This window comes from Pyrgilauda ruficollis, unplaced genomic scaffold, assembly GCF_017590135.1.
Source record: "Pyrgilauda ruficollis isolate IOZ18807 unplaced genomic scaffold, ASM1759013v1 scaffold131, whole genome shotgun sequence".
NCBI classification, from domain to species: Eukaryota; Metazoa; Chordata; class Aves; order Passeriformes; family Passeridae; genus Pyrgilauda; species Pyrgilauda ruficollis.
Window position 1 is genome coordinate 941927 of NW_024511544.1, and position 71016 is coordinate 1012942.

Genomic DNA, 71016 nt, shown 5'->3' on the forward strand with positions numbered 1-71016 from the left:
GTTCTGCAGCATAAACATATCCAGCATCAGTCAAAAAAAGAGGCCCATCACTGTTGTTCTGCTCTAAAGTTACTATTCCCAGACCACCTTCTTTGTCAAGTCTATTGACCTGCCCTTTTCATCTCCTCCTCAGCATGGTGGAGGCAACTCCACATTCTCTTCCCAACCAGAGCTGCATCCCTACAGGAACAGGCATTTCATTAAATGTATTACTAGTGCTTGTCAATCATTCTTCAGCCTTTAAATCAAATATTATTTTATCTGAGAGGTTCAGGAGTGTGATAATGGAGAATGTTTTTCATCATTCTACTGGGTGAGCCCTGATTCTTTCAGCTTAATGAAACTGCTCTTACAAGTAAATTGTACCTAATGCATTCAGCTGCTGAAGCTTCCCAGAGCTGGCCCTGCACTGTTAACACACAAGTACAAACATACCTGCAGGGGTTAGGATTAGAGCTGGTTTGAGTCAGCCTCACCTAGTACACTTCAAAATAACCCTCCATACCTTGTTGCCTTAGCATTTTGCTGAAGTTTCACCTTCTAAGTTGCATTTATTCAGAGCTGGCTTTGTTGTTTGGGTTTCCTGGGGGGGGGCGAAGGTGTTATTTTGTTTTGAAGATGAGTATTTAAAATATTTTAAATTATTTAGACATTTTAAAATATGAAATGCCTGAAAATTAAGCCAGGTGTTTCTTGTCCAGATGGTCCTTTATCACTGTGCCATTCAAATACTTCTTTTTCTTTAACAATGATTTAAAAGTATTTCACTGCCAACAGATCACCCAATAATGTGTTGATATACATTTTTTTATACACATTTTAGCTTTGTGAAAAATATATTTCCCTCAGAAATAGATTTAAAAGATTTGATCAGAGTACATGTTTCTCTGCTTCATTGGCAGCATTTTCAGATCTTCAGACCAACCAAGTAAGTTTGTAAAATCTTCCAGCAATTCTCTCCCTTTTAGTTTCATATTCTAGTAGAAACATGGTGAGCGCCTGTTGTTTTGTTATTTGTTGCATGTATTTTGATTGCCTCTAAAATCCCTTGAAATTCTTCTGCAAAAGGCTCAGCTTCTTAGGGAACAACCATTTATTGTTTCCCTATCTCCCTCCTTAAGCAGCTCGTTAAAACGCTCCCTCTTACCGCTCTGTAATCGCATTCTTTGTGACCAAGACATTTCCATTTGTGTTCTTTATCAGACTTACTCGGGTGTACATTGAGCGCTCCCTCTTACCGCTCTGTAATCGAATCCTTTTGACCAAGACATTTCCATTTGTGTTCTTTATCAGACTTACTCGGGTGTACATTGAGATGTCTGTAAAATCACCTCACATTCCTGGCGTGTGTATCCGGTTCCCAGCGTGCAGCACACCAGGTAACCCTGAGAGGAGGCGTTTGTCCTGGGAGGAGGGATGTGCTGGGTCCTATGGATCTCACAGCAGCATGGAAAGGGAAAGCAGAGCAGTGCAGCAACGCTGCTAAGTCAGCCCCTGATGTTTTAGTGACTCCTACCCCCGAGTCAGGGACTCCGAGCACACACTGCACTGGCTGCCTCCCAGCTCACCCTCCTCTGGCCGAAAGAAGTGCTAACACAGTGCTGCAATGCGTGACTTCCGATTCAAGTGAGCACAAAATTCACTTGGTGATTTTACCATATAATGGAAACTGCAGATTTGCTCATCAGTGTCTCCTGCCTTACTCTGCTCTTAAAATTGCTCAGTATGCTCTGAAAGATGTGTTGGATGTTTACTTGCGGTACTTCATGTCATGTTTCATCAATAAGCTTTAAGCTCCTAACTGCGCCCTGCTGGTCCTCATGAAAATAACTCTAAGAAGTGTTTGTTACTGGAAAATTATTGTTCTCGCATTGGATACTCATCACCACCACTGCTGAGAGAAAGGAAGTAAGTTCTGAGATTGCACACCGTGCTTTTAAAGCTAGGAAGTACTGGGATGAAGACATTTCCTCACCTCATTCACAACACAGGATGCAAGGTACTCACTGTCTGCCTCTTATTTACTCAGTTGTAATTGTACCAACTGTAAACACATTGTACTCTATAATCATGGGCGATTTTATCACATTCCTCCCTAATATCCCAGTCTTTACTGAACTTATCTTCCTAACATGCCTACAAAGAAAGGTTTCAACTTCACTGAGAGAAAAAGTAAAGAAAATAAACAACCCTCAGTATTTTGGGGAGCAATTTAAAGTGCAGGGGCTTGATTTGCCAACACGTTTTACATTACACATCTTTCTAGGCCCAGCTCCTATTGACTTAAATTGCAGGTGTAAAGTTCAGCTCTTCTCTAAATCAGACCACACAATTTCATGGTGTGCAATCAGAAAATGAGTAATACACACACAGAAGCTGCAGGGAGAAGTGAACTGTCCAGGAGCCCACATTCCTCTGGGACAGAAAGTGGAACAGCATTGCTGAGGTACTGATAAATAAAACACGAGCTGAATAAATAGTGCAAAAAGTGCTCCTATGTAAAGAGAACTTCCTGTATAAGTTTACTTGCTTAGAATAAATGAGAACTGATTAACTTGCTAATACTACCTAAATTGGAGCTGGGTAAACTCTTAGCTGGTGTCCCTGGACAGGAGCTGGTCTTCTGGGTAGGATTTAATGATCTTTACTCCAAGAAGCTTGTGCCCTTCCTGAAGTCCATTTTCCTGATGCATACATGTGCCATTCCTCTGTCATAGGTAAGGACAGGCAGATCCTCCACACATGGAGCATCTTTCATACAAGGAAAAGCTGGGACAATTTGGTTTGTTCAGGCTGGGGAAGCTTTGGGGTAACTTAATTGTGGCCTTCCAGTACCTTAAGGGGCTGACAAAAAAGATGGGGAGAGGCAATTTGCAAGGGCCTGGGGTGACAGGAAAAGGGAGAATGGCTTCAAACTGAGAGAGAGGTGTTTGAGATTAGATGTTAAGAAGAAATTCCTCCCTGTGAGACTGGGCAGGCCGTGGCACAGGGTGCCCAGAGCAGCTGTGGCTGCCCCTGGATCCCTGCAAGTGTCCAAGGCCTGGCTGGATGGGGCTTGGAGCAGCCTGGGACAGTGGAAGGTGTCCCTGCCCATGCAGGGGTGGGAGTCGGTGATTTAAGTTCCCTTCCAACCCAAACCGTTCTGAGATGCTATGACAATGAATGAACCATAGCTTAGTGTGGGTGTTAGCACCTGTGTGCCCGGGAACATGAAGGGGGCCGGGAAGGCCGATGGCAGCTGGCTTGTTCCAGCACTGGTGTGGCAGCAGGACCAGGGCCGTGACTGTCCCCCTGTGCTGGGCTCAGGTGAAGCCACGCTTCGAATCCTGCGTTCAGCTTTGGTACCCCACGACATAACAGACATTGAGGTGCTGGAGTCTGTCGGGGGAAGGGTCTGGAGCACGACTCCTACGAGATGCTAGGGGTTAAGCCCGGAAAAAAAGAGGTTTTTCAAACGACCAGCGCCTTGCTGTTGGCGCCACTGGAGTTCCCCTGAGGGAGGGCGGCGCGGCCCCAGAGGGCGGAGGGCGGGGGGAGGCCCTGCCCCCGGGCCGCCCTGCCCGGCCCGGCCCAGCCCCGCCGCGCCGCTCCCGCCGCACTTTCGCGCCCCGCAGGGTCCCGCCGGCGCGCAGCATGGCTCTACCCGCGCCCGGGGCGCTGCCTCTCCTCCTCCTGCTGCACTTCGCCGCCTCCTCCAAGCTCAACACCCCCAAGGTGCTGCTCCCCTTCACCCGCGGCACCCGCGTCAACTTCACGCTAGAGGCCAGCGAGGGCTGCTACCGATGGTGAGTGCAGGTGCCGCCGCCCTTTGTCCGTTTCTCCCCCCGCCGGCACCTGCGGCGGCTCCTCGGCCCGCGGCGGGGCCTGACGGCTCCCGAGGCAGCCGGGCCCTCTCTCACCGCTTTTACCTCACTGCGGGTGGGTTTGGGCGGCCCAGCAGTACCGGAGCCAGACAAGGAGATAATCCCTAAGGGGAAAGGTTGTTTATTTTGTGCAGTGGGGATTAAACCCACTGGAGGAGGGCAGTGTCTGCAGGCCGGGCCCTGAGCAGAAGGTCCCTGTTTGTAAAGGAAGCTTCCCGCCATGGCTCCGTGCCCGACATGTGCTTCACAGCCCGTGTGCACCCACCCGTACACCCCTCACATGTCCACCTGCTTCTCCTCGTACCCCACACACACACTCCACCTGCTTCTCCATGTACCCTGCCCACTCTGCCTCCACACACCCCATGTGCTCGCCCTGCTGCCCCGCACTCCCGCAGTGCCACCCCACGCACACTCGGCCTCAGTGTCACCCCACACACACACATGGCCGCAGTCCCACGTGTGTGGGGACAGCACCCAGAACTCTGCTGCTGGTGTGGAAATGGCCCTTTCCTTCCAGTAGTTGGTAATGAAGGTCCTGACAGCTTTGAGCTCAGGGTGTGGACATGATTCGTAGCTAAGTCAGGAGCTTCTCAGTGCTGCTGTACGTGTAGATAACAGCACCCTTAAGACTTCACCTGGGGACAGTGAAGTTGAGTTTTAAAAGTGAAAGCTTTCCTGGTTTTCTCAGTGTTGAGCACGTGGGATGTACTCCAGGAACATCTGTCTGGGAGCCGCCTTCCTGCCTCGCACAGGGGGCAGGACTGGGTGATGTTGAGCACCGAGGCTGAAGGCAAATCCCACAGCATGTGCAAATTTAGAAAGCTCACAGTAGTTTTCATGTTAAACAAATGTTGCCAACTCCTTTCCATCGAGCTCCAGAATGGTGACTTAATCAGTAATGATAAGGAGGTACCCACCTGAAAAAGAAGCAGAGTCGAGGTATGTTTAGGATGATATTTCCGTGTGTGCCAGATGGATGTGTGTAGCAGTTCGCAGTTGTTCTGCATAACAATTCCTGAAATACATCTTAAGGGGCTAAATTTTCATTCTGTTTCTTTGCGCAGTTGTTGTACATTTTTCATCTCTGGGCTGGGTATAAACCTTTGGTCTGTTACAGTTTATATATTTGAGGGTGCTTATGCAGAAGAGCAGTAATTAATTTTATCCAGAAGTCAATTAAATGAAAGTTATTAGATGAGCTGCCTGCTTGTTTTTAATGGATTTTAATGGATCACTTCAGTGAAAGTCTCACAACTGTGGGTTTTTTCTCTTTCCTTACTCGAATTTTTGAAGGCTGCTGAGCCTTCAAAAAGGGTCTGGTTTGTGAGGTAAATTACATTGCACGAAGCTAAACCCCAAAACTCATCAAAGCACTAGTAAAATCTGGAAGTATAGACTCCCTTTCCTGTTTGCCAGTGAGCTGTGAGGTGATGCTGGGTTGGCTGCAGCCATTCCTGCACATGCCAGATGCTATCCTGCTATCAGAAGCATGGAGATCGTTGCTAATCTCACTGAAGTCTGCAAATGAAAAGATGTAAGATTATTCTCCAGAGAAATGCCAGATATGATGATCCACATTCATATCTCTAATGGAGGTGATTTTTGTGCACTTCAGAGCACGTTTTACTGGTGCTGTTTGCCAGTATGCAATGACTCATATCCCTCATGCAGACAGGCCTCAACATCCTTTTCCATCCTTTCTCTCTGCCCTTCAGAGATGAATTTTGGTTGAGAATTTAGGAAATTGCACCTATTCACCTTCTGTGTGCTCTTATTTTCTGTGGCTTGTAAATGGGCATTTATTCACTTCTGCTTTGCAAGGCCTGGCAGGATGTGGCTTGTGAAACTTGAGGTGTGCTCAGCAAACCCTCTGGAGGAAGCAGGAGCTGTGTGTGTGTGCAGAGGCAGCAGTTGCATCTGGGGCTCTCTCCCTCTGCATCCTTGTCCCACAGGCCTGGGACTGTGGGGGGTTAGAAAGAAATGTGTCTGGAGGAGCAGCAGCACAGCCACTTGCTGACAGGATTCCTGCCCTTCCTGTCTGAAGGAGTTACTGGACAGGGGCTGTTGAACTGAAGGAGTTAGGAAGTACCAAATGCAATGGCTTGGGAAGGAGTGACTCTTCCTCACATTTGGGAAATGATGGGTGTGTTTGTGTGCGTGAAAGCAGGGGTTTGAATGGAAATGGTCAGATTCAGGCCCTCTGTGTCTGAAGAGGGGACTGGGGTTTTGTAATATGGGAGATCGGGGGGTTAGAGGTGGCCTATGAAAGCTGTTCTGGTTGTACAGCAGCATCTGATAGCAAATGACACCTTTTGAAGGTCTGCATTACTCATCTCAAGCATTCAGAATTCAAAGACAAGTGTCCAATTTCCTGAAAGATCAGTCTATAGCATGCTGTGACCTTCTTTTTTTCCCAGTTTCCCTTTCAGCCTTCAAGTTTACCTCTGAAAGTAGGATATTTTCAAAGCGATTGTAGTGGTGTCTGAGAATTCCACTGATTGAGAGGGAAAAGGTCAAGTTCTATCATCATGAGCATGGCTTTAAAGTATTTTCTTATTTTCAAGATGCTCATGCCTTCTGGAGTTTGGGTTGCCTTTATATTAAAATTATTTTTTGGGAAAAGCTTTGTTTTCAAAGCACACTGTTTCTATCTGTAGATATTCTATGTGGTGCTATCTTCAGGCATAAAAGAGAGTCTGTGCAGGATTTATATTGCATCTGTATTTGTCTTTTAATTACCTTAATCCAGAAATTACACCTGAAAGAATGAAAACATTCAGAAGCAGAATTTTATCCTTGAAACCTGCCATACCATAGTAACATTTTTGCGGGGAGGATGGGGACACGCACACGAAAAACCCATTTCCCCCCAGGGTAACCTCCGTGGCTGGGTGTTTGTAGGAGAAATTATCTTCAGTGTACATATGTTTACATATGTCATTATTTCATGGAGTGTAGAATTGAGATACATGGTGAGGGCTGGTGGAAATGAAGAGGAGTTTATTGCCACCATAATGAAAGCTTTGTGTGTGCTACTGTAGCCCTCCCTGGGAGGGTTGTATTGAGGTAATTGCCATGGGAGAGGAGCTGGTGGTAGAATAGTAAAGGGAGAGATGCAGTGGCCGAGTGGTGTTGGAGCTGTGGGCACAGGTATCTCCAGAGAGCCCAAACCCACTGCACAGTGCTGCTGTCTCTGTAGTTGGCTGGCAAAGCTAATTTTCTAGCTCCTTACCTTGTCATGCTTTTGCTGTAAATTGATCTTATTTCTCCATGTGCTGGCTTGTGTGCTTTTAAAAATCTGTATCAGTAGTGTTTTCCTTGAGATCTGTTGCTTCACTCTAAGACCAATAGTCTCATTCCTGGTAATCTGGGAGTTGTGTTGCTTCCTGGATCACCTGTTTTACCACAGGTCTAAAAATAGCCGTCTGACTCTCAGTGAAAAATGTTTTGTGTGAGATACTGTTAACTTCCATATTGTGAAGTGACATCTTAAGTGTTTGTTATCCCCCTCTGTGCCTCTCACCTGCTCTGCATTTCCCTCTTGTAAGGCATTGCAGTGGGCAGCAGGATGTTCTCCTTCTCCCTGATATCTGGCTGTGCTTTCCCAGAAGGGCTTCAGGCTCTTGGAAGTGCCAGCAGAACCTCAGAATTGGTTTGAGGTGTGCTAGGTGGTAAAGTGAGAGGGGCTGTGCTGCTGTGGCTCAGGTATGTGTGTTACCTGAGAGTGTTGGCTCAGAGCAGGGGGTGTGAGTCTGTAGCAAAAGTGTTCTGACAGAGCCCAGGAGGCACAAGAAATAATGTTGTTTCCCTTAGCTGATGTGCAAATATCAGTGCAAATTTACTGTTGAAAAAAGCTTTTTCTCAGTCTGAGCATCACCTGCCTGCAGACTGGGACTTGTTGATTTTGAGCAACATTTCACTGCTGAACACTCATGAAATAAATGTTTTAGACTTCTGCTTATTTTTTAGTTCCAAGAGTGACTATATGTCACTCTTGGAACTAAAATGTCTAATGTCCCTAGTGTACTGGTCAGTCCAATCTTCCCAAAACTCTTGGAGACTTTTACTACCCAGTTTCCCTCTGACTGCATACCAGCCCAAATGCCTGATAAAATTCTAAAAGATCAGATCAACTGACAGTTGTGGTGCAGCTCCACAGAGGATTTTTGCTGACTCAGTCAGCTGAGTTTAGTCTGAAGAGCTGGCAGAACAGCATAAAACACTGGAGCAATGAGAATCAACAGAGGATTGCCAGGGAGAGAAACAGGAATAGGTGCCTGATCTTTGAACCAACTGATAAATAAATGAAGTGTAATCTGGTGAAGTATTGACATGTGGTGTTACAGACCAGTCAATGAAGAACACAGGCATAGGTTTGGGTAGATGTGTGGATACAATCTTGGCACATGGCTCTGTCTGGGGCCCTGGAGGGGAATGGAAATGGTGAATGAAGCAGAAATTTACCAGACGACTGGCAGCCTCTTCGCGGGTGCCATTCATTCCTCAGCAAGTAGGATTTTACTCTGAGGGAAATACAAATTGGGGACTTCTGTGAGCTTTTTTCCCCCTTCCCTCCTCACTCTTCTTTCAAGTGCTTCCTCCCTGCCTTACTGTTTCTTACAGGCGCTGGCATGGGATCCAGAGCAAGTGCCAGAAATGCTTCCCATTGCTGTCTTCTCAGGATCTAATTTTGCCTTCTGACAAGCCCAGCTCTCAATGTCACACACTGACACTCTGCTGAAGAGCTGCTGTAGTTGGCAGGGGATAGAAATTGCGTTTTTTGTCACTTAAAGCTGAAGTTTCTTTTTTTTTTTGCCCATCTAGGACCCAGTAGTGATCCCAGCGTAGTGCTGCTGTAATCCCCAGCCTGGCTGATTAATGCCTTTGCCTCTCTGTGCTTGGCCCTGCATCCAGGTAGCTGTAAACAGAATGTGCTTCTGATATTGCTGAATGGTAGAGGGGTCATCAGACCTGTGTTTTTCTGGAAAATACACTACTCCGCAGATTGTTTTTAAATATAAATCAATACAAAACCAAGCCTCAGAAAGGCCCACATGAGTAAAATTTGTATTAGAAAAAAAGACATTCAGCTGATATTCTATCTCTTAAACTACTGCAAGAAGCCAAATAGTGTCTAATCTCAGTTTTATACTGCAGTGTACTGGTTTTAGCTGTAAAAGCTTGAAAGTTCCTTTAAAATTGGGGAGTGTATGTATGTTTACAGTTAAAATTTAATTTTTGTTGATCTTTGTTCCTCCCTTTTTCTAGTCTGAAATGTGTCCTGTAATTAGATTCTGTTTTACAACACTGCTATTATGCAAACCACAGTGGTTTTGTATTACAATCCGTAGCCAGATATTAAAAGAGCAAATACAAACCACAGTGAAACCCCTGTTGTGTTGTAAACACAATCAATACCAGACTGCAAGAATGCAAAATCCTCAAATTAATAACAAAATATGTAATGGCAGAGTATTAAGCAGTGTAAAGAGCTAAATAAAAGTCAATTTCCTACATATAATACTTATTTAAAAATACCTGCATGCAGACTAAGTCAGATACACATGCTCAGCTTCAAAAGCCAACCAGGCAAGTACAGGAAAAGCCTTACTTGTTGTGAATGCTAATATTGTATAAAGAAACTTGCTCAGTGTTGGAAAATTGTTTCGTGGTTGCCTGAGAACAGCAGAACAGCAGGAAAATAACTAATTGCTCACTTTTAATCTCTAAAACATATTTTAATTTTTTAGAGTAAAGCTGTATGCTGCTAATACAGAAGACTATATTATTTTAGGAACAGTGTAACCCTACTGTAAAAAAATATGCACATTATTGTGTACATTGTTTAGGTATATAGACGAGATATAAACAAACAATTTTCAGGTTTAAGCTTTTAATTGGTGTTTAAATTGCCCATTGCATACTGCTGTGGGTTGTTTTTTCCTTGATCAGATAAAGTACTTTGAAATTCTGGGTCAGCAGTTGGTATTGTTGTGTAAAAATCCTCTAAAACTACTCCTTATGTAAGCAAAATACTGTTGGGAGCTTAAGGTTCCAGACAGGATTTGCAGTTTTATTGCAGTGGCTACAAGCAGAGGTCCGAGCTCACCTGGGCTGCAGCTGTTAACTCTCAGATAATTGAGTGCGGTGTGATGTGTTGTTTTTCAATAGATACGATTTTAGTTAAGGAGAAATGCAGTTTTTCGCTGGTGTGGATTTGTTGGTTGTGCCAGTAAGAGAAGGAGGTGAAACCTCTAACTGGGGACTCAGTCATACATGACATTGCTGTTTGTTTGGATCTCCCATCCTGCTCCTTGCTGGGTTACAGAATTTTCCTCACACATCCCAGATAGGCATTTTTGTACATCTTCCAGAAAAAAAGTCCAAACCCATCCACCTCCCCCGTCAGGGGGGATCCATTGCCCGGTTTAGGTTGCATTTACCAGATAGCGCAGCGTTTTCATCAGAGTTGCTGTCATCATCCGGAGAAGCAATTCCCGAGCAGCTTTGTCACCCATCAGTGCTTGCTTTCATTGTTTTAATCCTTCAAAGGGCCCTTGTGAGCGGATCCCGAGCACACAGCGGGGGCTGTTTCGGGCTGGGTTCCGGCGCTGTTCCCTCCCTCCCTGCCCGGCTCCGGGCCGTGAGCGCGGCCGGGGAGCAGCAGCAGGGCCCGGCTCGGGCACAGGGCTGAAGGTCCGGAGTGATTAGCAAGGGCTTTGGAACTTTTCACTGCAGTTACCCCTCAGATGTGTATTGCTGCTAGCTCAGATTTACTTTCAAGAGGCTTGGTTTTTAATAACTCTCCAACTTTTGTTGTTTTATCTTGACGGTTTTGGTGCAGTGGAAAGGAGAGCTGGGCTCCACTAAGTAATGCCCTGGCTTGCTCCGTGGGTTTAGGGGAAGGTTGTTTGATTCTGTAGTGGAGAAAATGCTGAGCTTGCCTGCCCTGCCTCTGGCCTAGGCTTTCCCTGTCCTCAGCCCACGCTTGCCCTGGCAGGGGTCCTCGAGGAGCTGCTGCCATCCAGCTCTTCCCAAAGCCAGCTGCTGACCACACAGCACGTCCCAGGTGAATTGGTGGGGCGGCTTTGAAGGCAGAGCTGTGATCCCCGTGCTGACAGCTGCCCACCCGCAGGTCGTCCACGCGGCCGGAGGTGGCGAGCATCGAGCCGCTGGGGCCGGACGGCTGCCGCTGCTCGCAGAGGGCGCTGGTCCAGGCGCGCTCCTCGCAGCCCACGCGCCTCACCGCCATCATCTCTGCCGAGGACACACGTGAGTCTGAGCAAACCGCTGCCTCTCTGGGCATCCTGCCGTCCTCCGGGAGCAAAGCTGAGACCTAGAGGTGCACAGGCACATTTCAGTTCCTATGCGCAGTCATTTTAGACTTTCTGTGGGCGTGGTTTTTAGCTTCTGTTTGCCTCAGAGAAGTGTTGATGATTTTAATGATACACCCAGGAAAAAGGTAATTCTTAAAACCCCCGACCCCCAAAATCTACAAATCAAGGGGGTGAGTGAAATATAAAAAAGTGTTTAATAAAAATGACTAGCCAAATTCAGATGCGTTACATTTGAAAAAGGTGGCAGTTGCTTTTGTGTCTGTCATACAATATACCTGGTTAGTTTTTATAGTGACAGAGAGGCAAAACCAGATGGCCAATTAAATGCCGTGCAGTCACTAACTGAAGGAGTTTATGGGTGTTTATTGTCTGTGGGTAAAAGCCATTAATTTCTGTGGGACATGAGAGCACTGTACCAACTCTGCATAAGCAGTCCCAGACAACACCTGTACCTGTCAATGTAGATGGAAATCAGAGTTTCTGCAGTCCAGTGAGGAAGGGAACTGTTTTTGTTGCTTTCTGAGCCACCGTTTGACCATGAGTTTCTTCATCAAGGTCATGACCAAGTTTCATTTCCTTCAGTGTCAGTGTCTTGTGTCACTGGCTGCATTTGAGGTGCATCTTGACTTCTCGTTGTTCTTGATGAGCACATGCAGTGTTGTACTTTCTTGTGCTCTTTCTGATGTCTCTTCAAGTGACTGGACAAGTGCTTCGCTGTGATGCCATAGTTGATTTAATTCATGGCATTCAAGTTGTGTCCACAACGAGAGAGCTCTACCTTGAGGATTCACCACTGGAGCTCAAAATTCATGCTTTGGATTCAGAAGGTAAGAGTTCTGCTTGTAGGAAATTAAATATATATTGAAAGTTCTAGCTGTCTGGTACATGCACTAGCTTTATTTGTCACACTGTTGATTGTTTGAAGCCAAGTGGAGAATTTTAAGGAGTTTCTCTGGATAATACATTGTGAAGTTGTCTGTTTTTTTTTTTTTTTTTTTTTTTTTTTTTTGTGCTGAGGTGGTCTAAAGAATTTCGCAAAAGGATGTTTTTGTGAACAGTCAGGTATCTGACAGGAGGTTCAGAGATGATGTTTGAGACCAACCACCTATTGTTCAATCTGTTTAATTACTACACAAACACTCACTTTTGGGACACACCATTTGGGCTCATAAGAGTCAGTGCATTTGGACTGAATGTACTGATATTTAATAGGAGCAGAAAACTTATGCGTTTTGTAGTCTGTAGCATCAGAAAAAGAGCCATGATCTGGTAAGAATTCTATGCTTTCAACAGTCAAGTTTTGTGCACGCATAGCACTCCAAACAAGGGATTTTTAGGACAACTACTGAAGGGAAATAATGTGTCAGGCTGCTATAAAAGGTGGAATTAATTGTTTTGGTTACTGTGCCCATCCCACCTGTGTTTGTAAACCATGAATGCCAGGTGAAGTATGGTGATATATTAGTAATGAAAAGTAAATTTGTTTTTATCCTGTGTGTAGTGCTGGATTCATATAGTAGCAGTGGTGCCCTGAATGGGGAATAATGAGCATTGACTCCATGATTGCAGAAGGCTGATCGATTGCTTTATTGTTACTATACTGTACTGTACTATACTATGCAAAAAAACCCATCACCCTTGCTATACAGGCCATGGATCCAATTGGTCAGTGAACCCAAAACACCATCACCAGAGTCCAATTAAGAAATCACTCTTTGGTGAACAATCTCCATGACACATTCCACATGTGCACAACAACAGGTGCAGCAAATGGTGATAAGAATTGTTTTCTCTGAGCTTTCTCACAGTTTCCCAGGAAAATCCTGGGTGAGAATTATGTCTCTCACTGTTCAGAGGATGTGTGATTACCACTGATTCGTGGCTTGGTGTTGTGCAAACTCGAGGGTGCTTTATGGTTCTTCTTGAAGGGAGAAAATAGAGAAATTTCCCAGGGAAATAACTAATGGTTTATGTTCCAGGAAGACTCTGTGCTTGGTCTCTATTTTTGTTTTAACCTGGTTGTTTGATTTGTAGGAAACACTTTCAGCACTCTGGCGGGGTTGGTGTTTGACTGGACAGTGGTGAAGGACCCAGAGGCCGATGGCTTCTCAGACTCCCACAATGCTCTGCGGTAAAGTAATTTCCTTTGCTCTCAAAGGTTTCTTCAGTCTGATGTGTAAAAAATACTTCCCCACATCTAGGCGGTTTATTGAACTGATGCCTAAAATTATAATGTTAAGAGTTAGTTGTTTCAGGTTGGGTTTTTTTAACCTACTCAACAGCCTGGGCACTTTGTTCTCTGTTTAGTTTAACTGATAGTGAGCAGCTCTGGGAGCTCTGATGCAATAATTGGAAATAAACAGATGTGATTGTTGATCTTGCTGAAACATCTCATGCAAAAGGAAGATTTATCAGTAAGATTGTTATCTCAGGATTTCAGCAGACTTTTATTTTTAGCTTTTTAAGGAAAAAAGTCCCCTTCCTTCTCCTTTCAGAAAGGAGCTCTCCGAACCTTAAGAGTTTCAGGTGTCAGTGGACACTTAGTTCTGGTGTTGAAATAGGGGGATTCCTTGTGGGGAAACCAGTTCTCCTACAGAGCAGAATGGTTATCAGCCAGTTGCCGTCCTCAAACTGACGCTCCAAAGACACTGCAGGTGGGGTGGGGGGAGCCAGCAAGACTTTGCTCCTGGGGGAACCAGCAAGACTTTGCTCCTGGGCAAACACAGACTGATTTTGCAGCCTTAGAGAAGCAGCAAGGGAAGGCTAGGGAAAGCCTCCTAAGCCCATAATACACCTGAAGCTGCAGGTACGAGTGAGAGCCAGAACGAATGGCTTAATGGGACTGGCTGTCCCAAGTCCTGGTACATACTGAGCTTTTTCTTTCAGTATAGGTACTGGCTGATGTGATTTTAACCAAACTAATACTGATATATGCTCTGCTGTTAGCATAACTATGATTATGCTGAAAAATGTTCTAAAGGTGGTGTAGCTTTGTGAAATAAATCATAAATTGTCATGAAAGTGTTAATATCCATAACTGTTCTCCATATGGCTCCACTGGTTTTTCTCTGAAAGTGCACATGAAGCCAAGCAGATCATGTGCATACAGAAGGTGACATGCTGAAAAACAAGCTCCACTTTCCAAAATTTCCTGTCATTTGCCCGTTCATGGCAAATTCCTTCCCTCTCTTCTGACACTTTTCACAGAAATTTCTAACAGTTACTACAAGTTCTCTGTTTGTAGATGATTTTCATAGTCATTTATTAAATACATCCTGGCTTCTTGAAGGAGGTCAGAGTTATGTTCTGGGTTTGTTGAGCTGGTGCTTTTTTAAACATAAGCTTTGGGTCTTGCACATCAGTTCTTCTACAACATAGAGAGTTTTTGCAGTCTCACCTACTGAACGAACTGGAGGGGTCATTGTAGACAACATGTGCAGTCCTCTGATAGCTCACAAGCAAGCTTCAAACTTATCTGTCACAGAAATTAGCTGCAGATACCTCAAAGAATGAGTAAAATTGGGATATCTGGTCCCAGGCAAACATCTTAAATTGGCTTAAAAATGGAAGTGGCTGGGAGTAGATGCTGGTGGTGTTTCGATATCTGGTCCCAGGCAAACATCTTAAATTGGCTTAAAAATGGAAGTGGCTGGGAGTAGATGCTGGTGGTGTTTCTCTGTGGGTTTAAAAAGATTGATTAACAGTTTTCTATTCACTTTGTGATTCACCTTTCAGTATACTCAAGTTCTTAGAATCCACTTACATCCCACCTTCCTATATATTGGAAATGGAAAAAGTTGCCAAGCAAGGAGATACCATTCTGGTGTCTGGAATGAAAACAGGGAGTTCTAAATTAAAGGCAAGACTTCAGGAAAGCATCTATAAGGTAAGATTTCTGCATGTCGGGGAGAAGATGGATTTCTAAATGTCTGAATGAGCATCTGTCTCAAGTTTTTCTGTATTCTCCAAACTGATCTTCATACTGACATGATTTTTTTCTTCATTCTTGCACTGTGGGCACAGAGCAGATCTCTGTACCATTCACTGTCCCTTGCATTGCCCTGTTGTGACAAAAGTTGAGATGAAACTAAAGAGCCAATTGCAGCAAATAATGGTTTTCACTTCCAGATTCTAAGTTCCTGCTGCATGGTCTGTTTCAAACAAATGAGCTGCTTCTAATGTGGTTACTTTCTTTGCCCCTCTGTCAACAGGATGTACACCCTGCAGAAGTTAGATTGCTTATTTTGGAAAACATCCTTTTAAATCCAGCATATGACATTTATCTTCTGGTAGGAACATCAATTCAGTACAGAGTTCAGAAACTGAGGCAAGGGAAGATCACAGGTTTGTTCTGTTCTCATTTATTTTTATTTTTTAATGCTTTGTGTGAATTTTTAACTGCTGAGAAATTTTAATTGTGTTTAAACTGCTTTGTTAATGTTTAATACTGTTTTCCTAAGGCACACAGTGATACAGCTGTTTAGTTCTTTCAGTAAAAAAAAATAGTGACTGTTAAGAATATACTCTTGCAGTTTTGTCAAGGATGTAGAGACAAGGGTAACTTAAAATAGGAGCTAACACTGTCATTTTAGATGGTGACAGTCACTAAGGAACTGACTTTCTTACTTAAATTTATATTAGTAACTTTTCTAACAGAAAATGTTTTATTGACAAATGGATTTGCTCCACAGATTAGAGCCTGTATAAATGTGGGTTAGCTGGCTTTATGCCCATTTCAAAATGCAGTGCCTTGAATTTTCTCTCCTCTCTCCTTTTTTCCTTTTTTTCCCTTTTGTCTTTTTTTTTTCTTTTGAAGCTGGAAATCAGTTGAATGTTGGGTCTAAATACCAAGATTATATTAGTTGGGAATTGCAGTTTCACAGACATCAAATTTGGCAAGAAGCTCGTTTTTGTGTGTGTGTGTGTGTTGATGTGATGACAGAAGCACTATTTTTACAAGACACTAAAAATATTGATTTAATATGTGCACTAGGCATCAATAAAAAATAATCAGCAATAATTAGCAGCAGCTAAACATTGCCACATCTGCTTTTATTGTTTCCTGTGTTTTGTTTCACCTCCAGAAATAGCAATGCCCTCAGACCAGTATGAGCTGCAGCTCCAGAACAACATCCTCCATCCCAAGGGAGATCCCTCCCGGTCAGTTGCCAAGCTGGACCAGGCAACATCCACTGTGACTGCACTGCAGCAGGGCCAAACCAACCTCATCCTGGTGCACAAGAGTATCCTTCCTCAGGAATGCTTCTCCAGCCACCACTCTGTGGTAGGAGATAAGCTTTCCACCCTTGGCAACACAGAAAGATCAAGTTATTCTCATTTGTACTGAGAGTCTGGAAATCAAGAGCCATGGAAAGCAGCACTGCTGTGAATTCAGTCTCAGCGGAGCTGTTTGATGCCTTGGAATGTTTTAACAAATTAGGTTGGCAAAAGATCACTTAAATCCTGTCTGTTCCCCTCAGTCACTGTAGAAATGTATGGGGCTTTATTTAATTTTTATATTTCAATCATTATATTCTCTAGTGAGATCTCTCCTAAGTGCTCACTGTCTTGCAGTGAAGTGGGGATAATGTTTATTTGCAGTGTACACTTAGCTTTAAAATAGCCAAAGAGGCATGAGGAGTCCCAGGAGAATGGTGATGTTGGTTGTGCAGAAGCTGTGTGTTCCTTGACTGAGCCCTCAGGTATCCGCATGCAGGGGGTGTCCAGGCTGCCCAACAGCACTGTCTATGTGGTACCTCCTGCATATTTGGGTTGGTATTGCTGCAATCTTCCTGATTGCTTAATGCAATTTCTGGCCTTGTTTCTGATTTTCGTGCTGTATCTCCACACTTCCCGTTCAGTGTTAGTTTTCACAGAAAAGTAATTTTATTCATAAAAGTAACTCAATGGGAAATAGGTTTTATGTACTTTCTTTTATCTCTGTAGTCAGCAGTTTAAAATAATGAATGTTCATCTGCAGAGTGTGGGCAGCAGAAGCAAAATGCTTTTCTCCATTAGATAAAGAGGCTGTTGGTTTGTGCTGTTCAATATTTCCTGTTTTGCAGGATTTACAGTTCATCCAGGTGACAGATGGGTCCTGGAAACGGGCAGGCTTTATGAAATTACAGTTGACGTGTATGATAAATCAAGCAATAAGGTGTATTTATCTGATGTAAGTTGAAGTGTTTAGATACTTTTCAGTGACTGCCTCCGAAATCCTGACTTGCTTTGGAATTATTTGAGTGGTTTCTTACTTACATTGAGACAGGACAGTGCAAAGCTTGTTGTTTCTTGCCTTTTCATTATTTCCATTTGTTTTGTTGTTGTTGTTACTTTTAAAAAATAAAGCATGCTGGGTGATTCATGTGATATTATTGGAGTCTTAAGTGCTGTAGGAAAAAAATGGAAGTTGGACAATGTATGTCAGGTTGCATGGAGCTTGGAGCAACCTTAAATCATCCAGTGCCACCCCTGCCGTGGGCAGGGACACCTTCCACTGTCCCAGGTTGCTCCAAGCCCTGTCCAGCCTGGCCTTGGGCACTGCCAGGGATCCAGGGGCAGCCACAGCTGCTCTGGGCACCTGTGCCAGGACCTGCCCACCCTCACAGGGAAGAGGCTCTTCCTAAAGTCTATGTGCTAGGTATCGAATATACATAGTTCTTAAAAAGCTGCAAAAGAAACTGAATTTAAATAGTTCAGTTGCAACAAGAAAAATTTTATTAGATTACTGCTTTTTAGAGTATTGGAGCTAGGGGAATATTATTTTATTTGCCCATAATTGCTTTTTGGGATACAAATCTGAGTTTGAGCTGGAGCTAAGCTGTGTGCTGTTGAGGCAATGTATTAATGTGTTCTTTCGTGTTGAAGAAGGAAAAAATTACAAAAAATACTGTAAAATATTATTTAGTGGTATACATATGGGTACTTTAATGTTAAATTACATGTTGCTGATAATTTAAAAAAAAACTTTCTGTGGAGTTAATGTTATGTTTAAAGGTGAAATCTTTCTGAATGCCTGAAACTTCTATAGGGAGAGTTCTGATCAGTTTTATCAGCGTGTCTCTGAACTGTGTTATTAAGCAGTGGTTTGCTCACTGACTTGTGTGTTCAGGGTTTTCTGTCCTCCATTGATGTCAGTTACCTGTGGCAATTTCTGTTTTGTGTTTTGGTTTTAGAATATCCGAATTACTACAGAGCTGTCCAAAGAACACTTTGAGGTGCTGCAGTCCTCTCTGAATGGGTCCTACCATTATGTGATGGCTGTGAAGGCAGGTCAGACCACGATTGATGCTGCACTGACATCAGTAGTTGATCAGGTGTGTCTTTGTGAAAACTCCTCTGCTTCACTTGTAGGCCTAAAAATAATTGAGCTGTGCAGTGGTAACTTCCTAGTAAAAGGAAACCTAAGAATTACACGGGTCTGAGCTGTCTTTCTTTGAACAGATTAAGAGCCAAATTCTAAAATCCTTTCTTCAGGAAAACTGTCAATTGAGTCAACAGAGAATTTGCTTAAATTAAAGACTGTGGGATTTTGCTCCCGAGCATGTGGCAAACTCCTGTTAAGGCAGTGGTGCGCAGCACTGATTTCTTTTCTTGTGGCAGATCCTTGTGCTGGGCAAGGGGCCTCTCACAGGCTGAGGGAATTTTACACTTTATTGTGGTAGGATCCTCACTCATACCCTGGCCTTGTTCTGCAGTCAGTTACATTGGGGAAGTTTGCTATCAATTGGTAAGTGATCTTAAACTCTGGAATGACAATCTGCCAAATGTATCAGCCTGCACATTTCTCCAAATTAATATTCATTAACTTTCTGCTGGTTGGGCAGGCTGCTGAATGTATGGCTAACTAGGGCATGTGGTGTGGAAGTGAGTTGCTTTTGCTTGAAAATTCAACACTTCAACCCATTTGCTGTGAAATCATTTTAGTGATTCCTTGAGCAGGTTTTAGTAGCTCCTTCAATGTGATAACCCACGGTCATTTTCTGTGTCAGAGATGTTCTCTTCAGTGGAAAGGCATCCCCTGAGAGCTGTTTTTCCCTCAGAACTGCAGTAACAGTGTGTTGTGCCAGAGGGTTGTGGCACTGCAATGACAGCAGAGCTGTGAAGGCCAGTGTTTGGGGGGCTGAGCAGTGGCTCTTCCAGGCTGAATTTTGTACACAGTGGGATGAGCAAAGAGTAAATATAGGTGTCGAGCCTCCAGATTGGCTCTCCAAATGAGGTCTCAAAATAGGAGCAGTGAAAGAGTGTATTTCTTCTTGCTTTTAAATTAATGTGGGCACCTGGATCTTCACAGCAATAGCACTCATTTAATACAGTGGCACACCTTGCTGCCAGGAGCTGTTTGCTCACTAGGAGTGCTGTTCATAAGTGGTCCTAAAGAGTTTTCCTTCCTCTCTGAGGTGTTTTCAAGGACTTGTCTGTACCTAAGGACTAAACATTAAGCTCTGTGTCGCCATTTATAACACTGTGCTTTTGCACTTTGCAGGATGGAGGTGTTCATACCTTACCAGTTCCAGTGCAAAACCAGCAGGATGTGGAGATCTATGTTCCAATATTTCTCGTACCCAGCACTCTGATGTTTCCTTGGCAGCCAAAAGCAGGAGTCTACCAGTACACCATCCAGGTATGCCACAGAAGTACCCAGCTGGAGGGAGTGTAGCTCAGGCAGGCACACTGGGGCCTGACACCATTGAGCTAGGGTTCACTTTGGGTACTTCAGGCACGCTGGCATCCAAAATGTAACTTGGAGGAACTTCATGGGACATTAGTTACAGGAATTAATATACAGTTCAAAAAAAGCACCAAGAAACCAACAAACAAAAACCCGGCTGCCTTCCACCTCTGGTCTTCCCTTCCTGTCTCCCTGTCATGCATGCCTCACACACCTATGCCTGGAATGGTTTGGAATTCCAGGAGCATCCTATATCCAAAGATCCACAGCAATCATTAGAGGCTGCCCTTTGCTGGCAAGGATGGGAAATATGAATGGGAGTGAAGTGACTGCAAAAAGGGCATGACAAGATTAATTAGCAGCACTCTGCCAGCTTTGGACATCAGTATTCCTCACTGGCTACACACCTCGTGCTCCTGATACAGAGTTCCAGGGAGGCAAAGGCCACAACCCATTTACAGAAGGGATGATTTCCGTGTTTACTAGGTGTGTCTTTGCTCCCAAAGTGTCAGTTATTCCTTACGCTTCATTGGGCAAATGGTTTTTGTTCTAATATCCAGTATCTCCAGTCTAAGTAGGGAAAAGAAAGTTGTGCTTTCTCAGCCCAGACTCTTATCCCAGGCCAGTGATACCCAGATCCTGCACTCAGGTGTTGGATGCACAACTCCTGCCTCTCCCTTTTAGCATAAAGTGGTGTTCAGTTTTGGATCTGTGTTAAGTAAGCCATATCCAAATAGGCAGCAGGACACTTGGTGCCAGGCTCTTCTCCCGGGTAACAAGGGACAGGATGAGAGGAAACATCCTCACACTGGCACAGGCTGCCCAGGGCAGTGGTGGAGTCACCATCCCTGGAAGGGCTCAAAAATCTTGGAGTGTGGCACCTGAGGATGTGGTTCAGTGGTAGACTTGATAATCTCAGAGGTCTTTTGCAGCCTTACTGATCAGTGACTGCATGGAAAGAATCAATCTCACAGGATTAAACTGCATTCTCAGTGGAAATCTAAGGGCAGCTTCATTGAATTAAGCCCTGCATCTCTGGTTGTCTGTTCTGTGGGATTAGTTTGGTTTACTTCATGCTATTCCTGACCACACCAGCAGAGTGTGGTAAAAATTCTTAGTATTAAATCTGCATTTTCAGTACTTCATAATTCTGCTGGAGTTTTCCCAGTAAGGGAGAGGAAATGTAGTTTGTTTCCTACCTCTCTCTTATCTTGCATATATGATGAAGTATTTCACTAGAGAGCATTCCTTCATGGTGCTGCAATAGTTGTGTTGCTGTTCTTACTTTACTCTGATCTTTTTCTATAAAAGCATAGAAACTTTTTTCTCCCAAGATTAAAATTTTCCTGAAACTGTGACATGTATTCTGGTCTCTCCATCCTACAATACCACTGGTCAACAGCATAGACACAGCTCAACAGTTCCTGCCTCTCCATTAGAGTTTGCTATCCCCTCCATAGCTTCAGTCAGGCTATTTCAAATGGGGAATGAAGTTTTTCTGAAAATAAATTGAAAGGGATTTTTGGATCTAGCCAAATTCTGTTTATAGCTGGAGTAACTCCCTCCAGATGGTATCCGAAGGCCTGGCAGATTTTCCTTTGGCAGCTGTCTGGTTTGTTGGGGGTTGCTTTGTTCATATTTGTGCTAATGAGATGGTTTCTGTTGCCTTCCTTCAGTGCACGCACGAGAGGTGCAGTGCCAGCTGTGTGAGGCTGAGCACGTGGGGGTTCCTGGGGAGGGCATTGCTCACAGGTAGCGGTGTGGAGCTTCCTGCCAGGCTCTGGGTAATGACGAGGCTGCAGGGGAAGCTGCTTTACCCTTCCTCTCCTCAGTGCAAACTGACTGCCAGAGAGAGAAAATGTAGAGAGGTGTCTGGGGTTTATGGCAGGGACCTGAGATTTCATACAGTTACTAAGAATTGGGTATTTCTGTTTTAGGTTTTCTGCTCATCTCCCTGTTTCAACTAAAATACCTTCACAAATATGCTGAGCTCTTGGATTCTTTTAGCCTTTCTCACCACATCCCATGCATCTCCTGTAACACACCACTAACTATTTGTTAATTTGTCTGTGTCCTTCTGTAATCAGGTTGTGCATGTGCTCAGAGGAAGGAAGAAGGGAAATGACCCTCCTCTTCATTTTCTTTTTATTCTCCTTTCCTGGTAAAAATTACTAGCTAAGCTCCTGCATAATTTAGATTTGTTTGTTTTCCACACTGTCCCTCTAGACAAGATATATCACCTTGTTCATTTTTGATTATGAAATAGGTTAAAGGAAATGTTGAGGAAGTCAAAGAAACAATATGCATTAAAAAATAGCTCCAGTGTTCACCCATGTTTTACTCTGATGGAACTTTTGACATTTATTTTGGTGTGTGAAAGAAGCTGAAATTAAAAAGAATGAAGGGTAGAAATCCTCTCATCTCTCTCTTGCTTATTAAGTTCTAAGGTGTTATTTTATTTGTATGTCCCATTCTCAGTCCATTCCAGGTTTTCATGCAAGATATCCAAAGCTGTGGAATGTGAGAACCATGTACTTGATTAAATGTTTGAAAGATTTTTCCGTCTGTATTTCAGGCTCAGGGTGGAAGTGGCAACTTCAGCTGGTCCTCTTCTAACCAGGCAGTAGCCACAGTGACAGTCAAAGGGGTGGTGACCACGGGGAGCGATGCTGGGGTCAGCATTATTCAGGCACTTGACGTGCGGAATCCACTGCATTATGGAGAAATGAAGGTAAGGGATTCATTGTTCAGTGATTGTTCTTGAATATGGTTTTTGGGAGCAGCAAAGGCGCTGAGAATGCCATAGGCATTCCCCTTCCACTTCCTGCCCTGTGGCAGGTTAAGGGATTAGTTTCAGTTTGTGTTTCAGGGCATCAAACACTGTCCAGTGCATTAACTTTACTCCCATTTTTGCCCCTTCCTGATTTCCTTGGTAAGTCTTTTTCCCTGATGGAAGTTCTAAGTGAAAGAAGGAAATTGTCATGGACTCCAGGCCTGGCCATCTAAGCAGACAAGCCAAACTAGAAATTCATTCTGTAGGGTGATAGGTGGGTGTTCTCCCTTGATACCAAAGGGTGACAGTTGTTATCAGGATGTGCAAGGAAATTTCTGTCTGGAGAAGTAACTGAAGTGAGGACAGTGCTGCAGACTGACTCCAGAACCTGAGCTGGCCAAGAAAAAACAGTACTTTACAAAAATCAGGAGAAAATGGCAATGAAAAACATAGCTCCCAAGAGGAATTTTGTGGTGTCTCTGCAGACCATCCCCTGTTCTTAGGTCATGGTGGTCAGTGTGTGTTGTGGAGTGAGGAGAATGCAGGAACAGTATATCTGGTGGCCCCAAAGAGAGGGGTGTGACATTAATTAAAATCTGTTCAGAATTAACCTTACACACTCACTTTGAAATAATTTTCTGAACAACCCAAGATACTGCTTTTTAGCAGTGCATCAGTTACCAGCTGGTGACACAGGAATGAAGATTTTTTTTCAGCTAAAACTTCTTATCCTCAAACATAAGTCAAAGCCTGAAGACAGAGAGAAACCTGTCCATCTGAGCTTTCAGAGCAGAGTATTGCACAATCTGAATAGGTTATTTTTGAATGCCTTTGTTCCTGTGTTAGGAGCTGCTTTCTTTGTGGAGCAGCTTCTTCAGAGTTACATTTACTGAACTCAGTGGACAAGTTGTTAGTAGTAGTAGTTTTAGGATTAGTTAATCCACACAGATTGCAGCTTTATCTCTGTCCCATATGGTTTGGTATCCTGAAGCCAGTTGCAGAAGATTAAGTAGTTAAAGATACTGCAAATAAAAGCTTTCACAATAGCAATCACAGTGATTGCTATGAAATCTGTGGTCTGAGGTGGATTCTTTAATGGATGCTAAACCTCTCCCAGCTGATGGTGATACCTCCTGGAGATAGCACACAACTTAGTCTACACTTCAAAGTGTGTAAAGAAGAAGAGAGAGTTACAGGAGCAGCAGTGAATGGGAGGCTCAGCAAGCTGCTGTGGGCTTGGGCTGCTGTGGGAGCAGAGCACTGACCCACCCTGTCCCTGTTCCTTCCCCGGGCCAGGTGTACGTGAGCGAGCCCAGCGCCATGGAGTTCACTGCCTGCCAGGTGGAGGCACACGTGGGGCAGGTGCTGGAGCTGCCCCTGAGGATCAGTGGCCGGACCAGTGTGGACAGGGGCGAGCTGGTCCCCCTGAGCGACTGCTCACAGCTGGAGCTGGCCGTGGAGCTGGAGAACCCCGGCGTGTTCAGCCCACTTGAAGGTGCTTTAACTCCCTGCCTGGGTTGGAAGTTAAATTGGTGACAGGTCACACCTTTCCCAAGTCACCACGTCACACTTCTCCCTTAAATCACTGATTCATAGCTCTGTACAGTATCCCCACAGAAGTGCCAAACCTCAGAGGGGAGGGGGTCCAAGTAGTTTTATTTTGAGGATATATTTGCTTTTTTATGCAGAATGGTTTGAGTTGGAGAGACCTTAAAAGCTCATCCAGTGCCACCCCCTGCAATGGGGAAGCACACCTTTCACCTGTCCCAGGCTGCTCCAGGCCCTGTCCAGCCTGGCCTTGGGCACTTCCAGGGATCCAGGAGCAGCCACAGCTGCTCTGGGCGCCCTGTGCCAGAGCCCTACTGCCCTCTCAGCCAAGAATTCTTTCCCAGTGTCCCATCTTTTTCGGTTTGATGCCATTCTCCCTTTTCCTGTCCCTACATGTCCTTTTAAAAAGTTCTCTCCATCTTTCTGGTAGGCTCCTTTCAAACAGCCATGTTGAATTTGATGAACATGGCTTGGGCATTTCTTTCTAAATAAGCTCTTGTGTATTTTTTAATTTATCTGACAGGAAGACTTAAGCCAACTGCTGATTTTTGCAGTGGAGTGAGAGTGAAGGCTGAATTTCAGGGGTACACCAGGCTGGTGGTTGTGTACACCTACGGGCACGTGCGCCTCAGTGCCAGCATCACCATCACCGCTTACCTCCCTCTGAGAGTGAGTCTGCTTCCTCTGCTCCTGGAGAGATCCAGGATCCAGCACTGGAACACCTTGACATGACAGGGAACTGGTTGTGTAAGCAATAGGTTTGAAAAACCGAGGTGGGTGGGTTTACATTCCACCACTGGCTGGTTCAGTGAAGAAAATGAGAAAGAAGCTCAGTCCGGGGTCAATAGATGGAAATACAGAAGAGGCTGCTTTGTTACCTCATCTGCAGAGGCCTAGCCCTGACTGCAGGCTGAAGTCTGAGTATTTCACCATAGCTTTCCCTCAATATGGAAAAAATGTTAGTGCAAATCCTACAGATTTGTGGTTATAATGATGTAATACGATGTTGTGAAACACAAACTGGAAATGGTTTTTGTGTACTAAATGTCAGGTTAATTGCTGTGGTGGTGAGCAGCACAGGCTGTCCCAGGAATACACATCAGTGCAGAATGTTAGATAGGTTTGAAGTAAAACTTGTGTAGGAGAATAACTACATACACAGAACTGTTCTGGAGAGAGCACTGTCAAATGAAAGTACAATTTGACATAATTTCATTAATTTTAAGAACTTCTTTAAAAGTGTAGGAGAATACTATCTCTCTGTGCTCAGAAGAATATATTAAGGGTCTCCCTTTTGCTGTAATTCTTCATGAGAGAGATGTGATTAGAATGCAGCTAAAACTTGTCTTTGGATCCGTGGCTTCCTTTGAATCTAATCCATCTGGACAGAATCCTAGTGGATTTTGGTGCAGCTCTGTTTTTCACTAAGTGTGCTGACAAAACACTGCATGGGAGAAACCACAGCCTTATCCAAGTGTAGCTGTTCCATTCAGAAGGCAGTTTATTTTGCAGAGCACAACCAAATGGTGTAAATAGATGAGTAATTTTTAATTAATTAATTGATTACAGGCTATTGATCCACCATCTGTCGCTTTAGTGACTTTGGGTTCCTCTAAGGATATGTTGTTTGAAGGAGGACCGAGGCCGTGGGTTCAAGAACCTTCCAAGTTCTTCAGGAATGTTGCTGCTGAGGATGCAGAAAGCATTGCCCTGTCTTTACTTGAACCTCCCACACCTCGAAACAACAACCAGCACTGGGTTAGGGTGCTGTGCAGGAGCCTGGGAGAGCAGGTGAGTGCCAGGAGGGCTCGCTGTTGCCCTCCATCAGACACTGAGAGCTGGCTCCAGACAGATTTATGGTGCCATATATCTGTTATGTAGCTAGATGCTTTTATAATGAGCCAGTAAAGAGCTTGGGTAAGTACATTGTTTATGCATTATGATGCAGATTTTAGAGCGAGCATTTCACAACACTGTTAAAAAGTGGTTTATGATGCGTTTATTGCAGTATAAACCCAAGTTGTGGAAGCCTTATGTTCTGGGATGCGTTGAACATCCTGACGAGTGCAGGTTCAGTTTGCATGAACAGGATCAGAGCAGAAGGTTACTGAGCAGGCTGACTCCTCTGTCTGACCTGCTCCTCTTAACTGTGTAAGTCCAGTGTAATTTTCTTTATTCTAACAAATGGCAGCCACAGGCATTGACTCTACAGCATTGGTGAGCATGGCTGTGCTCATTCTCCACCTGGTTTTGTGGTCACCAACATACAGAAGTGATTTCTCCTGCTTTACTCGCCCTCCTCGGCCCATGAAGCTTTTAGCTTTGATGTAATGTTTTCCTCCTGCAATTCTGCAAGGCCTAAGCATTTTGATTGGGCTGCCAAGTTCCACTGATTTCCTCAGTGGACACATTGCAAAGTGGAGCTGTTTCTGTAAGTTTTGAATCTGCAGCTTCAAAAGGAGCAGGCTGTGGTGTTGATGTGCAGGTCTGTGCAAGGCTGGCTGTCCCCAGCACCTCACAGCTGCATGGCTCTGCCCAGCACCAGTGCATGGGGGGATGGGGCAGGTACCCAGAGCTGCTTCAGCCTTCTCTGGTTTTGTATCCAAAACTTCACTTTGCTGAAGGCTAAAAAAGGAGGATAAAATGAAAGATGAGATGTTTTTAAACACAGTGAAGTGACTATAAATGTTGCCTTTGGACTGTTCTATTCTCACTCTGCAAGAACACCTGCTGTTTCCTTTTTCGGTTACAAGAGATTTGTTGTTTGAATCAAATTTGATAGTAATAAACATGAACACCGAGGAAGAATTCCCAGGAACAGTACTTTCATAGAGATAAAGACCTGTTCTTGAAATATGCTTCCTCTTTTACATCTTCCTGTGTCTTAATAGTGCTGTAAATCCCCAAGAATTGTATTTTTGCTTTGCATTCTGATATCACAGTGTAACTGAGACCTGTAGAAATACAGCATGCCTGAACTCAGCTCTTTCCTCATTTGCTGTTTTCAGGTTATTACCTTAACAGTTGGGAACAGCCCCACAGTCACCAACCCATTCCCAGTGGTTGAGCCTGCTGTGGTGAAGTTCGTCTGTGCTGTCCCTTCGCGGCTGACTTTGATTCCTGTTTATGGCAGCCCTCAGCTGGATCTCTCCTGCCCTTTGCTCCAGCAGACCAAGCAAGTGGTAAGCCTGGGAAGTGTCAGGAGAACAAGGTGTTGTTACCACTGAAAAATCAGTGTTTGGAGCTCCATGTGTGAAATAAAGCATCTGAGCTGCTGCAAGAGGAGCAGTAACTGGAGCTGTGGCCAGGCTGGTGCCCTTGGGAGCTCCTGCACAGAGCAGGCTGGGCGGGTCCTGCAGTAAATGTAGATTGTAGATGTGTAGATTATCAGGCACAAAGAATTTGCTATTCTTTTTTTATTCCTGACGGGTGTTGTCACATGTTGGCTGCTGAGTAAACCACATTTTGTCGTGTTAATATTCCCAGGCAAATGTAAAAGTCATCCTCCTTCCCTAAAATGAATCATTTTAAAGAGCTTCTATGTAATGACAAGAGGAGAAGGAGACTTTTGTGTATTATTAGCCACCTCAGAGCTCACCTGCTTTTCTGGCTCCGTTACGTGTCAGCCTGCCTTATTGCACTGCTGTTGCTAATGCATTTCACCAGAGCAACACCAGAATTTTGAGCTTCAACAAACAGCAGTGTTTGTCATAATTTGTTTGAATTCTAAAAACAATTTCATTGAGCTGTGGTTCAATTTTGTTGTTGTTGATTTGGGATTTTTTGTTTATTTGTTTGTTTTAAGGTAATTCACTGGCTTAAAAAAACCCCAAACCCATGGTCCAGTAAAACCCCCTTAGAGTTCAGAGATTCACAGAATGCTCTGACTTGGAAGGGACCCGCAAGAGTCATGGAGTCCAACTCTAAATGGCCCATAGAGGACTTGAACCCACCTGGTGTAAGCAGCACTGTGCTCTGACCAGCTGAGATAATCTCAGGGCTGTTGGAGCACTGCATAATGCCTTGCACTGATGGCTCCTTTTAATGAACATTCCTCATATATTGATGTTGTAACAAACCTCATGGAACTTGGCATACATTTCCTTTGATGATTAAAAAATCTGGTTGTATCTGTTCAGTTCAAGATATTCCTTCTTTTTCAGGTCCCTGTTTCCAATTACCGCAATCCAATACTGGATTTGGCTGCCTATGACCAGCAAGGCAGGAAATTTGATAACTTCAGCTCTCTTAGTGTTGTGTGGGAATCCACAAATAAGGCCATTGCTCGTATTGAGCTGGAGCTGCCAACGGAGCTCACTCTGAAGGAAGAGGACAATGGTCAGAAGAAAATGCACGGTATGAGTGGGTTGAAATGAGCATTTCATTGTTTGAAGGTCAGGATTCAATCTGTTTGGCAATGTCTCGTCTTGATTAAAGAAACTACTGTAATCTGCAGTCATACTTCAGTTTAACATTAATGTGCATTTTTTAGCGTGTGCTATTAAAGAGAGGAGAAAAAAGGAGCCAAGTCCAATGCCTAGAACCTGTTTTGAGAAAGTTCTTGTCTGATGAGAACGATCCTAGAGGAACTGAGTGTATTTTTCATCTTTGTTGCATTCTAGGCTTGCAAACTGTGGTAGTTGACCGTGAGTTTGGAACTGCTGCCATCTCTGCCACTGCCACTGGATTCCAGCAGCCCCACCTGAAGGCAGCCAGAGCCAAAATACCGGTAACAGCGCCTGGGGGGGTTTGCCATTTCCCTGTGGTTAATGCCCAGTGTTCTGGTGGCTTTATTTCCTCCACACACAGCACTGTACAGATGAGGCAGCTCCCTGGTGGAGTCTGGTTCGTTCTGCAGAGGTTTGATACTGGTTCATGGTTTTCCTGCTTTCCTCTGCGCTAGGTGCTGCTATCCACATCAAATCTGTCCAGGTCCTTGGGAGTTTTTTAACTATCTGAGCAAGGGCATTACAGAGAAGTGTTTCAGTTGGTTTTGTTTTAGTTTAGGGTTTTTTAATGAATTGGTGAATCTCTGCTGCTTGTTCTTCACTAAAGCAGCCATGTGCTTTGTGCAGCCGTCACTGGGGAAAGAAAATGGGTTATTGCCCCTGCAAAGCTGGGTGGGAAAGTTCTGCATGAGCAAAGCAGAAGCTGACTGATTCCTCATATGGACCATATGTTCATCTGGGCTCTGACTAATGCTGTCTTTTTTTTCCTGAGAGACTCCTCTGTTGTACAGTGCCTGCCATAAGCCCAGGTTCTCATTTTTCAAGTCATTAGCCACTCCCTGAAATACCTAGTGTGTAGATACTCAACCTAGGGAAGAAAAACAGCAAAAGGTAGTGATGATGATCAAAGAGGGCAGGTATAAACAGATGGCAGTTTTTTATTTATGTCACTATTGTAAGCTGAATGTAAGGGCAGGTTTCAGCCTGTGGAATAACCTGACACGTGCAATAAGTTGCTCTTAAAATATTCTGCTTCCTAACTGGAATTTCTATTTAATCTTGTTAAACAAGATTTAAGTGGGTTTGAACTATGTGCAGTACCTTGAAAACAGACTTGAGGCAAAAAGAAAAATATGCAATGAGAGGTCACAGGATTTAACTCAAAACAGGTAGCAGATGGGCACCAGTAATGTGAAATACCCTGTGGGCGAGGTTCTTCTCAGCATGGCCCAGATGTGGCATCTCCTTAGTGGATTCTTTGAGAAGTGATCTTTTTTGCCACTTGGTTCTTGACTTTTCCGTAGGTTTCCACTCTTCTCCTGTTGGGAAGTGTGGTGTAGATGCATTTCCTCTGAAGAATTTGACTACAGCTTAGTGAGAATTACTGCAAAGACACAGTTACTTTGCTGCAGAAGTTATTTGAGATATTTGGTTGTGTTTATTTTTTTTTCTCTCTTAAAAATTGAACTGTAATATGAATATGTTCTACAGTCATTTTGTAGTTCACTGTGCTCTGCTTTGTTAAACCAATATTACATATTCTTTCTTACTCTTAGAAATAATTAGTAAAGTGAATGCTCTAAACTTTGCAGAGAACACTGGAGTTATCTTTAAATTTTGGAGGACTCTGGTAGCTGTAGATGCTAGTCCTTCTTCACTTTGTGGGCTCATAAGTTGTTTTTTTTCAAATGAGGTGACCTGGTTGCATTTTTCAAGTACATCAGCAATGGGCTGCTCTGTTCTGCTTTCAGACCTGCCCATTCTCCTTTCTTGCAGCCAAAAACACAAACAAAATTCTAGTAGAGGGATATTAAGATGTCTTGACTTGTTCCATGTTTAAGTGGAACACCCTATTATGTCATTAGGGAAAGATCACATCCTTTCTACATCAAGGAAATAATTCTGCTAATGAGGTGAAATGGGTACAGGGTAGTGACTTCCTCTAGAAACCTTTTTCCTTTTCTGAGCTAATATTGTTAGGAGTGAGTGATTAAACCTGCATTTGGTCCAGTGTTCATATACTTACATTTAAGGAAGAATTTCTCTTGGTGGCCTGCTGAGAAGAATCATGAAGAGATGAGTTAGAGCTAGAAAACTTTGTGTGTTTGCCTTATCATTCTGTATGAACTTGGGCCATAGCTCAGAGTTAATACCCTGTCTGTGCTTGTCAGACATCCTTCACTGATCCTGCAGTCCTGGGCCCTTGTCCTCTGCCTTGGCCAGGGGTGCAGAACAGACCAGCCCTGAGGATGCCCTTCCCTGTGCAGGATGACTGACTGAGCCCTCTGGATCTTGTGGGCATCATCCTCATCCTGTGCTCTCAGCTTTGGCTGCCTGCTTTAAACACCCTCCCTGCACACCCAGGACTCTGGCAGTGCTGTGCCTCTTCGCAGTAACTGCTGACATTGTTCTTGCAGCACGAAGCTGTGCTCCCAGGGCCTGCCACCATTGAACTGATGCTCGTGGAAGATGTGAAAGTGAGCCCCACTGGGCTCTCCATCTACAACCACCCTGACGTCCAGGTGAGGAGTTCTCTGCTGCTTTCCACCTGCAGGGAGGAAAACATCACACATTACAGAAGGTGTGGGAGGAGACAGCTCTACTAGAAAGATATAGTATTAATTCTGGATGCTTTTTTGGTTTTGCAGGCAGAACTTCTCATCCAACAAGGTTCTGGATATTTTTTCATTAATACCAGTGTGCCAAATATTGTAAGAGTGACACATGAGGAGACTCAAGGCATTGCTTTGGTGAGTGCAGTATTTTGTGGTTTTACACCTTTTTGGCAACCAGGTTATGGTTCTGCAGCTTCAGCACTCCTGGGCATTTTGCAGCAGGTGTGGATGGAGAGGCACTAGCTGCATTTTGGATGTGTTTGCCTGTCACAATTGTGCTTCAGGCAGGGGATCTTTGCAGGGCCCTTTCAGGTATGGTCTCAGGTACAGGAAATTGTTTCATTACAGCTGTGATGCACTTGTGTTCTCTGTATAAGATAAAAGCCAGTTCCAAGTACTGCACCCATTACAAGTTTGCAGTAAAATGTTCCTGATTTCACAAACACACCATGAAGAATAACATGACAGAATTATTCAGAAGCTGTGCAGAAGATTAATTGGTTTCCAAAGCAATACTGGAGTATTTGCTGTGGGCCAGTAGTTCTGAAGGCTTCACATTTTTCTATCCTATAGTGCTTTTCAGGGTATTTTTAATCACAGTATTGCATTGTGATTTTGTGAATTAATATCTATTCAGTAGTTTATTCTGATCTCAATGTGAAGTTTCTGATGCACTTTTCCACTAGAAGATGCCACTAAAGTGCAGGTATGCTTGACTCCATCAGGCTCAGGATATGAAATGCATTCTGCAGTGAGCACCAGTAAAACTGTGTGTTTGCATTGCTGCTTTCATAAGGCAAGAACTTGAAAGGAAACATGTTGCTCTAAAGAGTGGTTTTTATAAATGTATAATTTAGAGATTTGCCTTTTAAGAAGTATAAAAGTATAAAGTTAGTGAAATAACTAAGCTGGAAATAAAAAATATCAATAGAATTTGTGAAACATTTTGGTAGTCTGTAACTGTTAAAAGTGTGAGGTGAGAATATTTTTTCCAACTAGGCACAGAGGTGAGAAAAAAATAGAGGGGATTTTTGTACATAGTACACTGTTCAAACTCTTAATAGTTTTTTAGTCAGGTCTCCCTGATGGGTTTAAGTGATGTGCATGAGATAGGTTCAGTGCTCTCGTCTGGAATTCAGGAGTGGAGCAGTGACAGCAAGATAGGCTTTGTGAAGTGTAGGAAGAGATTTAACTGCCTGTCAGATTAAAGGAGAGAAAAGTCCACTTTAAACACATTTTTTTAAAACTGCAGCCCCACACACATTTGGCAGGTTGTTAGCCCTGTGTGCTGTGCTTGGGTTAAATCCCAATACCAGCCCTGAGTTTCTTTCTCCATGGAAGCAGCAGAATGGCCTGGGAAATCAGCAGACTCTGTCAGGCTGCTGCCATGGCAGGTGCCAGTGCAGCCAAGTTGACAGAGGATGAGTTGGCAGTAAACTCTTCTGAGAAACTAAATTCAAGTGATCTGGAGCAGTGATTCCTAGACTTTTCAGTGGGACTGCCAAGGAGAAATTCTGTACCTCTCCCTCTGGTTTTGACACAGCAGCTTCTCTGGGCATAGGTGGGTGGTAGCAGGGGAGGAGTGAAGAGTGGTCACCAGTGCAATATACCTGGATACTGGGAGCCACTGGACACCTAATGGGAGAGGAGAACAGCAGAGGTGGCTGAGACAGGAAGTGTTTTAAAAGTTGCAGTAGCCCTGCTTGCCCTTTTCCCTGTTTGCTTTCTCTGGTCTCCCAGCCCATCTGAGCTCCATTCCAGCTCCCTCCCCTGGCCACATCCCCTGCCCTGCTGCCCAGCCCCTGTATTAGCCACCCTCTCGGGGAGCTGCTGCTGTTCTGGAAGCTGACCTTTATTAAAACTTCACATCCCTTTCTATTTTGAGGCAGAAACAGGAGTAGTGCCCTCACAGAACAAAATGTCAGCTTTCCTCACTGCTCTGCTGCTGACTCCTGTGGTGCTGCTGGGCAGTGCTGAGAGCTCACTGAACTCTTTTGCACTGGGGAGCCTGGCCATCTCCCCTTGTTCAGAGTTCAGAGCACACAACAGGACACCCAACTTCACTGCTGTCCCTGGCCAAAGGGAGGAGAACAGAACAGGGATTGTCCTGAGGTCTGTGACAAGGTCAGGGAGTTGCAGGAGAACTGCAGAGCTGAAGTGAGCAAGGTGTGGGTGGCCTTGGGAGAGGGAACTTTGGGATGAGTTCTTAGTTGTGAGGGCTTGTGTTTGTGACCAGAGGTCTCTTTTTTCATTGTTCTATTCTCTTTATCTGTTAAGAAGTGTAACGTTCTCTTTCTTTAAAACTAATGGAATAATAGTTTTATTAAAGAAACACTCGATCTGTCAGTTGTCCTCTTACTTGCCAGGATCTACCATCAGGTTTTGGCTGCTCAGATGAAAAGCAGTGACAGTAGAGTACAAATCTTACAGGAAGCAATACCAGTGTTTTACAGGCATAATCTTTGTCCTTGATTTTTTTTTTTCCTTATCACTTTGGTTTTCACTCTGTTAAGAAAAGTTTTGTTGCTCTAAATGATTTGTATGTTTTTTCTCCTGATGGTGGGAGAGTAAGAATGCCAGACTGTTCCAGATGAAGAGCTCTTAATTCACTTAGTGCCTGGGGGCTGTTTGCACTAGCTCAGTAGCGTGACACTTTTTACGTACATTCTACAGCTTGATTTTTATTTTGGTGGAAGAATTCTCTGTGTCTAAGCTTGGAGATTTCTGCATCCAACTGCTTCTGCCTTGAAAGTGATACAAATTTATCCTGTGAACAACAGACAAAAGAAGTGCTATAATGCAGTTTTCTTTTGGCATTGCAGGTGCAGCCTCTGCTCCCAGGATCAGTGACTGTAATGATTCATGACCTGTGTCTGGCTTTCCCTGCCCCAGCTGAAGCTGAAATTCATGTATCTGATATCCAGGAATTGTACGTGCGAGTTGTTGACAAGGTCAGTGCCTTGGAAGCAGCATTAGGAGCTGATCCAGCCTGCCCTGACTCCCTGTGCTGGTCCTGAACACAGAGATCAGATGTGGACAAGATGCTACAACAGAGAAACAACTACAACCTCCCTGTGTCTGTTTCTTCCTCCCAAATTTATCCCTTTAGGTTATAAGTGTCTCAGAGTATCAGGTATCTGTTCATGTTCTGTGTGGCAGCAATCTCAACTTTTACATTTACACAGCAATATTATTCCATAATTTATATGAACATGGTCATTTACATTTCCTCCTGTTTAAAGTGCATGTGAGCAATTCTTTTAGGAGTAGGTTTTGCCCCAAGGTAATTTTCCATATGTTAGGTTTTAAAACTGAACAGAGAAAAGTCCAGCTCATTGCTCTTGCCAGCTTGGGTGCGCCTTAAACAAAAGAAGTGTTGATATTTCTGGATGTTTTAATTACGCCCTTGCCAGCTGAAGGACCTGAGTTCATTCATTTCATCTGACACTAACTCTAGCTGGCAGGGATTAGTCTTTAAAATTAGTGCTAGTCTAACCTTGGGGCTCTATCTCCACTACCCTACTACAAGTGTAATGCAAAATAAAGTGAAAATGTTTATGCTAATAAATAAGAGTGGTTTGAATGCAGAATGACTGGATGTGTCTGTTTCAGGTGGAGATTGGAAAAACAGTTAAGGCTTTTGTCAGAGTTCTGGATGATTCAAAGAAACCTTTTCCAGCAAAATACTTCCCTGTCATGGATCTCAGTCTCAGAGCAGCATCTCAGCTTGTCTCACTTGTGTAAGTTAATGGATTTTTAAAATTAATCTGTGAATAACAATTGGCAAAAAATGAATAAAGGTATTAGGTTAAAGGCACGATAATACACAGTGGCTGAGATTCTATTTATTTTATTTTTGTGAAGTCTTAATTACCTGGTAAAAGGTTAAAGGTTATAATTTTTGAGGGAAATTGCCTGAACTAACCTGAAATAGTCTGAATGTTACTGGCTGATGAATGAGACTGAATTCCTCCAGTGATGACTGATGAAGCTTTGTGCATCTTGGAAGAAGTGACTTGGCAAATAATGTCAGGTGAAGAGTGCCGTGTGAAGGCACATCTGATGTTATCAAACTCATTGTGTCTGTTACTTGTTTCGTTTTCATTATATTGTATTGTAACATTTCATTAATGTTACAATAAAGGGTAGGTTGCAAAGAGCCATCATGTGCGAAAATGTGATCATTTCCTTCACTTTGCTTCAGACAGAGTCACTTTGCCTTGTGGTAAAACTGCTGGACACTAAATGAGCCCTTTGTTTTGCTATTTGTAATTTACTCAGTAATTTATTATCTCTTGAATGGATTTCTTTGCAGCCCCCTGAGGGAGGCTCTGGATGACCACACTGCTGCTTTCCTGGTGCGTGGGATGACCATTGGGCAGACGAGCCTGATGGCAACTGTGGCTGACAGAAGAGGACAGAGAATCAACTCTGCTCCACAGCAGATTGAAGTAAATAATTTCAGATAAGATACATCATGCATAAATAAAGTCTGTGCTACAATGGAACAGGAATACATAAATTATGGTTACAGTATGGTAATCAATTTGCCATAAAATTCATTCTGTCTGGAAGCTGACCTGATGCCAGTCAGATTTCAGTGTTGTTTAACTGCATATAATGAGTTAAATTTCTGCATGCTCAATTTAATGTGATTAAGCAACTAAAGACTCAGTTTTACACTTGTACTGTTTTGTGGCATAATTTATCTGACTGAAGGATCCTGAACACAGGTATTCATATATCTGTTTTTAGGTCTTTCCCCCATTTAGGCTACTGCCAAGGAAAGTGACGCTAATTATTGGGGCCATGATTCAGGTGAGGCATCTTACATATTTTCTTTACTTTGTAATTTCTGTTGTAAAATGAATCTTCATAACTGTATTTTCAGCAGTAGATACTCAACTTGACATTTATCTGCATTCACACTGGCAGGATTGGTGGAGAGGGACTTTGGGCAAAGGCCTGGAGTGACAGGACACAGGGAGTGGTTTCAACCCCTGCACAGGGCAGGGTCACGTGGGATATTGGGAAGCAATTGATGCCTGTGAGGGTGGGGAGACCCTGGCACAGGGTGCCCAGAGAAGCTGTGGCTGCTCCTGGATCCCTGCAGGTGTCCAAGGCCAGGCTGGACAGGGCGTGGAGCACCCTGGGATAGTGGAAGGTGTCTCTGCCCATGGAACGAGGAGTTTTGAGGTCCCTCCCAACCAAACGCATTGTGTTTCTGTGATGAACACTCCCATGAACAAGAACAGTGTCTCATTCTTGAGCCAGCTTCTGTTTGGCTCTATTGCTGCATCAAAGGATTTGTATTTGCTTTTGTCATTTGGGTGTCAGCTTTTCTGGTGTTAAAATACCAGCACAGCATGAGTAAATCTGCCAGCTCCATGAAGTTAGGCATAGTGGGTTTGTTGTACATACTGAAACAGAGAGCAGAGCTCTGCACCAGGGTGCTGAGGAGAAGGGGAGGTAAAGTTTACTGAAACTTTCTGGAGTGGAGGCGGCATCACCCTGTGACACTCTGTGAGGCACAGGGTTCACTTGTGTGCTCAGCTCACGCATTTCCAGGCTGACATCCTGCTAGCACCAGGGGGAATAGTCCTGGAGCTGTCCTGGGAAGGTGCAGGCAGCACTGAAGTCACTGTGGTGCTGAGCAGGGAGGGTGTGCCCTGTAGTGGTGACCAGAAGAACTATCTGAAGGGTTCATGTGCTGTTCTGTGTGCTGTTTGACAGATCACTGCTGAGGGAGGCCCTCAGCCTCTCTCCAACATCATTTTCTCCATTGACAACGAGCACATTGCAGCAGTGAACAGCTCTGGGCTGGTCAGAGGAGTGGCCATTGGCAGTGGGGTGGTGACAGGAGTGCTGCAGGCTGTTGATGCAGAGACAGAGAAGCTTGTGGCCGTGTCCCAGGTAATGTTTGTTGTGCTGTTGGGGGCTGAAAGGGCCTCTCTGACTCATGGCTTTGGCTCTGAAAGGGGGCACAGAGTCTTCATGCATGAGCAGTGTTACCTCATGCACTTCTCTGCTTTCCTGAAGATGAAAACTCAAGAGTTCCTTCTTCCTGGCCTGTGAACTTACACAGGTGTTGGCACAGGTAGTACTTTGAACAGGTGGGTAAATCTTGCCTTGAACCAGAGTCTCACAGATAACCAGGGAGGCTTTTTGACCAGTCTGATATCTTCAGGATTGGTTAGTGCATCTAGAAAAGTCCACCTAAAGAAGCCTTTCTAGCACACCACAAGGTTGTCGTTGTGTGCATTCCCTCTTAGGTCAGGGGGGTCCAGAAGGCAGCTCTTGCTGAAAAAAAACCACACATTGTCTCCTAAGCTGCAGCAGCCTGTGTAGAACACTGTCACCCCTTGTTGTGGTCTGAACCCATCTGTGAGGTGCAAGCAGTGAATCCCTGATATTCCCTCAGAATCTGTGTCCTTAGATTTTCCTGCAGCTGAGTGTGAGGGAGGTGGGCAGGCCTGCAAGGGAGCACAAGTCCTTGCAGGACTTGCATGAGACTCAGAGCAACAGAACTGGGGCCGGATCTTATGACTTCTTCCTTTGAGCTCAGGGCAGCACAGCTGCTGTGAACCACAAAGCTCTGCTGCTTGAAAGGTGTCAGCACAGTCCAGAAAGACACAAAGGAGACCCCATCTCTTGATCAGTGAATTTTAATTCTCTTTGCTATGGGCAGGTGTTTGGTTTGCATGCTGGCATTACCTAAGCAGGCTGGTTTCTCTCTTTCCAGATGCCAGTTTATGTCATGGGCATCACCAGCACTCAGACTCCTTTCTCCTTTGGCAATGCTGTGCCGGGGTTAACGTTCCACTGGTCTGTCACCAAGAGGGACACTCTGGATGTCAGGACAAGGCACAGTGAGGTAAAGTGCGTGTGTTTGTGTAGAAAAAAACCACACATTGTCTCCTAAGCTGCAGCAGCCTGTGTAGAACACTGTCACCCCTTGTTGTGGTCTGAACCCATCTGTGAGGTGCAAGCAGTGAATCCCTGATATTCCCTCAGAATCTGTGTCCTTAGATTTTCCTGCAGCTGAGTGTGAGGGAGGTGGGCAGGCCTGCAAGGGAGCACAAGTCCTTGCAGGACTTGCATGAGACTCAGAGCAACAGAACTGGGGCTGGATCTTATGACTTCTTCCTTTGAGCTCAGGGCAGCACAGCTGCTGTGAACCACAAAGCTCTGCTGCTTGAAAGGTGTCAGCACAGTCCAGAAAGACACAAAGTGAGTTTTTTTAAAAAATAAAATATCAAGAAATCTCTGCTTTTTAATGTATGGGCAGCAGTCTGCCCTAATGATGTGACAGGAGGCAAAATGAACTTGAAAGGTCAGTGTGCTGCCCTGTGAGGCCCAGGTCTGACCTTTCCTCCCCAGTATATAGCAGGAATAAAATCTATCAGGAGTGCCTGGATATATGAAGAGGATATATCAGAGTCAAACATCATCCTTTTATTCTCAGTTGTCCCATTTAGTGCTCTACAATCCTCATTTCATTCTGACTGCTCCATGTCTTCCTTTACCCCTGGATTTCTTCATCCCTCTACTGCTGGGGCCCCCTGTGATCTTGTATGCTGCTGTCTGTCAGCTCCATCATTCATGTCATCAGTAATTTTGAACAGATTTTTTTTCAATTTAGGGGGCATTTTTAAATGCTTATCAATCAAAATTTAATCCTTTTTAGTTTTCTACAGTCCTGCTGAATTTGGCCATCTGTGTTTCCTCTGACAAGTCATGCTAATCACACAGCAGCAGTGATTAGATAATGGCAAAATAGTGTCTATAGAGCCTGAAAGTGAAATCTGGTTTCTGTTTGACAAGTGCTTACAGTGTCTTCCCTTCCTCCTTCCCAGGACAAGGTGGAAGTTGAGGTGGTACAGCTGACAGCTGTGAGAATTCGGGCACCCATCACACGAATGAAAGCTGGTACTCAGGTGAGCTGGTTTGGGATTGGCTTTTGTCACCTTCACGTATTGGAACTGCAGCTTGTGCTCACTGCTGTCACATCGTCTGGTGGCAGCACTGCTGCTCTGAGAGGAGCCATTTTCTTCATGAGAGACCCCATCTCTTGATCAGTGAATTTTAATTCTCTTTGCTATGGGCAGGTGTTTGGTTTGCATGCTGGCATTACCTAAGCAGGCTGGTTTCTCTCTTTCCAGATGCCAGTTTATGTCATGGGCATCACCAGCACTCAGACTCCTTTCTCCTTTGGCAATGCTGTGCCGGGGTTAACGTTCCACTGGTCTGTCACCAAGAGGGACACTCTGGATGTCAGGACAAGGCACAGTGAGGTAAAGTGCGTGTGTTTGTGTAGTGCATGTGTGTGCAGCTTGGGAAAAGGAAATGGCCACATCAGGGCAACGCAGGGAATATTGCTGCCTCCACTGCCTCAAAATCCAGGATCAGTTGTCAGCACCTCGGTGCCAGTGTCTGGGCTTTCCATGAGTCAAACTTTAATCCCTTTCTCCTGTCCAAGGCTGCTTTTCAGCTTCCTGCAAACTACAACTTTGCAGTGGATGTTTATGGCAGAGTAAAGGGAAGAACAGGCCTGAAAGTTGTAGTGAAGGTCCTTGATGCTGCAGCCAACCAGTTCCACAACATGGCAAGAGAACTGTCCGATGAAATCCAGATTCAGGTAGGATGATTTTCTACACAGGTCGTGTTGAAGTATCTCCTTCAGAACTGGACTGAAGTCTGTATTTGAAATCAGGAATTTGAAATGCAGGAGTAGCCTTTACTCTTGTTTGTATAATGTTCCTCATTGGGGCTCATTCAGTTCACGGGCTCATGGCAGCAGGGGGAATCTAAAAGTAACTCAGGTGAATGTGGGGTTCCCAACACCTTTTCCTTTGAGAAATCTTATGTTTTCATGCTGAAGAAAATTCTTGAACTTACTGCAAGCCAGTTTAGCCATAACCCTGGAAATAAATACTCTTAGAATAACTTGTAGAAGATACTGGCTCTCCTATTCGCACATATTCGTGTTCAGTTGTCTTATTTTACCATATGTATTATACAAGATAAGAAAGAGAGTTACAGCTCTGTTTGTGTTTGTTTGTTTGTTTTGAAGATTAAATAAATAAATTACTGTCTGCACACAACAGTGGGCCAAAATGCTTCTTACTTTCCAGGTGTTTGAAAAACTTCATCTAGTCACTCCAGAGGCAGAAGCAGAGCAGATCCTCATGTCGCCAAATTCCTTTATTAAACTTCTGACCAACAGGTCAGTGCTCAGTTTCCATATTGTGGTTTGTGTCACCTGTTTGTCGCAGCCATAGGGCAGTTGTGTTTAAGGGAGCTGTTTCAGTCTCTCAGTAGGTCTGTTCATCCATTTAATACACAACTTACCTGCTGGTTCATGGTATCTTACTGTTCTCTTGGGTTTTGTCAAATCTTGTATTAGATTGTAGCTGGAAAATTCATTCAATATTGGGAACTTTCAGATCTGTTTTTTAAAAGAAGCTGAGCCAGTTAAAGCAGTATCCTGCTGCCTGCTTCCTGTAGAGGTTTTGATGGGTGATTGAGGCTTTGTGGAATATAATTCTGTGTATTTTGCACACAGAGGTTATGGCTGGATTTTCAGATTAAAATGTCATTTCCAAATGAGAAATTCTTTTTACATAATCTGTTTTCAAAGACTGACATTTTAGACTCACACCAGGCTTGAAATGTAGTTTTCCCAGCATAATAGTGGTCACATAGAGACAGTAGGACACACACTGAGGGCAAAGCTTTAGAGGCATTTACATTTAAGGGTGAGAGAACCCTTAGTTTCATGGAATCACAGAATGGTTTGTATTGGAAGAGACCCTAAATAAGTTTTTACACATTTAAGGGGTTCCTTTCTTTCTGTTTTGCTTCAGGGACCGAGTGGCCTCCCTAAGTTACCGTGTCCTGGATGGGCCAGACAAAGTCCCGGTAGTGAAAATCGATGAGAGAGGATTCCTCGTCTCTGGGTCTGTCATCGGATCCTCAACCATTGAAGTGATTTCACAAGAGCTGTTTGGCATCAACCAGACCATCATAGCTGCTGTTAAGGTACTGTCAGCTCCCTTCCTTTGCAGTTTCCTCAAGTACATCTTCACTGCTGCAGGGATTGTTGGCTGCACTTCTTGATTTTCACTTCTGAAAAATGAGCAGTGTAGGAGTTAACAGTTCTGAGCTTTGAACCGTGGGACACCAGGGAATGTAAGCCCATCATCTCTGTTCAAAAAATCCTTGAGCCAAGAACTTTCTGCATCTGGCAGCATGAGCCTTGAGATACCCACTGCTCCCCTTCCTCCTATCTCTTTTTACTGTCAGCATCTTCCCTCTGTCCCAGCTAAAGGAGAAAAATGTACAGTTGAGTGTTTTAAGTTATTTCTAAGTTTAACTCCTGTAATCACTGTGAAGGGGCTTGGTGGATTTTTTTAATTTGAATTTTGGTATTTCTCATGATGTTCAGTTTTGCCAGTAGGACATGGTGTGGATCTGTCCTCCGGGGTGGGGAATGAAATAGCAAATGGGGGCCCAGTGTCACTAAAGCCACCTCTGCTGTGAGGTCGTGGCAGTGAATTCTCCAGCTCTGTTACTGATGACCTTGTTTCTTCCCTTTAGCAAGTGAAAGATGTCTGATGAGTTTGGGGTGGCTCAAATGGCATTTAGTCAGCGCCCAGTGGGACTGAAGTCAGATCCCCCTGTGAGTTTGTCCTGTACACAGGATGGTGATACAAAGCTCTCTGTAGTAGAACCCATCTCAGTTCAGCACCTTGTACAGCTCATTTGTTTTCCTGTACTCACTACAGCTGTGCCTCGATGGAAATGATATTTTTAACCTCGTGAGGTAACACAGTTCATTTTATGGCTGAAGAGCTGAGAGAGCTTGAGAGGTTTTGCTGAAGGTCATGTCAGAAAACTTGTGACAGAGCTGGAGATGAGCTTGAATCTATTGTGTCATTCTAAGGCTCTCTCCTTCACTTTGTCCTTCTTTCATAAGGTCTGGTGTTTTCTGTTTACAAGTGTACACAATTAAGAACCAAACTGCTTGCACCAGCATCACTTGACACTTAGACCTTGAACTCAGCTCAAGGAAGGGCTCTTGCATAAGCCCGGCAGGGTGGGGGAAGAAGGAGTGACAGTGAGCTTAGCGTGGGGCCAAGCTCAGCACTTGCCTGGACCTGCTGCACTCAGTATTTTATTTTATTTTTTATTGAATTAAAAAAAAATATATCAAAACCTGAGATGCTTTAACAGTAAAAGGCTGTTTTCATCAATATTAAATTTAGCAGTTGTCCCTTGTGGGACAGTTCCTAAGATTTTAAAGTAAAGCAAGCTTGATAATCTGTTAGGGAAATGGGGTTTTTGTTGGCTTGTAACCACAGCTTGTTGGGCAGCTATCTGTATGCACAGAGATTTTAACTGATGAAACCAGCCTGTGGAGCAGACAGTGGGATATACTGATGTTACAGCCACTTTTTTTTTTTTTTTTTTTTTTTTTTTTTTAAAGGATTCACCAAAGATGTATTTTGCTTGAGGCCAAATTTGTCCTTTCCTTTTTAAGTTCTGACATGTACATTTTCAGATGGCAGAGTTTTACGTTTTAGCTGAGCCTCTTAGGTCAGGAAAATAAAGGGAATTTTCTACAAGATAAGCTTGAGGCCTTCTTTTAGAATTGTTTTCTCAATATATTTGAGGGGTTTTGCCTCCTCTGTCCATATTTATTTTCCAACAGCTTTAACAAAAAGAGCAGATATAGTTATTTTTGTTGGGTAATTTTGCTCTTTAACCTAGGTAAGTTAATCAAAAATAGTAATATGCTGTTTAAAAGCCAAAAGATTAGGTTGTCAAGTCTTTGTCTTCAGAAAACCTTTCTTGACTGGAGTGTTACTGCAGAAATGTGGGGGTGTGCACATACGGTTAATGGAGCAGCTCTCCTGAGAAGTTCGGAGCAGTTCCAACTTCTGTCTTGGCTGAGGGGAGGCACTGAGGGAACTGAGCTCAGCCTGCTGAGCCCCAGGGTTTGTCAGCTGCCAGCTCTGCCTGGAACAGCTTGGCTTTCACCTGCTGCAGGGTAGCTGGGCAACAGTGACTATTCCATCCCCTTGCATTGTGAGTTACCCTTCTAATACCTGGGCAATGAATTGCACCTTTTATTTCAGGAATTACTAGGAGACAGGTCATGGGGCCACTTCTTCTCTTGCATATCCAGGGAGTCCTAACAGTTTTGAGTTGATAGGATAGTAATGTGTTCTCTGAAGTCTGGTGTGATGTATGTTTCTGCATGGTTATTGCTTGTTTCAGTTCCCAGTGGTACTAGAAAAAAAGGACTAAGAAATGTCAGCTGTGAGGGTACAAAGCAGACAGAGCCAGGCTTTTCTCAGCCATGACAGGGTGAGGGGAGCACACAGGAACCACAGTGTGAACATGGGACAGCACTTTTTACTGGGGTGGCTGTTGAGCACAGAGTGCAGGAGGCTGTGGAGTCTCCATCCGAGGAGATGCCCAGCGGCTGCCTGCGCGTGGTCCTGGTCAGCTGGCCCTGGGTAACCCAGCTTGAGGTGGGGGCTGGACTGGACAGTGTCAGAGGCTCCTGTCAGCCTGTGGAATGGACATACTGATAACAACAGCTTCATGTGTTAGTCCTGGCATATGGCTAAATGCAAATCACTTATAAAGGCAGCTCTGGATATTTACTTAAAAAGAACTCTTTCAGATTATTTTTATAGGGGCATCATAAAAAGCAATTTAACTTTCCTTCTCACTGCTGATGTTTTTCCAGGTCTGCCCCATCTCCTACCTCAGGATCTCCATGAGGCCTGTTCTGCTGACCCAGAACAAGGAGGCACTGCAAGCCCTGCCCCTGGGTGTGACGCTGACATTTACAGTCCATTTCCACGATAACTCTGGGGATACTTTCCATTCACACAATGCTGTGCTCAACTTTGCCACCAACAGGTAGGTGTCTGTCACGGGTGGCAATTACAGAGAGCAAAAATAGGCCAGACTCACAGAACAAAGATGGTTCCAGAGATACCAAGTGAACGTGCAGCTTGGGCTGGGATTAGCAAAGGAAGGGTTTGTCTCTGTGGCCTTCAGAGGCAGTGGCAGGAAGGAGAGTTGCATTTAGCAATAGATATTCCCTAGCCATGGAAAGATGCCCAGATAAGCATGGTCCCAGCAGGGCCTGCAGGAGCTGTGCTCTGCTCTGGGTGACTCTGAATCATCCCCCTGCATGCAGCAGTGGCCCAGAGAAGCAACTGATCCATCAGCATCTGCTTCTCCCAGTGCTGTGTTCCACTGACTCACTGAGGACTTATGTAAGGTGGGGAATGTTCTGGATCAGGGGCTGTCTCCTCAGATAGGCTTGTGCAACCTTCCCACAGAGGGGACAAGCCTCAAAAGGCCTTTGGTCTCTGCCTCACAGAATAAATGTTGTGAAGCAGCCTCCTGTGCTCGTCAGTAACATACCACTAATGCTGTTACTGAAACACGGTTTGTTTTCTGCAGAGCACCTTGCTGAATTTGGGTGAATACCAGAACTGGCAATCCAATGGCATTATGTCTGGGAAGTTGCATATTGGTGTTCAGATTTCTTGGCTTCCTAACTCCCTTGAGAAAAGGGAAAAGAGACAGATTATGTCATTCTAAAGCTCTACAATTCTCACAATTAAGAAGCAGTTTTCATGCATAATTACAATCTCGGTATTTCCTCAGCATAGTGGTGAACTGAGAACTGTAATTTGTCTCAGTAGCATCTAAATAATTTTTATAATTTCCTTACTTTGCTGGACTTCATCAGATGACTGTTCCTGAAAACAAGCAGTCAGCCAGCTGAAGGGTTTGATACCTCTCCTGTTGGACAGACAATGCCATTGCCAAGCCTTCCCTCATGCAGCAGCACTTGTGTTTGTGTGCAGAGACGACTTCGTGCAGATCGCCAAGGGAGCCGCCAACAACACCTTTGTGGTCAGGACTGTGAACGTGGGGCTGACCCTGCTCAGGGTGTGGGATGCGGAGCACAGTGGCACTGCAGACTACATCCCACTGCCTGTGCAGCATGCCATCTTCCCAGAGCTCCCAGACGTGGTGGTGGGGGATGTCCTGTGCCTGAGGACCTTGCTGACAGTCCAGGAAGGTGAGTGGCCTCCGGCTGTGTGGGTTAGCGGCTGTTCCATGGGACACCAGTCTCAGCAAAACTAAATGCATAATTTACTGTGTTTGCTCAGAATCAAATGTCACTGTTCTTGTTCATGATAAAAATAGGTTTGATCAACTCCTCTAATTTTAATTGCACCATGCAATATGTCTCTTGTTTTGAATTCCTGAGCATCACACTTCAGGCATTTCTATTCCATTAGCTGGGAAGGCTTGGTTCTGTGGGACTCCTGCAGAGTCAGGCCTGCCGTCACTCACTGTGTTTGACTGTTGGTATTACTGGGCTCGTGCCAGAGTGACTGCTGGGCAGTGGCACTCTCAGACACCAGAGTGGTTCCTGGGCACAGGAGGGGTGTGCCCTGCCTGGCAGTGGCACTCTCAGACACCAGTGCCCAGGAAATGCAGCAGGGTGTGAGCCGTGCTCCCGTGGTGTTTTCCAGGCTTGCCAGGTGTGTGGAGCTCCTCCTCAAGTGCTCTTCTCATGGACTCCAAGACTGGTGTGGCCCTGGCAAGGGACTCTGGGGTAGTCACTGTTTACTATGAGATCCCTGGGTTACTGAAAACCTACAGAGAGGTGAGGCACTGTTCTGGTCCTGCTGAGATTGGTTTGTTTGGGGTGGACCTCACCAAACTGTGTTCTGTGGAATTTTTTTTTGTTACAAATATTTAGAAATGTTCTTTTAGAAATGCAGATGGTTGGGAAGTATTTGGTATGTGGCCAAAAACATAATGTTTTTTTAAAACATCTGTGCTAAGGAGGAAAATGCAGCATATTTCACCTTTGCTGTTCTTATATTGAACATTTTGATTCCTTTGTTGGCTAAGTTGTTTCCAGGTGCTAACCAATTTTTGAGTGTGGCTGCTGTTATGAATGAAACCTCAATGCAGGATGAGATGCCAGCAAGAACTTGCTCAGGTGTTGTGCCATGCATCACTGATCAGAAGTATTTCATTAAATTATTTTGTTTATCTGCTATGCAGTCCTACTGTTGACACAATTCACTGCATCAACCAGCATAAGCACTAGACATTCTTTTTAAATTAAATTTAGACATAGAACTTTATGCATATTAACTTCTGGGGGTTGGGTAGGAAGACAAAATGTTTTTGCTAGCTTAAATTGCTTGGAAAGGCAGTTTCTAATATTAGAGAAATGTGGGATTTCAAAGAAAAACATCACCTCGTGGAGTCCATCACAGCCAATCCAGTCTGGGTTTGCCTTAATTTTTATTTGTTGAAGCACTTTTTGGTAACAATGTGCTTCATCCTTTTTTCAGATCTTGATTAATGCACCTCAGAGGACCACAGCAATGCATGTCAGTGGCATGCAGACAAGCTTGCAGGGAGTGGCAGCCTCAAAAGTCATAGTTTCAATTGGGGAAACAAACAAAAATTTGAAAGGTATGATTAAAAACTATTTATGCTGATGGTTTATTGTGTGTTTATGGATTCATGATGCTTTGGTTTGTGTTATGGGGTTTTTTTTTGTTGTTTAAGAGTAACAAGATCCCCAGGAACCTCAAATGCCTTTCTAGAGTCCCAGGAGCTCTAGGAGCCAGGGGATGGAATTTGGAAGGTGTTCTGGAGCACTAGTAAATTTCACAACTAACAAAATCAGTAGATTTCAATGGAGGTACCATTTTTGATCATATAAACAACAGTTAATGGGCAATCAGCTAATTGCTTGTGTGTTTAATTGCAGTTGCCTTCTTGGAGTTGTTACATTTTCTTACTTAGTTACAATCCTTAAATCTTTACAGAACTTGTCACCAGTCAGAATCAGTACAAAGATTAACCATGGTATTGTGTCCTCTATTCAGTGTGCTGTATTTTGTGTGATTATAGATACCTTTAGCTTCTAGCTTAACAATTAGCACTTCTACCAATAGTTTTTTATTTTGCCTTATGTAAATTATTAGCCTACCAAATATCATCTCACCAGATACTAAAATCTAACTTGAGGCTCCCAGGATCATCGTGTAAGTTATTCAAGAGACATCTGAGCAGAAAATTCTCTGCAGCTTATTCTTTCCTGTAAATAAATTATTCCTGTAAAGAAAACCCCATAACATACAAAATTTTCATTGCTGTCTCTTTGGGATTAGACCCTGAGCAAGGACAGCTGTCTGTGATTTCCAATGATTTTAATATCCTCTTACCTTGTGAAACTATTTCAGAAGGTGGTAGAATAAGCCAATACTACAAATCATGATTTTGCTTTTAATTAATTCAACTTAATTAGTTACAATTTTATTTTGTAATGAATTAGAGATGAATTGTTTCCTTCCTCCTAGGGGAGTGTTCACCTGCTCAGACTGAAGCCATTGCTGAGTTACAGCCCCAGTCCATTATCAGTTGCCATCTTGATTTCAACAGTGATGCCTTTGACTTCCCAGCACAGGATATTTTTGTGGCAGAGCCTGGATTTGATGCAGTTTCAGGTAAGGTGTGACAAGATGCTGTGCTGCAGACAAACACAAGCCCTTTGGTCCAGCAGATTCCCCAGAATCCCAGCATCATGGGTTGGGTTGGAGGGACCTCAAAGCCCATCCAGTGCCACCCCTGCCATGGCAGGGACACTTTCCGCTGTCCCAGGTTGCTCTAAATTCCCATCCTGGCCTGGGACACTTCCAGGGATCCACAGCTGCTCTGGGCACCCTGTGCCAGGGCCTGCCCACCCTCACAGGAAAGGATTTCTTCTTAACATCCAATATAAACCTCCTCTTTTTCCTTCTGAAGCCTCTGGGCTTTGCTGTGTAGGAGCTCAGGCCTCAGTGAGTTGCTCCCATGAACACTTCCTGTTTCAGTGGTTTTTCTGCCTGTGACAAAATCCTGTGTTGGTTTTCAGAGAAAGCCAGAAGTCAGTGGTGACCCACTTCATGTTTTGTAGGAAGTGAAAGAAGCAAAGGAGGACTCAGGTGACAAGTATTCCAGAAGTGGAATGTACCCCTGCCAAAACGTCATGAACTGGGTCTTAAAATGGGGGGAAATTGCCAGACACTGTGGAGGTGGAAATAAATTTGTCAAGTCTACAAAGTGTAGAAAGTTTTGAAAGTCTAACATGATTTAGAACAGCACCAAACCACTGTGGATTTTACTTAAAGAACATTACTTATCTTTTAGATTCATCCCTGCAGCCATTGTGTAAACCCCTATTCTGCCCCGCATATGCCTGTTTTACTTAGCTAGGGGAAGAAAATAAGGGCAAAACATGCACCTGGCAAGTTCTCCTTCTTACTGATGCTTTTTATCTTCTATTCTCTGGGAAGTTTTTACTACCTTTACTGCTAATAACAGATTAATTGGTCCTATGTGAGACTAGAAACATGGTGAATATATAACTTTGAAAGGATCTTTTATAAATAAACTACATCTTCACAGACTTGATGATGGTGATGGTAGTGGCTAAAATTTTAACACTAGTTGAAAAGAATATGAAATAGGATTTTCAATCTTGTTTTCAGTAAAGCTTTTCAGTGTTAGTGTAAGTGTTATGTTCAAAGTGGAACGGCATATTAGAATAAAATGTGACTGGAAGTTACCAGCATAATACTTTTTTTCATGATGTTCAGTTTGGGACAAGGAATAATTCTGTAACTGTAGTGCTGGGATTGTGATGTTTGACTCCACAGACACACTGTCCCAGTCCATCTGTGCACTCCTCATCACTGCTGGTTGAGCTTTGCCGCCTTTTCTAGCTGTTCTCTGAAGATGTCCCAGCAATCTCGCTGTGCATGGAGAAAAACCCTCAAAGGTGAGCAGCTAACAGCCCAAGTGCCTTGTTCCTGCAGGACACTACACGTGCTCCATCAGGATGCACAGCCTCACTGACAAGCAGCTGAAGCACCTGAGCAGGAGCAAGGCCACGCTGCGGGTGACGGCGGCGGTGCGGGGCAGCGCGGGGGCCGGGCAGCAGCTGGGCACGGAGGTGCCCTTCAACCGCTGGTTCTACGCTGACCAGGCTGAGATGCTGCTCAGCAACCAGGACGTGAGCTCCGTGCTGAAGATCTTTGGTGCCAGTGAAGTCCTGGATAGCCTGGAGGTGAGTGTGTTCCCAGGGAGCATCTCAGGGCAGCTGAAAGCATTCTGAGCTGTCACATGCAGCTTCCTAATGCACGGCACTCCCTGCCATCTTTACCGTCTTTACAAGATTTGTTCCTGAGATGATTTGGAAATGCTCATCTTGGAATGATGATTCTTGCTCAGTTTTCACTTCTCACAGGATCCCAGAATAGTTTGGGTTGGCAGGGACCCTAAAGCTCATCCTGTTCCAATGCATTGCCATGGGATGCCACTCACTCACTGGGTTGCTCAGGGGCCCATCCAGCCTGGTCCTGGCTTTGGGGTAGTACAGGTGTGTCAGGCTCACCTGGGCATACAGCCTGGCACGTGGGAACCGTGGGTCAGGAAGCAAAAACCTGCTTGAGCCCTGTGGTGGGGGAGTCGTGCCCAAGTATGTGACTGACTGCCCGTAGCAGACACAGCCCACTGAGGGTCTGTGGGTTTTGGCTGTGTGGGGTTAGCCCAGACCTGTGGAAGGGGCAGGTGAGAGGGGGCACCCTTGGCAGTAGGCAGGGCGAAATGCTGCCGGTGTCACTGTAAGGGTACACCTGACTCCTCTGGAGGGGGGAATTGCTCAGTGTTTCTGTGGAATCCCCCACTGCTGGCAGCTGGCCTGGAAGAGGAGCTGTGCTGTGCTGTCCCAGCAGTCTGTTCCAGGTTGGATGTTCCTTGTGCAGGTGAAATGCGAGTCCCCGGCAGTGAAGGTGCTGGAGAAGGAGAAGTCCTATGGGCTGCCCAGTTACGTGGTGTACACTGTGAGCCTGGCTGATCCCAGAGTTCCCAGCCAGGGCTCCCTGTCCACCACTCTGACTGTCTCCAGTCCCATGACAGACCAGTCCATCACCATCCCAGTGACAGTGATCTACCTGACTGACAGAACCACTGCACCCATGAGATGTAAGTTTAGCTCTGCGCTCCATATGCCAGCAGGAGCCTTTAGCTTCTCTGATGTTTATGAGGTTAACTCTTAAAGCACTTTGGAGAAGATGCTCCTTTTAATTCAATATTGCCTCCTCTTAATCAATTCTGCAGATGAAGCCACTCTCTTCCAGCAGTTTGTTGAATCTTACCAGGTGATGATCTTCACACTCTTTGCACTCCTAGCAGGGACAGCTGTTATGATCATAGGTAAGAGAAGGAAAGATTGCACAATAATTTTTTCCATAGCTTCTTACAGTGTGTTAGCTGTAAGATAAAAAGGAATGATTGCCAAGTGAAATTATTTTGGTTTGTTTTTCAACTGTCTTGCAGCCTACCATGCATTTTTCTCGCCGAATGAACAGCACAATCAGCCAGTGTTCCACCCAAAGACAAGTCTTCAGCACACCCCTAACAGTAAGCAGCTGTCACCCAGTTGGAAGTGAATTAATTGATTAGTCTGGCCATTGCATTGTTGAAGTTACAGTGAGCTGCAGGCCTGGGTGTAAACACAAGTGCCTGATGCTTCAGATAAAATAAGGCAAATTCAAGTGAACATCACTTGCTGAGGGGAAATGTATTGTGCCCCCCTCAGACGTAAGTCCTGAACAGGAAGACCCGCAAACCGTGGATACTTGCAGGATACCTTTTCAAGAGGCACTGAGCTACAGGGATGATTTCACTTGAGGTGGATCATCAGGTTCATTGCCAGTATTCAGCAGATGATCAAGAGCAGTTGTTTTTTTCTTCTCCCACCATTCCCAAGCCTGATTGTTGTTTTCTCCTTCCCATGTTTCAGGCTCCATCGTGTCACCTGCACATTCCTTCAGCTCCCAGGCCTCCAGCAGGCAGACCAGCCCCTCGGCCTCGCTCTGGAGCACGGGCTATGCCTCTCGCTAGAGGCAGCACAGCTCCTCCTGATGGCAGAGAAAAATAAATGTACAACTCAGTGCCTTAGCAAGCTCAGCAGCTTTAGCAGTCGGGATGTAATTCAGGTTTGCTCTGGAATATAACTAGGTCCTTAATTAATTTATTTTTTTTACTATTTAGGGCTCTTTGAGTTTATTTTTTTATGTCAGTGCTTCAATTTTCAAAAGCTTGTTTTATCTGTTGTCTTTTGCTGCCTGCACAAAAAGCAGTGTTTATGCTAGTCTGGCTTTCTTGCACTCTTCAAGCAACTAGAAGTTATATCTAAGTCAGAGTGATAACAATTTTTTATTTACTTTTTATAAAAATTAGATTTCTTTCTAATGAACTTTTTTTAAGAAAAGGGAAATCAGAAAAACAAATGAAATATGAGCCAAAAATTTGAAGGATTGTATATTGTGAAGAACTGGTTTTTATTTTGCGTTCCAAAAACTCAGGAATGTATTGCACTGATAAGTGTTCTTATGTTAAGCCTTACACTGAGATTCACCAGCACAGTGTGCTGGTTTACCACGAGGAATGCTGGAACAACTGTGAATAATTTAGAAGTTTTTTTACAACAATGACTGGAAAAGGAAAAAAAAAGAAACCCAGAACTTAGTGTGAGTTCCTTTGGGTACAACTGCAGTATTCCTTGGTACTGTAAGCACTTTTCTGAACTGGGAGTGTGAAAGCATGTGCCTTTTAAGTGCACCTTTCTTCTGGTAGGAATCCTTTATTTTGAGGATATAATCACGTCCCAGTCACTTGTGTTTGTAAGCAGGGTTTTGCAGCTATCAGATAAGGGTTTTGTTTACATATAACAAACATGCCAGTTTTAACTGTGAATACTGTTCTGGCTGTCTAAACTTTCCTAAGGACCATAAGGAAAGTGAAATAACAAAATACTTAATGCAAAATACTTTTGTGTGCAGAACTATGCAGGCAAATAGATGAATGGAATGCAAACCCAGTGCATGGCATAGAGTTTTGGTTTCTCACAGTGTTAAAAACAAGAGGATTGTTACATGTAATTGTACTGAGTCTTGTTTAACTTACTAGCTAGTTTTGGAGAAATTGTGCCTTAAGTGCTAGTACTACTTAAAAAGGTCAGTTGGGATGTAGATAATAATTTGAATCTGTATTAAAGCTTTTTAAGACTCCTTTGTTTTGAATTTTCTTGTGGTATGGCTGTTCAGAGTCTAGCATTGGACTATATTATTTAAATCTGTGTTATTTAATAAAGCTTTTAAAGATTCCTTTATTTTACTGTTGATGGAATTTTCTGTGGTTCAGCTGTTCAGAATTTAGCACTGGGCTGTTGTTTGAACTTCACTTCCTACAGCCCCTCAGTGTTTGTAATCATGATTTTCCAATCTTAATTTTCTCTTCTTTTGACAACGTAATGTCTTTTAATATTTTGACAGTTTTTCAACTAGTATTTGTTGTCAGGGATTTCTCCCAGAGTTCACTGAGCATATTCAATTCCTGCTGAAGTCAGTGATGACTGTAGAAGCAGCTCTTAATTTTCTAGGTTTGTTGAAACTTCCCATTTTGCTCATTTAGGTTTTAAAGGAAAATGTGATCTCTTTTCCACTTGCATTCAGCAAGAAACCAACGGGCTGTGAATGTCTCAGTGCTACTGTGATAAGCTCTTCAGAAATGATTAAAGGAGAGATTTTGCTCTCCTGTTGTTTCTCTTTCGCATTCAGCAGTCTGGCACTGAATGTTCTGAAAAACAAACTGCTCCAAGTGGTGGGAGTACTTCAGCAAATGCTCGCTGTTTATTTCATTTCTTTAGGCAAGTAGTTGCAGTCTCCTGGCAAGAAAAAGAAGTATGAAGTAGGGAGCTGGTATGACTCAGGAGCCAACCTCCTGCAAGCAACAACCAGGCTTTTGCCTTGAGGAGCTCACCCGACTTGTGGGGCCATTCCTGGGGCCGGGGGCATTTGGGGATATAAATTTTTCTGAGCCGGTTGCTGCTGATGAAAAGATTTTTTTATTTTTTAATTTAATAAAGTGAGATTTGGGGGTTTGCATTTAATGCTGGCTTTCCCTCCTGTTCACTTGCTGCTTGTTCCTGACTGTTTTCTCCCCTGAGAGGGAGAGGGGCTGCTGGGAATGTGTCTGTTCCAAAGTCCAGGCCTTACGTGAGTTGAAATGTCTGAGCTGTCCCAGGCTGACTTCTGCATCCAGAAAATCCCTGCCTGCCAACAGCTGATCAGCAGGTGTGTCCCAAGGAATTACTCAATTAGATTAGCAAGGCTAGGTTAGTATTGCTCTTCAAGCCAATCTGCTGCCTAACACAACATCCCAAACATAGCCTAATCTTCATTTCTCCATCTACCCCTTCAAAGAGCAAGGCAGATGATGAATGAGACATTGCACACAGCTTTCAGCAAAGAGCTCTTTCTGATGAGCAGCCAGGATTATGGTGTGCTGCTTCAGGGGAAGGTTTTCCTGGCAGCATGTTAGCTGCCTCTTGCAGTTTATATGAAGGATTAAAGTTCTGCAGGTCAGTCCACTCTTGGCTAACCCCTGCAGATAAAGCCATTCTTACCTTCTGTATTTGGTTGTTGATTCATGAGCACATGTCAGTGATTCATGAGCATCCTCTGACCATTTCTTAGTACAGGGCTCCCCAGGAAGTTTGGGGAGCTTCCCCATCCCAGGTTCCCCCTAGAGACACAGCTGTGTTGGGCTGTGTCTTGTTGTGTCCCAGGGATTGTAGCAATCCTCCCCAAGGAGCTCTCCTTGGAGCAGCCCTGGAGACAGATGGTGTTTGGTTAACAGGCAAGGTACGTGCTCTCCAGTTAATTTCTCTTCTTTAAAATGCCTTTTTTTTTTTTTTTCTGGTAAGGCAACTAGAGGTATGTTCATGTATTTAGCTTTATGAGTCTCTGTTAAGTCTGTGTAGTATTGATGATTTGATTAAAACCATTCCTTTTCAGCTGTTACTTCCCTGTATCAGTTCCAAGTTTAAAGTTACAGCTGGCCTTAAACTCCAGCCTGTGTTCTCCACAGCACAGCCCCTGTGCTCTCATAGGGATGGATCCATTTCTAAGCTGGAAACAAAGGCATTTAGCAAGTGATGACTGTCTGACATAAGGTCTTTGGGTGATACTAAATATTCTATTTTTATTTGTTTTATTGGCAAAACTCAAAAACCTCTGCTTTATTTTCAGTTTCAATAAAGCTGAGTTCCTCCTAACTTTTCCTCTGTTAACTTCAATGACACAACTTCCTCCTTGTAAATTTGGCACGCGGTTTCCCAGGACCTTCTCCTGAAGCTTGCAAAATTAAAAACAAGAATGGGAAACTAATTTTTCTCCTTGACTCATAGTTCTCATGCACCATTGCACTGAGCTGTAGCTGTACCACCAGCAAGCTGCTTTCCACATCTTCCCCCACACCTCTTGTCCTCTCCATCTCCAGAGCAGTTTTTATCCCAGGTGCTGTGTTCACCTCTGCAGGTGGCCTGCTCCAGAGCTTTGTCTATTAATAAATTATTAATAAAGTATTTCCTGCCATTTCTACCATCTTCACCCCTCGGCACAGCCTGGTGCTGCTGTGCTCTGTGTGCTGCCTCCCTCTCAGTGCTTTGCCATAATCCCCAAACAGACTGGGAGCTGCAGTTGCTGTTTTCCATGGAGCAGACGTTGTGTACATGTTTGCAATTCACCCAGTCGTGCATTCTTCCCTTCTCACTTGCCACATTTTGTTTTAAAGTGCTGTTCTCATTCTGCTCAGTTCAAAGCTTTATCTCAGGCCTTACATTTGCATTTAGCATAAATAAGTTTGTTTCAAGCTGTTGTGCTTATGGATATGCCAAGGTCTCTTTTGTGACCTTTTTTTTCATTTTTTAATTTCATTTCCAAGCAAGCCAATTCCCACCTAGGGACATCCTTTCACACTTTGGATGGGAAAGCACCCCAAAACTTCACTGGAAAGTCAGACCAGAAATCCCTGCAATGGAGAACTTGAGGCTGCCTATGCCAAGGGCAGCCCTAGTAAATGATTTCAGGCCAGCATGTGCTAATGGCTTACAGGGACCGTCTTTAAATCAAACACGAGCAGTATTGTCTAGATAAAATCTAGTGATTGAAATTCAGTTTACTGATCAACAAGCTCGGAAGTTCTGGAACTAGTTTTAAATAATTGTTTTATTTCACATGTGTTCATCTGTGAGAGAGACAAGAGGTGGGAGATGCTTTTGTCTTTTGTGGCATATGCTTTACTTAGAAAATAAAGTTCTGAGACTCTCTTAAGTAGTAGGAAGCTGCCCTTAGTAACAAAGTGGTGAAAATTGTCATATTTTATCCAAAAGGAAGGGGAAAAAATAATTTTCCAAAGTAATAGCTTGTAATTTGACAGCATGAGTCACTTGTGTCATTATGAGTGAGTCATGAATAGAAGAGGCACCAAAAGAATTATTTTTCAAAATGTACAAAGATAACAAAGAAACTACGTCTCCCAAAATGTTGCTAAGAAGGCACCAGGCTGCTGAACAGGCTAAGCTTATTTGAAATACTAACTCACCAAAAGTGCTTTTTAAATTTTTTTTTTTGAAAAATAATAGAAGAGGCTGCTATCAATTATCTTTTTCTATAAAAGCCAATTAGCTTGTCTTTAGTGGAAGGTGGGTCAAAGCTCTCCTTAGAAGAATATTAAGAATCCTGGAGTTTCAGCATTATGATCCAGCCTTCACCAGCTCCTGAACTCTCTGGCCACACACAGTTTGGTCACCAAACAGCCAATGAAGCTGATTTGGCCTCAGTACTTTGTCATTGCTCCTATGCATTTTTATCTTTCCAATCTTTCTTTCCTCATGGCTCGCTGGTCATCTTTGGATCTGAAGCTGTGGCCATATCCTGGTGGATATTTGGGGGTTTGTTAGATTAATATTTCATTTCATGCTGGGTTAAGACTGGGCAATAGAAATAAATAGCCTTTGATTCTAGCACAATTAAGGATCTCTTGTGAAGAAAAAAGAACTCTGTTGTCTTGAACATCTGACCCCAGCTGGTGCGTTCTCTCTGCCAGCTGGTTCTTGCATGGAAGGAAAATTAATAAAATTGCCAAACAAAGAAGTATTTTCAGCAAGTCCACAAACACTGAAGGCTAAACATCCTTCTTGCAATGCCAGAAGTGGATTCCAAATAAGCAGCTGAACTGAAGGATTATTTTGACAGTGTTGTAGAAATATTGGTCTACTGGAGATATTTAAAGGTCAGCTGGAGTGTTTTGTGGGGGTTTTGTTGCTGTTGCTGAGTTTTTTGGGTGCCTGACTCCTTAGTTCTGGGCATGCTACTTTCATAAGGCATCACTGACACGCTGGGCTCTAAGAATCTGTGTTACAAAGATTATCATCACCATTGCTGCAGTTTCCATATTCCTCCCCTACTACAAAAAATGTGACCTTTGTGTGATTTTTTTTTTTGTGTGTGTGTGTCTGGTATGAGATTTCACCTCCTTCAGCAGGAAGAGATCGATGAATTGAGATAATTGAAGAAGTAGACAGTAGTTGCTACCACTCTCAAATGATTTCATTAAATTATTAACAATTTGCTCAGAGCTGTCTTGGGAGTGCTGGGAGAGCAGAATGTAGTTTAGGCATAAAACATGATACAGCAATTTCATTTTAGTTCCAGCTTTACTGAATGTGCTTCTGAAAGCAGACAGGTACCGATCACACTTCTGTCTGATTTTTAGATTTAGGGTTACAGTGACAGTGCAAAATGCAGAATTATGAGTAAGTTAAAAAGCAGTTTTGAGTTGTAAGGTCACAGATCCCTGTTAGTGCTCACTCTATGATCTGACTTAGCAAATCACAGCTTCATATTCTCAGTAGTGATGGCAGAAATCACTCCCTCTGCTTCATAATATTCTCTCCTTTTATCCTGACTTTTTCAGTTGCTGTTTAGGAAAGGTCTGAAGTGCTTTGTGTCCTTGACCCAGGTGACTGCCCAGCCGGTGGGCTGGGAGAGCTGGGCACAAGTGTAAATACTCTTTCAATGCAGTGACTTACCAAGCAGTAGGATTGACATAAGAGAAGCTATTGTTCCATGAAACACAGTAAAAGCAGGGTGGAAATACACCAGGTGTTTTCAAAGTAGTATTTCCCAAGGGGAATCCTGTTCCAGCAGTGAATCACAGACGTAGGTTGGAAAGCACTGGACAGTGAAGTTTCCCTCCTAAACAGAGGAGGGCAGGGAAAGGCAGCCTGTTTGTGCATTTGGAAATGACCCTAGGCCCCAGTTTAGAGTTTAACTGTGGAATGTTTGATATTGGTGAACTTTAGATTTGTGACTTAGATAAAAATTATATTCACAGAATCCCAGAATATCCTGAGCTGAAGGGACCCCCAAGGATCACCGGTCCAGCCCTGGCCCTGCCTAGACACCCAAAATTCCCACCCTGGGCACCCCTGGGAGCTCCTGGAGCTCTGGCAGCCTCGGGGCCGTGCCCATTCCCTGGGCAGCCTGGGCAGTGCCCAGCACCCTCCGGGGAAGAAGGGAAGGACTTTTTCCTGATCTTCAGCCTAAGCCACCCCTGGCCCAGCTCCAGCCCTTCCCTGGGTGCTGTCCCTGGCCAGAGAGCAGAGATCAGAGCTTGCCCTAGTCTGGAATTTCAGGAAGCCCTGGGAGTGAGCTGTTTTCCTTCCAAACCGAGCAGGATTTTGGTCTCTGTTCTGCCTGTGTCTGGCCTCCTGCCCAAATTCAGCATCTCTGTGTACACAAATACTCATCCTCTGGGCATTGCTCCTCGTGCACCTGCCAGCAGCACTCTTCCCTCTGCCTTAGCAGGTGAGCTGATCTAATGATACAGGAGCACCTGGTTCCCAAACCTGCAAATTCAGGGCTTTTTGGCAAATAGCACTTCATTTAGGTAATGACACTCTTACAGCCCAACAATGATGGCTTTGTGTCCTTCAGACTTATTCAAATATCTCTGCAACCTTATTTAGTGTCACCTTGTCATTCAGACCCCAATAGAGGAGTTTAACATTTTGTTAAGGGAAGCTTTCTCTGTGCTTTGGTTGATTTGCCCAGGAGGTGGAAGTGCAACTATTTTGATAGAGCTGGACTGTGTACTAGGATGAACACATATTTTCATGAAATCTGTCAAATGTCATTTTAAAAGTCATTGAGTGTGCTCTACAACAAAGCAGGCAGAATTGCAGAGCAGAATGCCTTTTGTGAATGCTATTGTAAATGTGTCACAGCTCATTCTGGCTTTTGCATGTGGGCTTATCTTCAAATAGCATCCTGCTGTTATGATTAGTGATTGCTATCGTGAATAAAATCTCTTTGGTTTCAGCAACAAAATAAACCACTTTATATATAGAACCCACTGTTGAATAGGACCCTAAATATTTATTTTCCCATTCTTATTGCCAAATAATCTTCAAGGTGAAGCCTCTTGTCTAATGAAACCATGTCAGCAGTAAAACCAGGACTTGAGGCAGTCATGGTTCTAGAAAGGGCAGGCAGCAGCAGAAAGCAAGCTCTTAATGTTACCTGTTTAAATGAAACCTCCTTGGAACCCTGTGAGCTTGGAATCAGGCAATTGTGTTTTACTGGGATGAGCTTTGTGGTGTCCCTGTGTCCACCAGCATCACCTCCTGCTCCAGGTAATTGGTAACCCCATGGGAAGTGCCTTGTGTCACCTGCTGTGCTTCCACAGAACTTTCAGTCTTGCCACTTTCTAAATTATTCGTGTCAACTTTGAGGGTTTTGAATTGGTAGAGCACTCACAAAAATGTTTCTTCATGTGATTTGGCATATACAATATTGTATTACATGATACAATATTGTATTATTATATATTATAAGCCATATGGCAGGGATTTGGATTAGATGACCTTTAAAGGTCCTTTCCAACCCACACTCTTCTCTGGTTCTATGATTCTGTAAAATATGAATAATCTAGTTGTACAGCTCACATCTTTCCAAATTAAATTCTGCAAGATAAAGCAAAGCTTTTTGCCTCTTAGGCTCACTAGATTAAGACTTTTTAGGCTTGTGGAGGATTGGAATAGTTCCAGTTAAGACTAACAAGCCAAAATTTAGAAATAGCTGGAGCTAACCTTTGATGAGAGAGGAAAGAAAGAGTCTCCTAAAGCAAGTTCCTAAAGAATTCTCATTTAAGTAAAAGTACATGAGAAGGCAAAAATCTCTGAAAGTGAAATAAATTCAGGGCTTCTGAGAAGAAGCCCCAGAAGCACAGCACTGGAGGTGTTGGGCAATGCATGAAAATGAGATACAGAGAAGTAGAAGACAACTTTCATTACATCAGTGTGTTTGCATAACACAGTGAGACTGGCAAAGGGAATTATGCCTTCATTTCCCAGTTTTATGAGAGCCTGTGTGTGTGGAATAAAGCTCTGGGAGAAGACAGCAAGGAGGGAGAGGAAGGTTTCCTGTGAGTAATCTAACTTAAAAATTGGAAGTTGTCTTAAATTGTGCATTGTCTTTCAGGGTGAATGGTGAATCTTTGTGTGAGCCAGTTTGTTCTGCCGCTGGAATCTGACTATAAAGTTCTTAGACACAAGGTCTGCAGTACTGTGTGTTCAGTTGTGCTTCAGGAGTTCTCTTATCATTATGAATGTCTCTCATTCCATCTGCCTGAACAGATAGGGCTGTGCTAAGTCTGTTATTAATTTTTTAGGTTGTTTCATTCCAGATAAATAAAATATTTAAAGTGAATATTTTTTCCCAGCACCTGCAGCTGCTCAAAACCCCAGCACATTATGAAGTTGAATTCAGGCAATAAAGACTACTAACTTAAAACACTTTCAGTGCCAATGAGCTTTAGGAATATTGTCTTTGAGAACAGGTAACTGCTAAGTCACTTTTCTTTGACTACTTCAGATCCACAGATATATTGATGTACCTCTTGTGAGTGACTAAATGATCTATTTACGTGAATTTGTTTATCATCTTGATTAGCCTGTTGTTCAGGCTTCTGGCTGAGCAGGCTTTCCATTGGTTTATGTCTGCACTCTCAGATAATCTCATTTTTGCTCAGTCACTGCTGCTGTCCACAGCTAGGCTGGACAGGGCTTGGAGCCACCTGAGTGGGGGAAGGTGTCCAGGATGAGCTTTGGGATCTCTTCCTGGGACATTGTTGGGAGAGAAACGGAACCAGAAACAAGTTTCAAAAGATGGCCTTACAAATAAGACTAGATACTTTGGAGAAATAGAACTATACATTGTAGTGAGACCTACAAATAGTAATTTTAAATAATTGACTTTAAGGCACTTAAAACATAGTGTAGCAAAAGCCAATAAGCCAAAAAATACTTATAATACATTATAATTAAAAAAAGAGTTAGCTTCTAATTGCAGTAGTGTGAATTATAACAGCTGTATTATCTCACCCCTCAGATAAGACTAAAAATAAAATAAAAGTTTTGTTTTTATTTTGTTTTGTTTTTTTGGTGTTGGTTTTGGTTTTGTTTGGGTTCCCCCCCCCCCCCCCCCCCCCAGCATATCTTGATTAGTGTGACTGTGTAAATCTGTGGGTGCATTTGGTGAGCCAGTGCCATTACATGGATTTACACGTGCAAGGAGACAAGTTTGCTGCTGGCATCGTGGTGCCTTGATTGCCTGCAGCTGTGGAATTTGCATGTGCCTTGGATCCTGCTCACTGGTAAAAATGCAAAAGTATTTATTCAAAGTTCACAAATAGCTTCTCATTTTTAATTTAGTAGGAATTTAAACATGAAACTATGAAAATTCCTTTCACTAGTGTCCAAAGAGAGCTTAGAGCCTTGTCTCAGGCATTAAAGCAGGTTTTGTTTGCTCCTGATATCCTTTCACTTGGTTTACTGAGCTTGTAACACAGTTTTTCTTGCACTACTGCATTGGGTGAATTTTGCAGAAATGCATCCCCAAGAAGAACAATTAGATTTAACTCATGATCCCTCCTGGAACTGGTTCTTTCTCCCTCCTTTTTCACTATGTTTTACTTTACAGACCATCATCTCCCTACTGTTTTATACAATTATTTGCCCTCCCCATAAAGTAAACATGAACATTTGCATATTCTGTAAGTTACATTTTATGAAACAGCAAAACCTGTAAAGCTTCGCAGCTGAGGACCTGCTTGTTTGGATTTTTGTGCGGAGCAGAAAGGAGGGAAGGAGAGGTTGTTTTGTTTTGGAGCCCACAGCACTATTTCAGTGCCTGATATAGAACACTAAAGTATTTTTGAACTCTATTGTTGAGAATCCACGTGTGATATAAATCAGAATTATTATCCTTATCTCATCACTGTTGCAGCACACAGAGAGATGATTTGTCCAAGGCCCCTGTCAGGGCAGAGGCAGGGCTGAGAACAGAACCTGTGTTAGAGCAGAGCTCAGTGACACCATCCCCAGGAGAAGGAGTGCAAATGGGAAATGCTGGGAGAGGGGGGAGTCACACAGGGATACACTGGGATCAGCTCTGAGCAGCTCCCTGAGGTGCCCTGCTGGCTTCCCATGGAAAAGAATTCACTGCACTGCTGAGATATGGCCAGAGCCACTGGGGAAACTCGTTACCAGCCAGTGGTCAATAAACCACTTTCAAACTTTAAAAAACCCAAAACAAACAAACAAAAACTTATTTATTATCATCATTATTATTATTACAGATAAAACACCAACTTCCACGTGGATCTGCCGAAGTTCAGCTCCAGGAGCAGCACTGGAGCTCTGGCACTGCCATGCTCACCGTGCCTGGCTATATAACAATAATAATGATGATAACGATGGTGATGATGATGATGATATTTTTTTTTTCCCCCTAGCTCATCTGAACATTTGAACACACATTTGAAAATCCGCTTTCCTGCTGCTGGGTTGTGCAGCAGAAGAGCACTGCAGGGCCCAGGAAGCAAAGACCCGCTGGGCGCTGTGCCCTGCGGAGCCCCGGGCTCACCGAGCCGCTCTGCTCCCTGCAGCCCCGCCAGGCACAGCGAGCAGGGCAGCGCCGGGCCCCACTGCTGCTCCTGGGGCTGAACCTCGCCAGGCCCACGTGGAAGTTGGTGCTTATCTCTTCGTATTTCTTTCTCATGTACAAGTGTGTCACTGTTCATCCAGTGCAGCTCGTTACCCATGGAAGCGGGAATCTGATTCCGCTGGGTACGCTGCAGCAGCAGCATTATGTATTTCAAGTGAAAATATGTTCCTAAATGTGATGTTTGACAGCTTTTCACAATGATATTTAAGTATTGAGCCATTAAAGCATCAAAACTTCTTATCTGGGATAAACTGGTATATGTGTTTACTTTCTGCTGGCTTCTTCCCCATTTATTTAGATTTAGAAACCAAAAATGTTGTGCCTGATTCATCCAATAACTTAAATATATATCTAAAATTATGCCTGGTTAATTAGTTCCATTTAAAGTTTTTCTGCTCAAATGCATAAGCTTTTCAGCATGCTGCTGTTATGTACTAGATCAGGGCTTTGGGAAGAGAAGGAGATCCATGAAAAAATGTTTTAATTGCCTAAAATTTTAGTCTATAATTCAAAAGCCTCCTGCTATGTTTAAAGTCCAAACAACATATCTTTCTTTCTAATAATTAGTTGATGTGTACGTATTCCTGAAGGATATTGAGATGTTTAATCCAGCAGAAAATTGCTATCTGGTGGACTACAGGGAAAAAGCAGGACAAAATTTTGTTATTTTTTTTTTTAATGTAGGCAATTATAATTAGACAAGAATAAAGCAATATAGTTAAATAATGAGAGAGGAAGAGCTACACAAAGTTCAGTCTGCAGCTAGTACTGAAGTCATCATTGAAAACTGAGCATTCCTCCTGTGGCCAGTAAAATAATTTATTGAAGTGGCATTTTTTATGATTTAAGCAGTGAGAAGAGGCTTTGCCTGGTGGTGGGGTGGTGGGCAGGTTCTTCAGGCTGGCACTGAGCTGCAGGGGTCTGCAGGGAATTAATTCCTGGGCAGTGGAGGAGGGATGGGAGGAGATGAGCCCCAGGGCCCCTCCAGCCCAAGCGGAGGGGATTCCCTGCCCTGAGCAAGGAGAGCTCCCAGGCAAAGGCATCCTGCAGGACGGAGCCCAGGAAGGACAATTGCAGGGCTGGTCCCTGGCACTGCAGCTCCTGCTCACAGCCCTGTGCCCAGAGCTGCCTTCCAGACGGAGAGCGCTGCAGGCCGGGGCACAGCCAGAAAATGCCAACAAGCAGCGCTTACATGACAGCTCTGCCCCAGCATCTGTCCCTGCTGCAGCCAGCGGGGAGCGGGGACAGCGGGTGCAGCTGGTGGTTTGTCCGTGCACCTTTCTTCCCTGTTTGGATGAGAGGATGACACTAGAGCAGTAAAAAAAAAAAAAAAAAAAAAAAAAAAAAAAAAAAAAAAAAAAAAAAAAAAACCAGGGAAAACCAAATTTTCAATAGCAGATAAATCCTGGAATGGTAGCGATGTACAGATTCCAGCAGCCTTGTCTGCAGAACAAAGTGTCTGCCCGGAGGGAAGAGAAGGGGTTTAAAATGATCCCCAGTGTGTGGTGAAGTAGGGTTAATGTTAGTAATAAATTTAATGAGGATGTAATTGGTGTGTTTTTCCCCAGTTTGGTTTATGTTAAGAAGGAGATCCAGGTAAACTCTACTGCTGTTCAGGGTTTAGTGCCCAGGATCACTGCATTTCCAGCCTGTGCCACATGCTGGGTGCCAGCTCTCCCCACGGAACCAGGGTGACAGTGGCAAGGAAGAGGAGGAGGAGAAGGAAGTTGGGCTCTGATTTCACTGCTGAGAACAACAGTGTTTCCAGCAGATAACAAACCCACATCAGCTGTCCTTTGGTAAAATTCTTGTGGAGGTTAATCTGACTGGGAATGCAGAATTCTGTCCAGAATTTGCATTATTCAGGGTTGGTTTCCGATGTCCCACCTGAACCTCCTGCCAAAAGGGAAGTGAGAGCTGCTGTCCCTCTCATGGCTGTGGTGCTGGGGGGATTCTGTGCTGGGCCATGGGAATTCCTCAGCTCGGCTGCCGGCTCAGGTGCCTGGGTCTGACCCAGTGTGACACAAAATCCCATCCTGGGAACTCCTGCGACTCTTGCTGGCAAATCCCCAGCAGCAGCGTGGGTGTCTGACTGTGCAGACACAGCGTGACCCAGCAGACTCCTCTCAGCTTCACCCATAAATCTGTGTCACACAGAGCAGTCTGCAGGCAGCAGGGGACATGCTGCAAACACACGAGCAGCATCGAGCTCTAAAGCCTGACTTTGCCCTGCAGACACCACCAGCAGCTCCAGCCTGGGTTGTTATTGTTAGACTGGGAGTTGTTATCTCTGCTAACCTTGGAAATAATTCCAGCACTGGGGAGAGCTGCTGAAAAGGACCCTGACAGAAAATATTTGCTTCCCACATGGATGTTGTAAATACTCAGGCACAGATAAAGTAACCTTAAACGAAGGGTAAAAGTCTGGCTCATTGTAAGTCAGTGATAAAACATCCAGGTTGGAATCTCACAAAATAAGTTTTAGAGCACTGCATAGAAATGATAACCTGAAGAGAAAACAATTTTTTAAAAATAAATTAAATTCTGGAGCAGTTGATGAAAAGTGTTTCAAACTAAATGCTGTGACCTTGAGACACAAAATAGTTAAATATCCCATTTCCAGAAATAGTCTCAGAGGTCAGTCTCAGGCTGCAGGGACATAGGCCATGTCCTCTGGTCTAGAAGGCACAGCATAACTGCATATTGAATTTGGCAAACTGGGGAGGTGCAAAAGGCCATCCCAGCAAGCAAAGAGCTGAGTCCATTTGGATGCAGAAATTGCTACCCAGTCTCTGGCAGTGATACAGAGGAAGCTGATGTGAGCCTGTCCTGTTCCCCTTATGGAGAGAAGGCAGCTGGGATCCTCCTTGGAAAGAGGGAAGGGCTGGTGTTACCCAGCAGTATTCACCTGAATGTCTGGAGAGAACTTTTGTTCAGGAGGCTCAGCCTTGTGAGATCCAGAGGAAGCTCTCCTTTGGGGTTGGTTTTTTTTTTTTTTTTTTTGCTCTGCTGGCAAGGTACAAGCCCTTGGGGACAGCTTGCTGTAGCTTCCTGGTAGGTGATCTGCACTGAGGACATTTCCCTGCGTGCCACTGCAGCCCACAGTGACAGTCCCACTGTCAGGAATGCTCACTGCTGCTGTGCTGTGCCCTGTGCCAGTACATCCTGGTGCTGTGCTAATCAGCCCTGAGCATTGCAGAAATATCCCCTGCCTCTTCCTGATCACTGCTCAGAGCTGCTCTGTGAGCATGCAAGGAACAAATAATCTTAATTACAAGGTATTTAGAAAGCTAGTAGGATGAATTGGTATTTGTTGTTCTTTGAACTTTAGAATTATTCTGCTAATAAGTGCACTGAATGTTTTTTAAGGTTAGAGAAAGTTCAGACTGTGCAGATGCATCTGGAGCGCCAATTCCCAGCCCACAGAGTGCCAGCACCCTCAGTGAGACTCTGGGCACTCTGCTGAAAGCTTCCAGACCTGGGGACTGCAAAACAGCCAGGTGGTGTTCATTGCACCAGGGCTCTATTTGTATGAAAGCTTTTCCTTACAGGAGAGGAAGGCCTTGTGTCTTCTTAAGGATGTTAAAGCCAAAGGATGTGTCAGCACTCTCTGATCTCCATGGGGCCACTACATCCAGTTCTGCTGTGAATGGCCATTTCTCTACTTATTTAGGATTAATGTAATATAACTTTCATTAGTTTTCCTCTTTGATTTGCATTTATCTTCCTTGTCATCAATGATGAATTTCTGCTAGGGGTTCCATAATCATAATTTTGGTTCATCTAGGTTGGAATGTATCTGGAGCTGGAAGTGCTGGACTAAAGGTTGGAGTTGATCATCTTAGAGAGCTTTTCCAACCTTAATGCTTCTATGAGTCTATAAACATTGGGGCTGTAGAGACCATGAATGATCATTTAGTTCTGCTTGCCATGCAGAGGAGGATAAGGTAAAGCTGGACTGCTCTTTAGAGATGCTTTATTTAAGCTGACTCTTAAAAGCTGTGGACAAGGAGTGTGGGGTTAGCACTGGTGGAGCAGTCCTAGGCAGCAGCATGTGTGATGGGAGCCCCAGATTTCCTGGAACCTTGAAGTGTCCCTGGCTCTGCTTAGCTCATGGTTGGACAGGAGGGGAACAGAGCTGGGTTTTCTGGTTTTGGAGGGGATGGGGCTGGCCTTGAATCCACCTTGTATTTTTGTCTGTGATACAAAACTGTCGCCCTGTTCTTTTGAGTTCTTCTGAGCCTTCTGATGTTTACATTCTTGTAAAGAACTTCCTCATGCACTTTTCTGTAAGTATTTATTGTTTTGTATTCTTTTCTGGAGGAGGAGAAATTTGATGGACTGTTGGTTTGTCCAGTGTCATTGGAGAGGTGGCACTTTCACCCTCCAGTTCACTGTCACTTTTGGAAATCTATAAATGTTGGAGTCAGAATTAAACAACCCTCTTTTTTGCCTTGGAAAGTCCAGTGTCTGCATCTTTCTGTTTCGTGTCCCAGAGTGACACAAAGCTGCCACGTAGAACAGTCAATACTGCATTTACTGAAGTGCTTGGAAAACCTGACTGTGGTGTTCTTGGCCCTTCCAGCACAGCCCAAGCTCTTTCCTTGGTTAGGATTCCCAGCAGTGAATGTTTTCAGCCACAGCCAAGCCCGAGATGCAGCGCTCCAAACGGCGCCCTACCTCCACAAAGTAAACATAGAATAATTGCTTCCTATTTCATGTGTATGGATCTCCTCTTAACACAGTCTGCCATCAGATGCTTTACTCTGAGCTGCCAGAAACTCCAGATCTATTTTCCCCCACGGTGTTCTGTGAGCACTTACTCATAATTTGGTATTTCCCATTTGCAATATTTTTTTTGTGTGTGGTGAGTTTTATTTTAGTAACATTAAAGCATCTATAATGCATGAAGTAAAATGTAGTTTTCTCATTAGTATCTCAGTGAAAAGAGCTAGAAAGGAAAGTGATGAGGGTAAGTGACTAGAGATCAAGGTGTTTCTCTGACAGAGCTTAATTTTTTTGGGAATCAGTGAGGGAATTCCTCAGCATTCAAGATTGGAACTGCCAATTCATGAGCTTTGTCCCTCTGCTCCTGTCCTACCACTGTTCCCACACAGCTCAGGCAGAGCCTTAAAAAGCTGGGGTTTGTTCAGTGGAGCAGCCTCACCCACAGAATCCCAGCCTGGTTTGGGCTGGGAGGGATCTCAAAGCCACGGCAGGGACACCTCCCACTGCCCCAGGCTGCTCCCAGCCCAATGTCCAGCCTGGCCTGCGGCAGAAAAGAACCTTCACATTTTAATTTCATTGCAGTTAACAGCACATCACTGACATTTCCATAACATGACATTTCCAAGTCCATGTCTGGACTTGTCACATAAAACCCAGTGCTGTGAGAAGATCCTGGATGTCTCCTTGTTCAGGTACAATGTGCATAAACTCTGTTCATACACTGAAACATTTCTTATAAATTATTAACCTTTCGTGGCTCTTACCTTGCTGCTCTTAGAGCAAAGTGTTTCTGAGCTTTGGAACCAAGAGCCTAGGATTTGTTTTTACAGTTGAGATTTGGAAAGTGAAAGAGCCACTCTTTCCTGTCCACTGTGAAGGAGTGAACAGAACAGAATAAACAGGTTTTCTGAGGTAGAAGTAGGTTTCATGTTCTGATCTGCACCCTGATACTAATTATATCATTATATATAATAATCTATATTTCACATGCATACAATAATAATTATAATATATTTGTAACACACAATTCTACACAGGTCAGCACACAACATCAAGTTCTTGGCCTCAGTTAGCTGTAGTCCTGTACAAAACTGCTGGAATTCTAATTAATTTCTCACTGAAATCAATGGAAATATTTTCATTGATTCTGATTGAGCTGTTTCAAGTGAAAGCATCATCCTGTCCGTGCTCATTTGCAGATGTTTATCCAGACATTTCCTTAACGTAGTTTTCTGGGGTCTTATATTTCCTCTGTTTTGATTTTGAGTGTAAATGTTGTGTGCTTTGGTTTTGATTAATTTTTTGGTATGTGTCAGAATTGTGGAAGTTTCTTCCTAACCTCACTTTCCTAATGATAAACTTTGGAAGGAGATCAAACCAGCCCCGTATCTTTAGAAATGTATGGCCTGCCTTGATAGCAGCCTATCAGAGAATGTCAAGAACATAAAAAATTACAGCACTGCTCTCCTGCACGTCAAGCAGCTCACTGGGAAGTGAAGAGCCAAGAGGAATTTAAACGCAGCCCCTCAGTGAGCAGCTGAGGCAGAGAGTGTTGGCAGGGAGGAGAATCCATCCTGACTGGGAGAATCCTCCTCAATGGAAATTGCTGATTCACAGGCAGGGAGCAGACAGCTGCCAGGGCTGGAGGCACCAGATGTGCCCAGCTGTTAATGACTGCCCAGCTGGCACTGCCCGCGGGCTGCCGGGGCTGGCAGGGGCTGCCTGGGCTGCACTGCTGGCACTCCCAGCTCAGCCTGCTGCTGGGGCTGAGCATTCAGCACCCGCCTGGGTCTGTGGGTCTGTCTGCCATCCTGCTGGCAGAAACCAGCACCAGCCAGAGAGCAGCAGGGCCTGGCAGCTTCTGACAGTGCTGCAGCACCAGTGACAACTCATTCCTGGATCGTGGCCTGTAGTGGGTTTTTCTAGATAAACACGGCTGCATCCGAGTTGGGACATCAGGGTCTGCAGTCCAGGGACCAGTGGTGCCATCCCCGTTTTAATGTAGCCCTACAGCATGGAAAAGCAAAAGAGACCCTTCCCAAAAGCAGGACCTCAAGCCAAAGGTCAGTTCTTTCAAATGATGGACTCATACCAAAAATATCCCATCCCAAATGCATCAGTGAGCGTGGGGTCATGACAGTGACATCCAGGTGACAGGCGGGATTCTTTCAGATAAAATGGAATAACAAAGAAAGGTATTAAATTGTTCTGCCTTCAGATGGAAGTTTTGGTAGAAGTTTTAATAAAGCACCTATACCATGAGGCACTCAAGCTCTTCTTTAGGCATTGAGTCCTAAGGAGCAAATTGAAGAAAAGACTCCTGTTACAAAGGAGAACATCCAGAGGAGGCTGAATGCCAGGGAAACAGGGCATCCAGCCTTTGTGACCTTCTCTGCAGCCCCGCTAACATCAGAGGGGCCAGGGACACTTGGAAATGATGGTACAAGCTATAAATATTCCACCTGCTTCCCTGAGTCTTCTAAAACTGTAATGCCTGCCTTGGGCTGCTCGTCTGCTTCAGAAAGCAGGAATCAGTAGTAAACACCAGCCACTTGCCTAAAAGCATCTTGACTGTGGGAGGAACAAATGAGACAGACTTTAGCAGCTATTGTCCCTGGGTTTTTGTGTCTGCCACCGTGACACTTGATTTGCAGCTTGGGAACTTTGCTGTGGTGACAAAATCTGCCTGTAATGAGGAGGAGTTGGGAGTTTTTCATCAGTTATTCTCTGCTGAGAGCTGGCAGCTGGTCCTGCTGCTCCCTCGCTGCGCAGAGCCAAGGCAGAGCTGAAACTGTGCCAGGTCCTGGCTTTGTTTGTGGTGCCTTTTCCCCTGCAGGTACTCTGCTGAGCTCATTTTTAACTCTCCTTTGTATTATATTAAAAATAAGCTGGAGCTGTGGAGATTCTTCCAAACGTCATCTGCTGAGTGCCAGATTTCAGTATAGTTGTGTTTGATGTAGAAAAGATCCAAAGCCAACTCAGAAACAAACTGGGAGGTTGTTCCCAAATCCTCTGTCCATGAGCATTCAGTGTGGAACCTGCTCCTGTCCCTTCCCTGGGACCCTCAGGGGGGCTGAGGTTTTTGTTTGTCCTGAGCAAACACAAGTTCATGGGGGATGTGCCTGTGCCCTGTGACAAAGTGAATTTGGATTTTAAATGTGCCACCTTTATGCTCCTGGCTTGCCTCAAAGGGAGCTTTTCAGCTGTGGAATGGGGCAGCACCTTCCTGTCATTGTGGGCCAAGTAGAAAACTCTCAGTTTTGGAGGGTTTGCACGTATGTTTTTTTATTTTGTCTCTCTGAAAATTATTATTTATTTTGTCCTCTGTTTCAAAGAGCTGCGTGGGTGACACCAGATGAGGAGACTGAGAGGGCCCCCAGCCCTGGGTGTCCCAGTCTGCAGGGAGGGCTCTGAGCAGGGCCCAGGCAGTGGAGGCAGAATTTGGAGCCACTGCTGCTGTCAAATAGCAAAAGAGCAGCTGTCTGGGTGAGAAAAAGTTTGGGGATATATTATCTTAAATTGTTTTAAAATATATATTCTCTTAAAAGAGAATATATATTTGAAATATATATATTATATATATAATGTTATCTTGCCATTATATGGCAATATTATACTATATTATATTATAAGAATATATATGATTCTTAAAATATATATTCTCTTTAAAAAGGATATAATCTCTTAAATTAACCCTAAATTCTCCTTTTTTTGGTCTAGACCAGAAGCTTTTTGGTCTAGGACCAGAGGTAATTCCAGAAGCTGTTATCCCCTTGGACTTCCCTGGGGATGGGAAAAAGAAGAAATTTAAAAAGAGATCAGGGAGAGGCCCCTGGATGTGCAGGAGCTGTGGCACTGCAGTCAGGCATGGGGAGCCCATGGAAGGGAAAGTTGTATAAAGAGAAAACAGGCAGAAACTCTGCTGTCCTTTGTTTTGACTCATTATGGGAAAAGATAAACAGCAGGATGGAAATGAGAGACCACAAAAATCTTTATTTTAAT

General features: G+C 44.0%; 1 protein-coding gene across 1 annotated transcript; it reads left to right on the forward strand.

Annotated features, from left to right (window-relative positions):
* The first annotated feature begins 3610 nt into the window (after window positions 1-3610).
* On the forward strand, window positions 3611-52492 carry NUP210 (nucleoporin 210). The gene is made up of 40 exons (XM_041459143.1): window positions 3611-3785; window positions 11002-11138; window positions 11899-12030; window positions 13238-13334; window positions 14939-15089; window positions 15415-15547; window positions 16288-16446; window positions 16906-16974; window positions 17269-17375; window positions 18379-18519; window positions 19689-19826; window positions 22450-22605; window positions 23944-24142; window positions 24719-24864; window positions 25765-25986; window positions 27204-27377; window positions 28359-28551; window positions 28818-28924; window positions 31061-31165; window positions 31292-31393; window positions 34081-34209; window positions 34871-34998; window positions 35574-35709; window positions 36014-36076; window positions 36992-37171; window positions 39115-39195; window positions 39421-39552; window positions 39738-39896; window positions 40393-40484; window positions 41125-41299; window positions 44019-44194; window positions 45157-45374; window positions 45835-45968; window positions 46672-46795; window positions 47689-47835; window positions 49186-49436; window positions 50134-50353; window positions 50489-50584; window positions 50708-50791; window positions 51174-52492. The coding sequence occupies exons 1-40, from the start codon at window positions 3634-3636 to the stop codon at window positions 51272-51274; spliced, it is 5646 nt and encodes a 1881-aa protein (XP_041315077.1). The 5' UTR covers window positions 3611-3633; the 3' UTR covers window positions 51275-52492.
* The last annotated feature ends 18524 nt before the right edge of the window (window positions 52493-71016 follow it).

Bases quoted from the DNA above. Each gene is read 5' to 3' on its own strand.
- NUP210 (XM_041459143.1), top strand. From the start codon at position 3,634: ATGGCTCTACCCGCGCCCGGGGCGCTGCCTCTCCTCCTCCTGCTGCAC. The intron at 31,394-34,080 runs GTGAGTGCAGTA...TTGGCATTGCAG, and splicing joins AGACTCAAGGCATTGCTTTG to GTGCAGCCTCTGCTCCCAGG. The intron at 41,300-44,018 runs GTACTGTCAGCT...ATGTTTTTCCAG, and splicing joins CCATCATAGCTGCTGTTAAG to GTCTGCCCCATCTCCTACCT.